A 72,089-nucleotide genomic window follows, 5' to 3' on the forward strand; every position below is an offset into this window, starting at 1 on the left:
TAATTTCTCACTTCTTACAATTTCTTTAAAATCTGAACATACATGAATTCTAAAACTGTCAAGCTTGTAGTTAACTAGTAGTAGTAGTAAGCAACATTACTGAGGACACAATTAAGCATCCAATAACTACAAACTTGACAGATTGTACTTGTAGAACTGCATAAGACAGAGAACCATCTCCGTAACTTACTTTTCAGTGTCTGCTGATGTGTCGGTGCTTATTTTGAACTGGTAATGAAAACTGGTTAAGGTATCAGAATTGCCTTAAAGGGCAATTCTGATACCTTAACATCAGAAACAGTTTTTAGTGTCATGTTAGAGCAACAACTGTTAGTAGTAGTACTTGCCATAGGATTCTTGGTTATTTTTTGCAAAACCTCAGGTCATGGGATTGAAAGAGCTCGGTGATCTTTGTTGACTGATGTCGTGATCTGCCAGAAAGAGACGAGAGACCAGCAAATTAAGGGGCATTAGTGCAATATGCCTGCAAGCCGAACAGGTGTTCAAGACATTTTGTGCCATCTACTTGCTTTGATCAGTGTTGCACGGGCTGCTCTGCTTCTCAAGTTACTTCACAGTTCACCAGCAGATTAGGACCCCAGTCCACACAGTCCCCTGAGCTCACTTTTGAAACACCTGTTAGTGGTGCTTCCCATGAAATCAGCATTGGTATCATGCAAAACTTTAGGTTGTTTGTTTGCCGACGTCATCTTTAGTAGGGACATCGAAGTCACATGACCACTTTATGCTTTGAAAAATAATTCACAGCAGATAACTGGTAGAACTTCATGTGCCACTCTGCCTTATGGCTGTATCACAAGAAAAAAGGTGTGTCAAATCTTGAGCACCTACTTGCAGTGGTCAGACTTTCATTAAGATGCCGTTGGTAGACCTTATACAGCTACCACTCTGAGGAATGTGCAAGGGTCAGAAAAATTTTTAATGTGACCTGTGATGTTGTGAAAAAAGATCATCAGGCATTTTTAAATACTGTATATGGCAGTGTGAGACTGTCATGGAAATAAAAAAAGAACATATTAGCAATGTTGTTATAGTGCATCTGAACTGTTTCTGACATATTTTGCAGTTCACACAGATTTCTATTTTTTTTATATAAATTGTAATCCATAAATGAATATGACCCATAGTCCATCAGTTATTGTCACGAGCTATCTCACATTTGCAATTTTTATACTCGTTTGAAGAGCATAGGTAGTCAAAATCTTGTATGTTTTACCACTGCTCTTGAAGCTATAATGTAAGCTTTTGTCTTATTTCTCTGCTTATATGAATATTATCTGCAGCTGTTACACTTGTGCCGTTTTTCACCCACAGGCAGCGTTGTCACACTGAACCACAAGATTCCTCATGGTGGCATGTTTACATACGTTTCGTGCCCGCACTACATGGCAGAGCTCGCCATTTATTGTGCACTCAGCTTGGTGTTGGGCAAGCCTAACACCACCTGGTGGCTCATGATGGCCTGGAACTGGTCCAACCAAATCGCTGCCGCTTTTCTCAGCCACAACTGGTATCGAGAAAACTTTTCCAGTTACCCCAAGACCAGGAAGGCAATCATACCATTTGTGTTGTAGGTTAACCCTTCAGTGGTATCACAGGTCAGCTCTGTATATCTTACTGTTTGATCACACGTTACTGTAGATCAGAGGTGCTCTCAAATGCCCTTCTGTGTTCCAATTAAGTGAGTGTCACAAGTAGAACAGGTGGCTGTGATCAAGAAGGTTAACATTTCTTTTTGGTAGCAAGCCTATGAGACTCAAGGCCTGAGAAGTTTCAAAGTCTTTACTCAAACCTGTAAAACTGAGCACTTTTTGAGACATCCATATACCTTGTCACTCAGTTGCTCTTTATATATAAATTTATTCACGGGTATTCATTCACAGAGTGTTAGAATAGTGTAAGTACACAATTGGTCAGACCCATTGTTGAAGGCAAGTCAGGGGTCCCAAATAAGCATGCATAAATGCTGACATTTTTATTCAATTAAGAGCACAAAAACTGATTATTTACTGAAGTATTTGGGTGGCAATGTGAGATGTACTTGGTTTACAGTCCAAAATAAGAGCCTTAGGTATTGTTTTATAGTGTGAAAAAATGTAGCTTTAAATAAATGTGTCAAATCACAAGTTCAGCAAAAAACACATTCAGGTGATGAGATTGATGTTTCAGTAAGCAATTTGAAGTGCTTTTTAATTATAGCCAGAAATGTGCCTACATTCTTTACTTTGTGTGATGTGGAGTACAGACATGCTTTTCATGTCTGATTTGTTGGAAAAAGTGCAGTGATGTTAACAGAGGCGCATGACAGGGTTGGATGTTCACACGACACTCCAAGCAGTATTTTAGCTGCAAAAAAGATGAAATGGCAGCGCCTGCATGTTCTGGAATAGTGTTTGGTGGAGTGACTGTATTCAGTGCATTATTTGTTTCACTCTCTTTTGAAACTCCTTCTGTGATCAGGGTGACTTACACTACTGTGTGTCAGGTTCAGTGTAGGATGGCAGGCAATCATGATAATGTGTGAAGTACAGAATGCCTGGTACTTTGTTGCAAAGTGCCTTGCAATGGAATATAGCAACAATGTACCAGCTTTGTGCTAGCTTTGTGTTTCACCATCAGCTATGTTGATGGTGGAACATCAAACTGCTGAGGTACTATGCTACATGCTTCATGATATCAAGACTGGTATGGGGATTTCATAATACTGTATTATTTTCTGGTGGTTCTGTAGTTTTGCTCTGGATTTGCTGCTGTGCTTAGGCAACCGTTTGTTCTCCTTGCTGCACTCATTTGGCTACAACCATGAAGATACTGATCGTTAGCCAGAATGTATCATGTAATTACGGTAGAGGTGAAATGACCTCACCTTGTATTTAAAGAGCCAGGCACATTACTACTGGTTAAGTGAGAAGTTCAAACTTTAAACTGACACATAAAACTGCAGAAATCAAAGATATTCTGTAGTGAAACTTTAATATCAATGATGCATTCCCCCGCACTACTGCATATTGATATAGATGAATTGATGAAATGTGTCATGCTGTTTTATTTTTGAAACTGTTATGTTCTAGTGGCATTTGTACTGTTCACTGTACCTTTTAATGTAAAAACAATTTATGCTAAAAAGCAGTGCTGGCTTCATGATGACGAGTGGAATGCAGCAAACCCTTATTGCCTGGTGGCATGCATAAGTGCTTTCATATGCAAGCATGCATGAGAACTACAGAGAGTGTTTACTACGTCCAAATCGGTGTGAAAGCACGAATTTGTGGTACATAGAAGACGACGATGAGCGGGCAGTGCCACAGGACAGAGCAGATGGAAGTTGATGAAGACGATGCTCTGCAATGCACAGCACGAGAGTGTGGTGCAGTTTAACACAAGGCATGTTCGGCTGTGGCGATAGCGTAGTGGTCTCGCTCAGCGGCCTTTGAAGCTGATCTGTTCGCAGCACCACAGGTTCGTCTCCCAGTCATGGATATTGATGTAATTTATTTTTCGGCCTCTTTTGTCTATGCTCCCGAAGTGCACAAACATACACTAGACCATTTTTCTCTGCTCTGAACCTCTGGATTAGTGCTTTTGCACTAAAAGCATGCAGGCATGTAGGGTCTTTGTAAAAAGTACAGAGCCCAAGGAATGAGCCTAAGGGATTTGCTTCTGGGCTATACTATGTGGCTTGCAATGCATCACCAGTGTTACAGTTCTCTTGAGGGTAAGAGGAACTCTCGCTCGCCTCCATCCCTCTGAAAGTTGGGATCTCCACAGGTGCTATAAGAACCCTACTGCATAGCTTGAAAGCAAACTTCTTGGTCTCTCTTTACTTTTGACAAAGGCTGTATATAGCAACGCTTTATAAGGCGCAAGTTCTGTTCTTGTCTCACATGCATACAAATGTTAAAATTGCACTCACAATGTCTCTAGCAATTGAATGACATTACTTTGAAGCTGTTTCGACCACTGCTTTTGTAGAAAAAAGGGGCACACAGTTCTACCAATGACTTCATAAAAAGATCTCAAATGTGGTACATATCCATGCCTCAGCCTCTTGGACACACAAGACAACTTCTGTTAGAATTTAAAAATTGCTTCAAGAAGTAATTTTAGGCAGTTAACTGATGGAAAAGCCTCAGTAGCTCAACAATTTTTTTAAATTGTTTTTTTTTCCCCGCCAAGATGAGTCTTGTCGAACCCATGAGCAACAATTGCAAAGATGAAAAACCAGCCTTTGTCAGCCTTCCTTTTCTTCAGAACTTTTCACAGAATTCTAAAATAATTGCAGTGCTCAAAAGGCTGTCGCAAGTGCCATTGAGGGCACCAAGGCTGCCTGTATGCAGCACAAGTCTAGCACTGTCAGCTGCTTTAAACTGCGCATTGTACTGCTGCCTAGCCTCTGCAATTGAGCTTTGGCAACAATGTATGGAGATGAAGCACATGGTTCTTTAAGCCTTCTGATATGAGCACATATTGCCATCATGTAGCTACTCACTGACTGCATACACGGAACCGCTACTTTCATGGTATATGAAAACATGGCAGTCACTGCCATGGGCCTACGTGCATGCATGCAAGTTTTCGGCATCAAAGCCATACTTTTAAATATTCAGGAAGCGGGAAAGAAAGCTTAACTGTCAGGAAGGGTGGAGAGGTCAACTTGAGGAGCATGCCTTTTATTTATTATGCCCTCAGGGTACAAACATACATTGCAGAGGGGAAGGGCGGATGCCGAGGCATATGCTTTGTATAGAAAAAAATCTTATTAGTAAAAATATCCACAAATTTCTGTAAAACCAGTTCAAAACAGAAGTAAGCACACAAAAAAATCAAAAGAATAGAACAAATGTAAAAAAAGTAAATTTTTAAATCTGCAGTGGTGTAAATAAATACAAAAATATAACAAGGACTACAGTTCCTAATGAGCATAAACAAACAGCCATGATGAGAATATGAACTCCAGCTATGAAAAAAAGCTTTGTAATGCAGATTTAAAGTTCTCAATTCCAGATATGCTTGTTAGTGGTGCTTACAGGTTATTCCAGTCATTGCTTGTCCGGGGAAGAAATGAGTATAAATATGTAAGCGTATTTTATTTTATTTTTATTTATTTAATACTGCAGAGTCTCTTGACTCCAAGCAGGCATGAGCACGGGCATGAGCACAAATACAGGTATTTGAGTGTGGAATCGGTATCTTGTTGCTGTGGTTATGCGAAACGACGGCGAAATTCAATGTATGACGGTGGTTGAACCCAAAGATAACGCAAGGTTGGGTTATGTTGTATATTTTATGAAAGAGAGACAGGCAAGATAACTTTCTTCAGGTGGATAAAAGTGGTAGTTGTAATTAGGCTTTCATATTAGTAACACTTACGGTCCCGGTCCTTTGGGAAGATAAACCGGGCTGAGCGATTTTAAATTTCCTCAAGAGACTCTATGAGAGTTACGTTACCAGAATCCCAAACAGGTGACGCGTATTCAACTTGTGAACAAATGTAAGTTGTGTGCAATAATAATTTTAATGGTGATGGTGCAAGGGAGAAATTTCAGCGTATATATCCAAGAGTACTACTGGCTTTAGAAGTGATGTAATTGACGTGTGATTTCAAGATAGATTATTGGTTATGAGAATACCCAGGTACCAGTATGGCGTCACAGATTCTAATGAGACGTTATGAAGCATATATGTGGGATTTGTGTAGTTAGTACGAGATACCCTCATTGATTTGCATTTGTTGATATTTAATTGCATACACCATGTATTACACCATTCGGCAGTATAATTGGCTTGCTACTTAGAGCCAGCAAACTGCTGTTGTGCATTCGAGCACGATGTCTGAGTGCATGTTGAGATTTTCCACATTTTAGAAGTGTCAAGTAGTGCAGAATAAAATGCTCCCTCCCTCTTGGTAGTGCAATTTAGCATGCCTCTTGTCATGAGTGGCTCTTTATTTACCCTCATTTTTTTTTTAAATGAAATAGTGACAGACAGTTACAATAGTCAGTAATGCAAAATTTGAGCATAGCTTTTCACACGCTGTAACATCGTGTCAGGTGCCATGCTACACCTACTACAACATGGAATGCTGGAACGGGCACCTAAGAGCTGCACTTTAAAACTGTAATAAGCGTGTGCTTTTTGCTTTGCCAGAATCGGTAGCCACTAAAAAAAAATTGTGGGTGACAAGGGAAGTTGGGTCTGATGAATGGCTTCAATTATTGCTTTTCATGTTGTATTAGAAAATGTGCTCATTGTCTTAATTAATATTGATCAAATTCTTCTTGAACTAAAAACAATAGTCTGTAGGTAAGAAAATAATCAGTGGCTTAACTCTGTGTGTTTATTCAAAATATTTCTTCAATAAAAAGCTGCAAGTACTTTGGTGACCATACCCAATAAAAATGTTCTCAACAAGCTGCTATTGAAAAGGGCATACTACCTGAGAGTTGGCACAGAAGCAGTGTGTGAGACTGCAGTAATCTCTGCAAGCAGGCTTGCATTAGTCAAAATCGTGTAATTTCTGACACTTTAGCCGAGTAGCATGGGGATCCATCATCTGCCTTTCCTGAAAACACTTCCATCTCTGTCTCAAACGCTTTTCAGTGAAAGCAGTAAGTCTACTGAAAATCGGCTTCATTTCTGGAAATGCAGTATGCTGTCACATTTTTCATTTATGCTAATCTGTTCTAACAGCTACCACTACTAGTGATGCAACTTTGAAAATATACGAAACTCCTGAAATTCTTCGTGCAGTGAAATTTCATGAATTGAAACACACTTAATGTGACCTTCCGATTTATTCAAGCTGGTGCGTTGGTCCCATTATTATCAACATTAAGGGGAGTTCTGTGCAGTGAACAAATATTTGTTGTTGGATTACAGAATGTTATCTAAGCCTTCAACTGGGCTTTCTACTTGTGACAGGCGTACTACACTCCATTGGTTTTCAAGAATGTGCTAGGCTGCAAGTTACTGGCACCTTTTGACATCAGGAGCAATTTGGCAACGTGTGGCGACATGGTTTCTTTGCCCATAACCATTCTTTACATTGGGCTGCTACTCGCATTACAGTCCCCAGGACATCTCTACTGGCCAGTATTTTAAGCATGAAATGCTTTTAGCTCCCGTTGTCGGCAGTGTGGTGATGTCACGCCGAGACCGAGAGCCATCATCCGGGCACTGAAATCCACTCATCCGGGCACTGAAATCCACTCATCCGGGCACTGAATTCCAGTCATCCGGGCACTGAAATCCACTCATCCGGGCACTGAATTCCAGTCATCCGGGTACTGAATTCCAGTCATCCGGGCACTGAAATCCACTCATCCGGGCACTGAAATCCACTCATCCGGGCACTGAATTCCAGTCATCCGGGCTCTAAAACGAGAACATCCGGGCACCGTACGAGACTTAACGAGATTTAACGAGACTCTCTAAGCCCTCCTACGCGACCGGCATGCAAGCGCCGGTTGGTCTCCAAACGAGACAAAAAATAACTGCTGCCAGTGCCTTCTCAATGTTTATCAAGATATCAGTGGAGCTGTGGGTTTGATAATGCACGGAATTATAATTTCCGATTTCTAATAACGCGTGCAAAAAGCACATAAATGCCATGTTACACTTCGTTGTCATACGTGATCCGGGGGAGAAGCGCTGCGTTCAAAGGGCAAGGCATCGCGCCGAACGGGTGGTGGCGTTCCTCCCTTCCTTTACGGTGCGGTTCGGGTGTCCACCGAGATGGCAGAGAATTACTGCGCCATTTCCTTTCCTCAAAAAACCTTGCGTTCAAATGGCAAGGCATCGCGCTGAACGGGTGGTGGCGTTCCTCCCTTCCTGTACGGTGCGGTTCGGGTGTCTACCGAGATGACATTAGGCCCGTAAACATTTCATGCTTACTCTACTCTCGTTTACGGGAGAGGCAGAGAATTTTTTGTTGCACATGTTTTAATGATAACCAGTGATGCATTTTATTATCTGACCATAATCCTGCTCGACATAGAACAATGTATATTAAAAGTATTAGAAGTCCACTGTGCCTGTTATTTTTTTTCTTTATATATCAAATGCCTAGCAGTTACAACAGCATTGCCACTAATAGTGGACTATGCAAATTGTTGACTAGCCACTGCTGATATGCTCAGAATAATTTCCTGTTGTCCATCATTGACTGCTGTTAACAGTGTTAATGAATTGTTAGTACATTTGTTGCAAAATGTCAGTCACAAATAAGCTGTAGTTGAGAGACTTGCACCTCTAGGTGTCGCTAGTGGTTCCATCGGGAATTGTGCACGTTTTTCAGGTGTCCTTTATGGCTGTTGTGTGAACATGTCTACATACATGCATTATACACACTCTACTTCATTACTGTCTTATATTTCATCTTGCAGTGCAGCAGCATTGTCTTCATAATTTGTTCATCTGCATAAAGAAATACACAAGCTGCCTCCGTGTCTCCGCAGGTTCTTACCGTAATTGCTCAATTTTGATACTGAAAACAACTGTTCCTATTTTGTCTTGCATACATCAATAAAGACAAGTGATCTGTGTCATTGTGTTACTTCTTTTGGCACACACGGGACCCCTTCATTAAAGCACGTCAAATGCATCCAGTTTATTTTAAATCTGTCCTGAATAATGAAACAACAGGACACATGTGCAGGTATAATTGACCATGTTTAAAGCGATCATATCATTAAATGATCTGGAACAATTCCATTGCAGTTTGACATGAAAATGAGAAAAAGGCTGTGACAAGAGAATGCAGTGCCAAAAAGGAAAGCTTGAAATGAACCTCATGAAATTCACTATTAGCTACCGTCCTGAGCGGTCGGTGAGATCTGAAGCTCATCGAAGTCGCCTCTGTAAATGGCTTCTAAGTTGAAGAGCGAAAACAGCTTCTTGCATTGCTCTGCAAAAAACCTGAAGAAAAAAAACTTGGGGTTGGGGGGGAGCCTTCGTAACCACATTAAAATGGAATAGTGTTTGGAAGTTTGCCCAGCCCTCAAAATTCCAAAGGACCCCCCAAATTTTGAAAATAGGCCCACCCCAAAAAATGGATTAAGGTGGATTTGTGAGGATTAGACGGTGGATTAGTGGGTTGGATTAATATATCCTCATACGAGAACCCAAAGGAAGGTACTGGAACATTCTAGTCCTTAAATTTTCAAGTTTGGTGGTGCTGATGACATCACGCCCTCTCGACCAATCAGGGAATCTTGTTACGGAGAAACCCGGTGGTTTTTTTTGCAAGGTGACAACCGAAATGCTATTCTAGTCCTTAAATTTTCAAATCTGGCGGTGCTGATGATGTCACAACCTCCTCAACCAATTGGGGAATTTCGTTACGGAGAAATCCGGTGGTTTTTGTAAGGCGATAACCTGAATTCTCTTGCATTAAGAACTACTGAGGTAGGTCAGCTTTAAGGCAAGCTGGCGCAATGTATTTTCCAGTGTTGCAGGCTGTGCACATTTCCCCTCTCTTCGAAGTGAACTGAGCCTTGCAAATGAATGCGCCATACTTTAAGTGTGCGTGAAAAGTACCTATGTACACATAAATATACTGCATGCACAGTACTAGAAGTATGATTATGGGTTACATTTCTGCTGACTTGGAGATCCAATGACCTTTGAGTCACTGTACACATATGTCGGTCACACAGAGAAGTGAATACATATTGCAGTTCAGCTAATGAATGTAACTAGAAAATGCAACATTCTCAAAATTCAATTTGAATAGTTATATGAGAGCCTCAAGGAGCAGCAAAAGTTAGTGAATTAGCTGGTATTTCTAGTGAAGCCTGCTGGCAGCACATTTGAAGAGTTCACAACTATTGCTACGTTCGCCAAAAATTATCACGTGATCCTGCTGTCAAAAATAATTATCTGGGTGTGCCGAGGAGTGGGCCCACCCAGCCTTACGTAGACATGTGATCAAAGTAGGCCTGTTCCTATATAAGCATTGGAGTGGTCACTCTCGTGAAGTGTGCAAAGAGTACAGAAGCCTGAAAAATGTGACGATCATTTCTATGATGCTTGCACAACAACTTCACAGCTTTCACTATCATACACCTTACATGATAGTATGAGTGCTCTGTAGCTTTTATGGGCACCTGAACTGTAGATTTACCATTCAATTTATTAATCCGAAAGCATTGTAGAAGAACGGTAGATTGGGCGAGTTGGTGTTCCATGGCGAAAGTACATATAAACAACGCTAAACGACAGGACTAGAAGAGGAGTAGACAAACACGGCGCTGAACTTACAACTGAATTTATTGGAAGGAAAAAATTTTCAATATATACATACAAAAACGCGCACACGTGCGCACAGTCAATACATCAAAGTGGAGATACGATCAACAAGCAACGTTGGTCACACGTGTTGTACCTACCTACAAGCTACCCTTTGTGCAGCAATGTCATTTCTTTCTTTGACAAAGCTAAAGAAGTATTGCTAATGCAACCTTTTGATTTTCTAGTGATATGAAATGCTTCGGCGACTTCTCTTGTAATCTTGTCAGTATGAAAAAATAACAATTCTGTATCGTCAAAGAACGGCACGCATTTGCATACACTGCAATGACTTGACAAGTTAGTATCTTTTTTTTGCAACGAATTAGCATGCTCCATAAGCCTAACATTAATGCATCGGCCTGTCTGGCCTATGTAAGTGCGACCACATGATAATGGAATCTGGTAAACTACCCCCATCTTGCAATTAACGAACTTGTTCACATGGTTAACTTTGCAGACAGACTTACGTTTGGCACCTTCCTGCTTTCTCTGAACTGCTGCTCCTAACCTACCCAGTTTATTAGGAGCAGAAAAAACCACCCTCACGCCATACTTGGCCCCTACCCTTTTAAAACGATGTGACAACGCGTGCACATAAGGCATGACAACTGTTTTCTTCCCCTCAGCATTTTCTCTAGGCTGACACGAACATTTCAGTGTTCTAAGAACCTTATCTGCACCAGCCACTAGTACGGAATCAGGGTACCCAGCCTCCCTACATCTCTGGGCTTGGACTGCAAGACTAGCAGACATTTGATGCATACAAGATTTTTTGACGGCCATACCAATACATCCTGTCACAATACCGAATTTCACAAGCTTGGAATGAAAAGACGCGTAATTAACAAGAGGCTTTTCACTCCTGGGAGCATATCGCCAGCATACATGGTTCGGCAAGAAGGACAAGCTCAGATCTAGGAACTGCAAGGCGTTCCTTTGAGGGAACTCATGCGTAAACCGCAGTCCGGACCCATGCTGTGAAAAAACATCAAGTACCTCAGACACACACTCAGTACCCAAAGACCTAACTAGAACCAGGAAGTCATCCACATACCGAAAAATTCTAATGCACTTTCCATTTAAGTCACTTTCTACTGCTCTGTCAACATAACTGAGAAAAATGCTACTAAGAATTGGCGCAATTTTGGCTCCAATACACACTCCCGACTTTTGCTTAAAAACTTTACCTTCCCACGTTACATAGGTATTCTCTAGATAAAAGGATAAAAGTTCCAGGAAGGACCCAACGGAAATGCCACAATCATTTTGAAATACGCACTCATCGTTCTGTTCTGAGATGCAATTCTGAACACATTGCAAAAGTTGATTATGGGGAAGAGAATAAAATAAATCAACCACGTCTATGCTAAAACCAGAGCACGAAGCCGGGTTCTCTTTCAAGAGAAAGTTCACAATTTCCTCCGAATTTGGAACAACAAACGGGTCAAGAACGGAGAGTGATGACAAATGCTTATTAAGGTATGACGAAACCTCTACTTGCCAAGTTTGACGCTCTGAGACTATTGCTCGAAACGGAACGTCCGGTTTATGCGTTTTAGCCGTGGTTAGCATAGACGTGGTTGATTTATTTTATTCTCTTCCCCATAATCAACTTTTGCAATGTGTTCAGAATTGCATCTCAGAACAGAACGATGAGTGCGTATTTCAAAATGATTGTGGCATTTCCGTTGGGTCCTTCCTGGAACTTTTATCCTTTTATCTAGAGAATACCTATGTAACGTGGGAAGGTAAAGTTTTTAAGCAAAAGTCGGGAGTGTGTATTGGAGCCAAAATTGCGCCAATTCTTAGCAGCATTTTTCTCAGTTATGTTGACAGAGCAGTAGAAAGTGACTTAAATGGAAAGTGCATTAGAATTTTTCGGTATGTGGATGACTTCCTGGTTCTAGTTAGGTCTTTGGGTACTGAGTGTGTGTCTGAGGTACTTGATGTTTTTTCACAGCATGGGTCCGGACTGCGGTTTACGCATGAGTTCCCTCAAAGGAACGCCTTGCAGTTCCTAGATCTGAGCTTGTCCTTCTTGCCGAACCATGTATGCTGGCGATATGCTCCCAGGAGTGAAAAGCCTCTTGTTAATTACGCGTCTTTCCATTCCAAGCTTGTGAAATTCGGTATTGTGACAGGATGTATTGGTATGGCCGTCAAAAAATCTTGTATGCATCAAATGTCTGCTAGTCTTGCAGTCCAAGCCCAGAGATGTAGGGAGGCTGGGTACCCTGATTCCGTACTAGTGGCTGGTGCAGATAAGGTTCTTAGAACACTGAAATGTTCGTGTCAGCCTAGAGAAAATGCTGAGGGGAAGAAAACAGTTGTCATGCCTTATGTGCACGCGTTGTCACATCGTTTTAAAAGGGTAGGGGCCAAGTATGGCGTGAGGGTGGTTTTTTCTGCTCCTAATAAACTGGGTAGGTTAGGAGCAGCAGTTCAGAGAAAGCAGGAAGGTGCCAAACGTAAGTCTGTCTGCAAAGTTAACCATGTGAACAAGTTCGTTAATTGCAAGATGGGGGTAGTTTACCAGATTCCATAATCATGTGGTCGCACTTACATAGGCCAGACAGGCCGATGCATTAATGTTAGGCTTATGGAGCATGCTAATTCGTTGCAAAAAAAAGATACTAACTTGTCAAGTCATTGCAGTGTATGCAAATGCGTGCCGTTCTTTGACGATACAGAATTGTTATTTTTTCATACTGACAAGATTACAAGAGAAGTCGCCGAAGCATTTCATATCACTAGAAAATCAAAAGGTTGCGTTAGCAATACTTCTTTAGCTTTGTCAAAGAAAGAAATGACATTGCTGCACAAAGGGTAGCTTGTAGGCAGGTACAACACGTGTGACCAACGTGGCTTGTTGATTGTATCTCCACTTTGATGTATTGACTGTGCGCACGTGTGCGCGTTTTTGTATGTATATATTGAAAATTTTTTCCTTCCAATAAATTCAGTTGTAAGTTCAGCGCCGTGTTTGTCTACTCCTCTTCTAGTCCTGTCGTTTAGCGTTGTTTATATGTACTTTCGAAAGCATTGGATGGCTCATTTTCAAGGTAATGTCCACAAGAAACATGAATGCAAGTCATATGATGAAGGCGATGACACCATATCATTAATAATCAGTATGTCTAATTAGTATTAATCACTGTAATTAGGCAACACTAAGACTAATTGCTAAACTTAGTGACAACATATGAGTGACGTTACACCAAGTCACATCATAACGGTGTAATGGAATGTCATACTGGGTCACGTGGCAACGATGTAATGTAATGTCATACCAAGTCACATGAGAACGATGTAAGTGATGTCATACCAAGTCTCCACCCCTTAATCCATGAAGGTGTAGATGAAATCTTAGCGATGGCATCACTGGTTGACCTCAATGTGGTGGCAGTATCGCAGACTACATTCGCATCAAGATTTTGAGCAACTGTTAGTTGTACAGCGTTCAGGGTGGTGTCATAGCATTTCTCTTTGCACATAGCTTACATGTTTCAGTCAAGCTGTAGGCTAGCTTGCAACAGGGTTTCGGACCGATGACATATGCACCTTCACTTGCATGCTTTAAGGCATGGTTGAGGTGTCCACCAAGATGTCGAGATGTGAGAGCTACCACGCCCTTTCCTTTCCTCAGAACATGTGCTTTCGCATTTCTCCATGTAAGCAGACTTAAGTGCCCTCAGAACATTTTACACACTTTGAACTCAGTTGTTGGGAGTGCAAGTTGCACTCCCTTCAAATTGACTTTGCTTGTTCAGTTTTCTAAGGAACCTGCATAAGCCTTGAAAACCAGGAAGTACAGCATGCATCTCTGGCATTCAATTTTAGACACTGTTACTAGAGCTTCCTTAGTGTGCACAAGGAGTCAATTACATGCTTTCAATTATTTGCTAAATCTCTCGTTAAAGTTGCACAGCAGATAAACACAGTAAACCTTCATTAACTCAAAGTTTTAAAGATGGAAAAATTTTGAGAAGCAAAGTTACAAGACAAGCAAAGCACCGAAGTTTCTCAGTGTGCTGGTCATGCAATGTAGACATTTTGAGCCTAGTTCCCAGCTTTACTTCTCAATGCAAACTCCTCTGCAGAAACCAAGGCCTTAATAAAGTGAGTTCTGTGCCATGCCACAGCAGTGAAGCGAACACAGCCTACAAGGAACAGCTTAAGAGCTTTGAGTGTTATCACGAGCGACATCAAAACTTCAAGATATGTGGGTTCACATCAAAGTGAGCTTATTAGGCTATGAGAGACACTGTAGTGGAGGGCTTTGAAAAATTTAGGCCACCTGGGTTTTTTAGTGTGCACAGACAATCGCACAGTACACAAGCCTCTAGCATTTCGCCTCCACTGAAATGCGACCGCCGTGGCTGGGATCGAACCCACGTCTTTTGGGTCAGCAGCCAAGCATCATAACCACTGAGCCACTGTGGAGGCTCACATGTACAGTCTTTGTCAAAAGTAACCAGGCTGCATGGTTTGCTTCTAGCTCGTACAGTAGAGCCCTTACAACTTCCCTGAAGCTGAAATGGTCATTAATGGTAAGGACTGGGGGTCTTCTTACCTTCGAACAACTTTTGGTCTTTAGGAAAGTCTCAAGGGCTCCACTATACAAGCTAGAAGCAAACCATGCAGCCTGGTTACTTTTGACAAAGACGGTATGTATGCATATATGTATAGATTCTAGTGAATAGAATTTTTCTACAGGCCATAACTGCTGCAAAATGCAAAACAATGCGAATTTCCCGCAGTCAATCATCCTGTCCAAGCTACTGTACTAATGATTCTCCACTCGACCCCGTTTCAACTTATAAGTACCTTGGAGTACACATTACGAATAACCTTTCCTGGAAGATTCGTATTAACTACATAACAACCAAAGCCAATCGCATGCTTGGGTATCTGAAACATAACTTTTCACTAGCTCCATCTTCACTGAAAAAACAGCTATATACTACCTATGTCCAACCCAATCTCGAGTACGCTTCATCCATATGGGACCCTAGCCATGTATCACTGAATAAAACCTTGGAGAGCGTACAAAATCACTCTGCTCGTTTTATCCTCAATAATTACTACCGCACAGCAAGCATCACTATCATGAAACTAAGTCTAAATTTGCCCCCTCTCACTGTCCGTCGCAAGATATCTCATATTTGCCTCTTCCATAAAATTTATCATCATGACCATCAACTCAGAACGCGCCTGATCACAGATGCTGCTCATGTTTCTGCCTGTGTCGATCATTGCTACTAAGTCGCCATACCTCGCCAAAACACCATGATGTATGCACATTCATTTCTACCAAAAACATCCCATGACTGGAACCATCTACCTGCTGCCCTGGTCACTATCACCGACAACCACCGCTTTCGTACTTCCCTTACTAACATATTTTGAAGTCCTTTTTTATTTATTTTTTCATAACTTGCACTTGGCACATATCACGTTCTGTATGACTGTTCCTTCATTTTTTTTTTTAATGCATTGATGCTGTACTCTGCTGCATTCTGTTCAACCAGACGATTGCGTATTTGTAACCTACCCATGTGCTTTCAATACGTGCAGTTTTTGTTTTTTCGTCGTTGTTGTTGCCTTTATTTTCTATTTTATTGTTATCTTTTTCCTTTTCTTAACCAAATTGCAGAGTGTCCTTTGTATTTCTGCCCCTCCCCTCTACAATGCTTTTGTAAGCCCTGAGGGTAAAATAAATTAAAAAAAATAAACAATGGCTCAAAGGTCATCTGATGTCATGTGTTAGCAGCATGTTTCAGTATAGCTGTCAATTTCTGCACTGTGACCTTGCCAGCAGAAAATTTGTGTGACCAGCTTGAGCACCGATGCACAGTCCACAGTAAAAAAAATACTGATTATATTTATTTGCCCACAAGGCTACACGGTAAAATGCAGAAAAAATGTCGCTAAATGCTGCACTACACAAGGGCTTCAACTGCCCACTACTGCACACTTCAGGACATATTCTTCAACTCTGCCAAAATGTCAGCAGCCTTCTGAAGAGTTGAGTCATCCTTGAAGGAAAAAAAAAAAAAAGAGGTTTCTGCATCAATTACACATGAAATAAAAGGTTACCCAAGTGCTAGGAATAATAAGCGCCACCTTGAGCACATTCATATAAGGATACACAAGCTAATGCATAATAGTATATAATGCACTATCAGTGTTAAATGAAGTGCAAACAGGATAAGTGAAACATGAACACAGAAACACGAAAAATATTAGATGCTGCAGAAAAAAATACAGGCTGGGTTCATTAACACTTCCACGCAATGGTCTTCGCACCATTGAAGTAAAAATCAAGTGAGCCAGTATTCATTCTCCTTCTGCTAAGGTCTTCTTGATTTGCTGTTTCCATTCTCATTGTCTTGTTTGAGTTTTATTTTACACTGACTGATCATAAGATAATAAGGCTCCAGTAGATAGTAGGATACAACTTAAAGAAACAGCAGTTGCTAACACTGGGCCGCGGTCCGTGGCGTCTTGTATTACTCCGCTGGCTAATCGCAACAGTAAACAAAGTCAGCTCTTTAATGTTTGACATTATTAAACAAGCCAGGTATCAAAATTCTAGAGCTTATAATTTTTTTTTCTTGTGATACACTATGTTTAGATAACAAAAAAAGTTTCAACAACGGACTACATTTTCGCCGCGGAGGAATCCCGCGTGGCGGTCCTGAACTTGAACGGAGCTTCACTGCAGACTTAAGTTGTATCCGACAGAAATGCGAATCCGACTGAATACGAATTAGGTATTCCCAGTCATGTCGACCTCCATTGGTTTCTTTTTCGCACCACATGCACATTTCTGTGCTTCTCAAAGGGCTTTCCAGCATTAACAAAAGCAGTGGTGACAGGTCCTGTTTACACAGTGCGTATCAAGCTCACAGGATTTTTCAAAGTAGCACTCAGCAGCTAGGGATGTGGTGACTTTTGTATAGAACCCAGAACACATGACAGAAACACGCAAGAAGGACTTTTTTTTGTATGAAGGAAAGGGTTTTTCAAGGCATTTGCCACCTGCCGAAAATTTCAAGGGTACTTATGCAAACAAGTATCAAGGGTACTTATGTAAAGATGACACATTCATTAGTAGGTGTTTCCTTGACACTCACCTTGATAAAACAGAATCGTATCAAATCCTGAGCAAGAGGTTTGTGGTCTGCACCATAGAAGGCACTAGGGGGAATGCCTTGTAGCTTCTGAAATGAGTTTCATTGACCACTTTCAAATGCATACTCTTGGAGCAGTGCATGTCACTGAACTGCAATGAACTAGGTTGCCAAATTATTTGTTGCATAGTATCTGGCTGCATAACATAGAAATTCCAAGTAGAAGAGAGTGACCTTCATTTCACACCTTTTAAAAAGTTTGCTCGAACAGTGTTTCAAAACTAGGTACAGAGGTTTGATTTCAACACTAAATCCATTTCAATGGCCATGTCCACCTGCACATACGGGGTGCACACCTGTTACTCTTCTGACCAGCAGTCAAAACGAAGATGGCCAAAAAAGCAGAAACAATTTTGCCAAGCGCTTCAAAACCTACTAGCTTAAGGAAATACAACTTGGCTGCACATTTAACATTAAACAGAGCCATAAACAAGACAACCCACATGCATTGATGATGCAAAAATAAAGTCCCCACCAAAGTGCCATTACAAATAAAATGACATTTTATACTAATAAACAGTTCACAGTCACTAGCAATACTCATTCAAATATGACTGCACCAGAGTTGACATATTATGTATCTTTTGTAAGTTTCATAAAAAAAAAACATCAATGTGGCATACTGACCCTTGACCTGGACAGCCACTTTGCAAAAAGGTAATCCTTGGGCTCATTCCCCTCCAACTTCACTTTAGATGCTTGAAAAGAACAAATAAATAAACATCATCATATACCTGTTTGCTCAGAGAGAAGAACAAGACAAAAGAACTGCACTCGTCGTTTGCTACCATGGACACACCATACTCATCATGACAAGTTTTACCAATAGCACGACCGATGACAAGCTCAGCTCACAATGGATTCGCACTAGATTTCAAATTTTGCCTTTAATTTGAGTTCCTATACTAGATGGCGGTGTAAGGGTTGCTTTGTATGTTATTTTGTTCTTTAAGGAAAAGGGGGGGGGGGGGGGGGGGTTACATCTTAGCTACGCTTTGTTGGCCACAGAGACAGTGATGCAAAAAAAAAATGGCTGCCTACTTGCTGAAAGTGAAAAAACATGTGCCGAAATAACAGCTTTAATATCGTCCACACTGGAAGAAAGTTATGCAAAGCAAAATCCAGAAACCAAGAGTGCCATTGATTCAAGTGAAGACTATGACAGGAGTAACTTTACAGATAAGCTACACTTTTGAACGCAGACCACAAGCGATTCCACAATGTGCCTAATCCTCCAGTCCCATCGCTTTGTTTTACATTTTCTGTACAGTTAAAATTTCATTACGCTATGTGTACAAAACTCACGGGACAAAGCTGAGGGTTAAAAGGGACAAGACATAAATACATTTCTCCAATTCCAGAAATGAGAAAAATAACAATTGATGTCAACAGTGTGGTGCAGCGGCTCGAATTTCACGGCCATTGGATATTGCTGACAGCAAACTGTTAGGTTCTGCTGAAAAGCCCAGCTAACTTTTTTTTTTTTTTAATTTTAACCAAAGAGGGAGGTACACAGGTTTAAAGAAATGTTGCTTTTTTGTACAGTAAAAAATTCTGCAAGCTGATAAAGGAAAAGTTCTGGTAATATTTTCTCATAACTTTCACCATTTCTCGTGCCGGAGAAAGCATTGAAAATCCTCCCAGAGCAATACTTCTACGTTGTGGGTCACCATGTGCTTTGTATGCTGCATTACAAGCCTTCCACTACTGCATAACCTTCGTGTCCGGCACAAATGTCAGTTGGCTGCAGAAAACTTCAATCCTTTGCACACATGAGTGTTCACCAGCCGTCAATGGGGCATCTCCAGCCTGCAACTATGTTTAAAACACTAAGTAAACACATTACATAGCTAGGGTGGCCATGGTTACCGCTACACAGCAAGTACATACAGCTTTCAACAATAAACATATAGTAGGCATAGCCAAGGATCACAACAAATCTTGAAGTGCAAATTCAGGACAGAATTTGTGTATGCAATAAGGTATAAATAAGGTATGCAAGGTATATTGTGTAAAACGTTTGTGGGATTTAAACATATTTTGCACTAAAATCTGTTCATCCAAATGTTCCTCTGTACAATGCAAGGTAAAAAAAAAAAACCAGCACCTGGCTGCTACTATAATCCTTCCCAATGACATGGCTTTTTGTAGAGTGAGAGGGCAACAGTAGTTCACGTGGCTGCATCCCAAGACAATGACATAAAATATACAGCCTACAAGAAAAAGAGACCTAATGGGGTGGTCAAAGTTTGATGCCAACACATGCATCATGCTGAATGCTACTAAGTGCACAGGGTGCGCTCAACCAGTGGTCAATGCTTCACTATGGCAGGCTGGGGCAGAGAACAGGAGGCAGTACAAATGTCATCCTTCATTGCACACCAGCTTTTCTGGTATGATATAACATGAAGATATATGCTGTTTTTCAGCGAGCCTGAATGAGAGAACGGCTACATATGACATCCACTTGAGATCAGTCACAAAAAAAATTGTAAATTGCGGGGTTAAATATCCCAAAGCAACGCATGGGCTATGAGGGGCGCCGTAGTGAATAGCCCAGAATTAACTTAGAACACGTAGAGTTCTTTAATGTGAGCTGACATCGTACAGCACATGAGTCTTTTGGTATTTATTTCGGCTCCACCAAAACGTGGCTCTGTAGACGCCATAGTGAAGGGCTCCGGAAATTTCAGACCACCTGGGATTCTTTAACGTGCACTGACACTGTATAATACATGGGCCTCCAGCATTTCGAGAGGAGGGATGAGTGTCTTCAATCACTTAATTACTTGTACCACTGTCAAAAGACAGTTTCAACGAACACTGAGTCAGTCACCATAATCTCAATGAAGATTGAATGACTGAGCATTGAATTTTATGGGGATAGACTCAATGGAGGTTGGCAAATGGCAGATGGAAGCTCAAGGGAGTTTTAGAGCAGCCTTGCACTCACTATATGGGGAAAAAAAAACAAAATACAGAAATTAGAAACAAAACAATCTGTTTTAAAGGGACACTGAGGAGAAATTGAAGTTGGCTTGTATCGACAGAATACCAGCTCCTGATTACAAAAACGCCCATCATACTGACAACAAAGCTCTTGTAACGTAGAAAAGAGCAAGAACCAAAATACAGGTATCGCCGCCACAGGCCAAACTCGCAAGTACAAGCGTGGTGACGTCATAGGTCAAAACAGTGTTGCTAGAACTAATGGTTCTAGCAGCACTAGGACACGAGAAGTCACGAATCACTGAGGCGGAGCCAATGCATGCGCAAATCTCCTTGACGTCGCCAGATGGCGCCACGTACCCGGCAGCTACGCGCGCACCTGCGGCATCGGGACCAATCAGCACCTGTTCACCGGCGGTAGGCGGGCTCCCGGTATTCCGCTAACGGTAACAAGGTACACGGTATGCTAAAGGTGTGTATTTGCGAGAACTTCGTTGACGACTTCGAGAACGGGATCCATCGTAATGCTGGCAAAACGCCGGTGCAAACGTAACCGAAGCGACGGTAGCGACGGCCGCGATAGCCGATAGATGCCTTCAACGTGCGGCCGGCGGTAGCGTTCTTTTCGGCTGCTGCTAGGCCGCACTTCTGGCCGCCAGAAATTATGGAGTCTGCGTTACGTCATGTGCACGTCATGTTTGACGTCACTTAGTCCTGTGTCGTCATAACAGAATCCCAAGTTTGAATCAGAGCGGCGGGAAAAACTTTTTCAACTTCGAATCCAAATTTCTTCGAAATAAATGCTTCTTTCGCTGCCGGCCAAGTGGCAACAAAGCCATGAAATGCCGAACTATCGGATTTTGCTTTAAAAAAAATATTAATAGAGCTCTCCTCACTGTCCCTTTAAACGCAAATTTTAGGCTACGTTCACTTGTCGACAAACTAATTTCTATTCAGTAGCCAAGATGACAGCTTCACAGGCTGTCAGATGTAAACATAGCGATGCCTTTTTTGTTGTGTGTCATGCCCCTGCGTTTCCCCATTTTTGCCTCTTAACGTGCTTTGTGACGATCGAGAACAAGAGTGCCCACAAGCACTGCAAGGATAGAAACTGTGAACGTACAAATGCTTCAAAAAATGAGTGCTTCAGAGACAAAGTAGATATCGTTGCCCATTACCACCCTGCCGTCAATGCCTCTGGATTGTGTCAAACTGTGAACTAATACATACTAGCCTTTTCCAAACAGCTTTTAATTAAAAGTAACCTTTATTTCAATATGGAACTTGTAGTTTACTTGCTGTTCAGTGTTTTCACTGAACGTTGCTGTGCCTACCATCACCTGTCTGATTGCATGTTTGGTTCTCAATGATCACTGAAGCACCTGTGTGACAGCAGTGCATCTGGATGGACCTTGAAAAATTTTGATGGCAGACTCAATGGCGCTGAGGCCGCCAGTGTGACAACTGTATAAGACAGGTGAAGTTCTCAGTGTACCCAAAGCACAGAAGTTTTTTTTTCTTTTTTCTCTTATGAAACAGAAGTGCCCAACATTACATTTTCTTGATGACCACAGGACCAGAGGGACAATTAGTTTAATGCTGCAAAGACCAACCATCCTTTGGGTGCCAGCAACCAGAACCAAAAGCTCATGCAATGACCACAGGATGGACTGAGTGATCTTTTCTTGCTTGATATTGTCCAGTGAGGCATGCTGTCAAATAGGATAACTCCTGTCACAGGGCAACCTATCATGCTTATCTACTTCACCTAGTACACCCTCTATTGAGCACTGATTAAAAATGAATGACAGTATAGTAACTGCAGGATAGTAACTACAGCACCACATGACCACAGCTACTGAACAATGATTGATTATTTCACGTTTGCGATGGAATGAAGAGCACAGTCTGTAACCACCTTAGAATCAATACCCTTCAAGATTTCATCACAGTTAAGGAAGCAGGCCTCCTTACCCAGCTGAGAAAAGTCACAGACAAGGAAATAACCTCCCTCGGGCACAGTGGGTGTCATGCCAACAGAGCTGAGAAAGCCGCAGATGAAGTCTCGCTTCTTCTGCAGGGAGCTTGACAAACTGTTCCAGTATCCCTCAGGGTCAGATACCCTCTCCATTTCCTTTTCCAAGCCAACTGCTATTGCTTCCTGCCAAGTGTGCACAGAAACGAGAAGGCAAACATGAAGCAACACTGAACCAACTCACAAATCACTACATTTTCTTCTCCTCTCATAGACACTAAACTGGAACCAAATCATCCTACCTAAAACCCTCAACACACCAACCTGGCACTTTTCTCAGTCTGGTACCACGTTTTCTATGCATGCATCTTTCAGCTGAACCACAGCTGAGTAATGGTGCCAAAAAAAAGTAAACAAGTGGCATATTTTTTTTCTTTTTTTACATTAAGACATCCTCAAATCCAGACTTTCCGCAGGTGCATGTATAGTGCACTTTTCACTCAGGTCAAGCATTTCCTAACTCCAGCTGGACATTAAAGACAAGGATGATGTTTCAGTTTCAGTTTCAGTTTATTTACCTTAAAGGCCCCCTTGTATCGGGGGTATTACATAAGGGGTGGGATTTTAATGAAATGAGCAAACAAAACAGCGAATATTATTCAGCACTGAAGGTGATCGGTTACATGTTCTTGAAAAGTAGAGGATGAAGCGATGTTGACGATGTCAGGGGGTAGGCCGTTCCAGTCCGCTGCTGCTCGAAAGAAAAATGAAGCGGAAAAGGTGGCAGTATGCGATGGCGGCCGGGCAACTTGTAGGGGATGACTGGTGCGGTGAGATATGCGTGCGGCTGCTGTGATATACGGTGACCGATTGAGGGAAAAATGAAATAATTTGTGATAAAGGGTGAGACTTGAAATGCGACGACGGAAGGAAAGGGGCGGTAGTCCTGATAATGCTTTCAATGAAGAAATGCTGACGTCATATGAGTACTAACATATGAGTCATATGAGTGCTACTAACAACACAGTACCACTAGGTAAGCTGCTTGTATTCGTAGTGATAGACAGGTGAACATAAACTTTTTGCTGTTGCATTTCATGCTACCAAGAGAATGGTATGTTTCTAACAGTCTCTGTCTTGACAGTTTGTTTCACAAAAACCGAGTATCCTCAATCCCTAATGAGTCAATTCTACAGGTCACAACACTTAAACTTGAAACTTGGCCACATTGTGAAGGGCACTGATGTAGTACTTAAGTACCGGTTGGCCATCTCTCAGCTCATAATTTCACTAGTGTGCATCACTAGTGTGCTAGTGAGTTAGTGCACATCATTGTCCACTAACTGATACATAAAACTTGGATGAAGTAAATGCAAAAGTTTTTGACTAAGTTATGCTTCATAATGACCTAAGCACTGCATGAGGAAGTGTTGAACACATGCCTTGTCTGTGTTCCCATGACATAAACAAAGGTTACTGCCTGAGCATTCTCACTGTACTTGGGACAGGATGCTAGCATATTGTCCAGGCTCTAACCTGTGTAAAGTAAAGGTGGCTTCAAAAAAAAAAAAAATATCCCATCACATCTGCTGCTGTTACTGCTGCTGTTACATCACTGCTGCTACACATCATCAGTGCTTACAAAACACCTTTTTGTAGTGTGTAGAGTACTACCTCACACCATATCATTGGTGGGTTCAAAGCACAAGAAAACACAACATTTTAGTCTTCGGCCTGGTGACAAAAAAAAAACAATGATTTCCAAGTGGCCTGGGATCATCTCCACACAAAGTGCTTTGTAATCTACTTCAGGTGGGCACTCGCATGCAGCCACCACACGGTGTGGACATGCGCCACTAACGAAGGTCCCATACTGTAGCATTCCCTTCCTTTTCTAAGAGGTGCAGCAAGAGGGACACATGCCATAACCCTGGAATCAGGATGAAAAATGCGTGCACATGCGTACGCTAGCGGTAAAATCTGAGCAACTTTTGTGCCCAGAGAAAAATAAAGTGAAGAGCCTGCTAGCTCACCTGCAGAAGGGTGCTGAGGGTGTAGATGCAGTTCTGGTGAACAAGCTGCAGCCCCTTCAGCAAGTGCTGGGGGCCATAGGCCCAGCCCACCTGCGCATAGAATGTAGGGGCTGCATTCGCACAGCAATAACACTTCCTCCCGACAAGATAATGCTCAAAAAGGTCAAATCCAAGTGTAAAACTAACTTATTTCTTATTGTCAGTTCAGGGCATCAGATAATGCCCCACACAGACTGCTGCCAGCAAGGATAATCGTGATTACTTCAAGAAGGCTAGGGGTAAAGCAGAGTAATTAAAAATCATTTTTGCATTAACAACTTGCTCCAGTGTCTTCTTGCTTTGTTTTGAGTTAGTTTCAATGACTATCCTCTCTAAAGCCAAACAGGCCTTGAAAGTATGCAACAAACTTGCAAAACACAGGCAATCCTAAGAGAAATTTCCATCTTTCTGCAGTGCACAATGCTAACGTCAATTCTAGAAGAGTGCGGTGAGGGGCTAGTTGGTACGACATTATGAGAACAAATAATAACTGCGCAAAAAGGACGGTGCGTTTGTCCCGTGTGGTTCTCTTTCTCTTGTCCCGTCCTTTTTGCGCAGTTATTATTTGTTCTACAGTCAATTCAATTGGCCAATTTAAATCCCTGTTGTCAGTTTGGAGCACACTAGAAACGAGTCATTCCTATACCTATCCCACTTGCACTGACAAAGTATACTGTCAAAGCTTTGCAAAATTTTTGCCAAACAAAAGTCACTCTTACCATGCATAATTAATGAGAAAAAAAAACTGACAAAATAAGCAAAATGTTCAAATGTTTGCCTAATATATCAAACAAAGGAAACACATTAAGGAAGGACCAAGCTGTAACTCTGGGCAATGTCTGTGGGAGAAACGGCACTCAACAAAGTTTGCAAAATCCTGCCTGGGCTACCTTTACATAGCCGCCACCCGTAATAAGAGTTCAAGAAGGGGTAGGAGGGAGGCCTCAGGGTGCAGAAAAACAACCTGAGCAGAAGCCTTGCCTTTATCCTCTTGTCAAACAAAAAAAAAGACAAGTCCCCAGTTGAAACATTGGTCAGTGAACTGATGCTTCTCCCCCTCCCCTTGTCAAACTGGTGCTTCAGAAAACTATCTTCTCTCCTCTTTTCTATCCAGAAATGCCCACAATAGGAGTTGCTTTTCTCTAGTTATACATCTTTAACAAAAATCTGGCTACAGTAATACTGAAATTTGGCTACAGACAATAGGACAAATTTGTCTACAGACAATAGGAGGCAGTGTACAGTCCTGGACTGATGAAAATTGCAAGGCAGTTTTTTTCAGAGACATGGAGAGCTCAAAGCACAAGCATTTTCGCATTCGTGCTCTTCATCTTTAGGTATGAGGCCACACCTATGTGTTGTGAAAGCATATTAATTCAAACCTCGTTAATTAAAAAATCTGGATAATTCAAACTGCCCATGTCAGTTTACGGCGTCGCACGTTGGCTAATTAGGCTGCTACAGGTCTCGCACCAGTTAACTTGAATGGGCTCCCTCAAGGGAGGCTGTGTCCTGTGTCCAGGTATGACTGGCACGACAAGCGATCGTGCAAATAGCCGTACTCAAACCTGAATTCCATGTTGCAGAATTACTCATGCACCTCTGACGTGCTGTTGCAGGCACGATGACAAACAAACGGCCTAGTCTCTAAGAACGGTCACACCACATAGTTTTCGTTTCGCTTTTCTGGATTTCGTGCCAGCCCGCATCAGCTAGCCAAATGTGCCCTGGCACATACCATTTGGGTGCTGATTGGCGCATTTCATTAGTTTTTTCTATCCTCATTTTCTTTTTTTTTTCATTGCTTCAGCACCAATAAGAGTTTCCATTCGCGTGGTTCTTCCATTCTTCCAGTGTACCAAAACTGCGCCTTCGTCGTGTGTCGTTCGCAATTTGTGCAGGAAAGCCTCCTCATACGTGACACTGACACTTGTGAGGTGTGCAACACAGTAGTGGCAGAGCTCCACTGCTAAAAATAGCCCCTGTCGCACTGTTCCCATCCCAAAAGCAAGCAACCATTATGCAGTCTTTCACCAAATAAATTTACCGTGATGCAAGAGTTTCTAGTTAGCTTTTCGGGGTCATCCAATAATTCAAACCTTTGGATAATTACAACATTTCTTTTGGTCCCTTGAAGTTCAAATTAACGAGCTTTTGCTGTGAAAATGAAAGAGAAAACATCTGTTTTCTTGAACTTCATGGCAATGCTTTTTCCCACTTCCAAGGACAGAGATTAGGTCAGGTGGCAACCATTGCAGTTCATGCCATGCAATGCGGCATCACAGTTCTCGAGGCGGTCGTGTGCAGAGCATTTTTCACAGGTGAGTCTACTTCAGCAGCCTAGGGAGCCATGACCCTATCTTTGACATGTGACACAAAGGCATGAACGAGGAATTTGAGCTTTCACTCAGATTTTTCTGTGTCCCACCTGAGATGAGCCTAGGAGTATGCTAGGAGCAAAAGTGAGAACAAGGTGGTTAGCAGCCAGTTTGCTGCCACACCAGGTCCTCACAAGTTGGACATTGACTGCGTTTCAATGTTTCAGTCCTTCCCGCATTGGACATTGACTATATTTCGATGTTTCAGTCCCTACAGCATTTCATTGGACGACGATTTCGATTTCAATGGACGACGTTAAATGACTGGCCTATAGAGAGACAGGAACACCTGCTAATGAAGAAAAGTATGTTAAGCGCACTGTATTGCAGTTTGTCATTATAAGTTTTCCACGTGGAAGTCGCCACTTTTCCTCATAACTGGAACCCACAATATCAGTCAGGCATTTTGCTGTTAGGAACGCCTAAAAAAAATTGTGACCGGTTGACCCACTGCTTCAATGTGTTTTACACAGTATGTATCACGAAAATATTCTTTTGATCTTGACAAAAAAAAAAAAAATAAGCTTGCACTAGTGCACCCTCTTTTAGTAAGGCAATCTGGTTTTTTTTGAAGAAAGAGGGGCAATCCATATGTTTTATTCTAGTTTGACAGAGGTGCCAGCCACTCACCATGGAGCCCAACTAGGGGATGGGATAGGAACTTGAAAGAAAACCTGCCTATGCCAATGCAGCTTTTTCACAGCCAAATGCAGAAAACATGAAAAATGAGGAGATGACCAGCACTTTTTTGCTTCTGAGGAAGCATGAACGCTCAGGCAAGCAGTTCTGCTCACAACTTTTCCCTGCCTGCCAGAGGTTTTGCACCGCATATTGCTGTATTACACTACCGATAAGAACAGCCTCACCAGAACCTTCACGATCACATTTCATCATGTGTACTGACAGCCCCTCAGGCAAATCATAGGCCATATGTGCTGTGAAAGAACATAATGAGTTCACTGACCTTCCAGCCAGTAATGCTGAAGGTTTTTCCAGCACTTCCAATAGTGATGGTCCTCTCCCACATTCCAGGAAGAGTGTCTAAGAGGAAATGCAAAAAAACTCATTAGAAGGACAGCCCAGAATACCGTATAATCTCGTGTAAGGACCGCACCTAGGTATGGGCTAACTCAATTTTTGACTAGATAATTGAGAAAAAATATGGTTATGTTTTTTTTTCTTAATTCGTGCATGGGCCGCACCTTCAAACTTCACACCTGAATTTAAAAAAAAAAAAGTGCAGCCCTCACACGAGTTTATACGGTAGTAATGTTGACAACAGTGACACAATACTAGGTATGCAACTGAAAGCAAGTGCACACAGTGAACACACTATGCTAAAAAGTGCTGTATTGATTTTAGACCAGAGTTTTTAGACCAGAGAGATTTTAGACCAAATAAAAAATTCAGTTTTCAAGTAACTTCATATTTTCTTCCTTGATATCTAACTAGCCCTATTCAAATCAGCTACACAACAACTAGCAGTTCCACTACACAATGCCACTGAATACTAAATTACGCATAAAAAAAAAAAGAGGCCAGAGGGCATGTACTTACTCATCCTGATGTGCTTGACGCCTTCATAAATTATCCATTCGTACACCTCATCCATAACACAGATGACATTGTGTTTCTTGCAGAGTTCTGCAATCATTTCCAGTTCTTCTCTGGAAAAAACCTGCCCAATAACGTGATATGAAGTAAGTGCTTGCTGTAACTATGACAGAATATCATAAAAGCCATGAAAAGAGAAGGAGGGGGGGGGGGGGGGGAAGAGAATAGGGAGGCATGGATGGGTCTTGGAGCTACTTTATTTACTGGCTGGTCAAATTTAATGAATCTGCACACATTCATTAAGTTTTTGCTCATTTTAAATAGCTCCCGAGATACTTAAAAAAATATATTTTGTATTATCTGCTGAAACAACAGGACAAAAATCACTCACCAGAAATTTATTAATATATGAGTAAATATACATTTACAATGTGCAAGGAGTGCAAAAGTAGTTTTCAAATTTAGCTAACAATACAGATTTAGCCACCCATTGAAACTTAAGTTTTATATGAAAAAATACAGACTCACTTGCACAATGTCAACTTCGTCACTTTCATGCTTAGTACTTCACCATTGAGAATAAAACACATAAAACATGTTGGCAACATTAAATATGAATCCTGCTTTCTCTTGACAAAGCTGTGAGAATGCAATATAGCGATCATTTTACCATTGCCCAACATCAGCAAAAACAGCTCGTAAATATTGTCACGTTGTAGTGACGGCAGTCCAGCGGTCAGGAAGACAGCAGGAAAGACTTTCAAACGAAGCTCTTTATTTGGGCTGACTTGCGCCCGCAAAAGAACTGACTCACTCGGTGGCGGCGTAAGCAACAAGCGTGCTCGTCAATCGTCGAACTACGAATGTCCGCCGCTCGCGGCATCGCTCAATTTAAAGCCGGCAAGGAAACTTCCAGATAACAGGTCGAGATCATCTACGGTAATCTGGAAAAACCTAGATGCAGCCTTTCATGGCTGCGAACAATCGAGATTAGTCTGGTCGCTTCTCGCGCCACGAACAAAAGTGATAACGACCCTTTCCTGCTGCCTTGAGCGTGAACGAACAAACACTGCAATGATACGTGGCATTACTCCCCTTCCAAAGAAGCATCGTCTCGATGCTTTAAAATGAAATTAAACACGGAGAATGCTTCGAGAACTTAGAGTCCTTTAGCGTTCCTAATAATGTGTAAGGGCAGCGGTAAGAGCTTCAAGTCTGGCCGTGTCGTCGTCGGTGTTGTCGTCGGTGTTGTTGTCGTATTTGTCGTCGTAGTAGTCGTCGTAGTAGTAGTCGTCGTCGTAGTAGCCGTCGTCGTAGTAGTCGTCGTCGTAGTAGTCGTCGTCGTAGTAGTCGTCGTCGTAGTAGTCGTAGTAGCCGTCGTAGTAGTCGTCGTCGTAGTCGTCGTCGTAGTCGTCGTCGTAGTAGTCGTCGTCGTCGTAGGGGTCGTAGTAGTCGTCGTCGTCGTAGGGGTCGTCGTCGTCGTAGGGGTCGTCGTCGTCGTAGCGGTCGTCGTCGTCGTAGCGGTCGTCGTTGTCGTAGGGGTCGTCGTTGTCGTAGGGGTCGTCGTTGTCGTAGGGGTCGTCGTTGTCGTAGGGGTCGTCGTTGTCGTAGGGGTCGTCGTTGTCGTAGGGGTCGTCATTGTCGTAGGGGTCGTCATTGTCGTAGGGGTCGTCGTTGTCGTAGGGTTCGTCGTTGTTGTAGGGTTCGTCGTCGTCGTAGGGGGCATGGTCTTCTGTTTTCGTCGATGGAGGATCTTAGTTCTTGCTCTCAGAAGCAACCTCACCTCCAGAGACTGCTTTATTCAGTTTAACCTTTGGGGGCTGGGGAAGCGTCCACGCACTGCGTAGCCTCGGCTAGGAGATACTTAGCGCGGTGACGATGGCAACGGAGAACGCGATAGGCGGCTCGGCGATGAGTATCCTTCCCGACGCAAAAAAATCCTCGATTTTGGCTGGTCGCTGGCCGGGTCGGCGTCGTGGGGCGTCGTAAGGGAACCCTCGGATGGCCATTCTCCTGTATGGGCAGTACCGGAGAATGTGACCGGCTTCTCCCCAGTGGAAGCATTGTGGGCGGCGCTGGTCGGGTGTTCTCCACTCGACGCATTTCCTCGGCCGTGTACGACGCTCGTAGGACGGGCGAGTTGGAGCGAGAGGGCGGCGCTCCAGCGCAGCTGGCTAAGTGCGATAGGAGCTTGGGTCCCGTGGTCGAGGTACAGGACGGCGCACTGCTGCGGCGTAAGTCATGGCTGGAGGCTCCAGAGGCTGCGTGGTAGACTGGAATCAGGTCTTCCGGCGAATAACTCAAAGGGCTGGCGTCACGACTTGCAGGGGTTGTCCGGTACCTGGAAGGCTACCCCGCACCTCCACCAGATGTCACGTTGTAGTGACGGCAGTCCAGCGGTCAGGAAGACAGCAGGAAAGACTTTCAAACGAAGCTCTTTATTTGGGCTGACTTGCGCCCGCAAAAGAACTGACTCACTCGGTGGCGGCGTAAGCAACAAGCGTGCTCGTCAATCGTCGAACTACGAATGTCCGCCGCTCGCGGCATCGCTCAATTTAAAGCCGGCAAGGAAACTTCCAGATAACAGGTCGAGATCATCTACGGTAATCTGGGAAAACCTAGATGCAGCCTTTCATGGCTGCGAACAATCGAGATTAGTCTGGTCGCTTCTCGCGCCACGAACAAAAGTGACAACGACCCTTTCCTGCTGCCTTGAGCGTGAACGAACAAACACTGCAATGATACGTGGCAATATGATACTGACACAGCTGTTTTATACTCGCCTCTAAACAATAATCATACATAATTCAGTGCAAAGCAAGGTCACCTCTCAACGACTAAGATTCAACCAAGACTCAAAACTTTCAGTGCATAATTTGAGATAGCATGCACTTGAAAAGTAAACAGCTAGCTGATACCACTGTGAATTTTAACTGCGATTATAACTAGAAATTACAGCTATCTGCACTAAATAATTGTGCTTCATTGCGTTTGTCTATCAGATGCACTAAGCATGTACAGTCGAACCCGATTATATCGAACTCGGTTAGATTGAATTATCCTTTACATAGAATCATTTCTGAGCATCATAAAACTCCAAAGCGAATGTATAGGCAAATGTATAGCTGCGTTGTACAAAAATTAGCAGTCACAACCGATAGATTGAACTTTGAGCAACACCGGATGACTCCAGAAGTTGGCTTTCCCTCAGCACATCACCATTAGCTCTCCCCCATAGACCTGAGAGTGCTATGGTGCTGCATAGCGCGCGCAGGCCAATGATGACACGGATTTTCATGATGTAGATGACGAGCACATACCCAGCCAACTAGAATATGTGTTTTTGGCGCGACGAGCCGGTTGTGCCATTGTAGTTCGCACACGTATGATGTGTTGTGCTGCCATCAGCTTCGCATGGTTTCATTGTCTCTGTGTGTGCGCGATGGCAACCGCGAAACAGCAGAACCTCCCCTTTTCCATGAAACTGGAAATTATCAAGCTAGTTGATCGCGGTGAGAAGAAATACAAAGTCGCCGCAGCGTACAGGATTCCAAGAAGCACGCTGAGCACCATTCTGAAGAACAAAGCTGATGACATTCGGGGTAAAGCGGAGAAGAGACCCGACACTTGCGGCGCCAGACATGTACGCACAGCTGTGTATGAAGACTCTGAGGCAGCAGCGTACAAATGGTTCCTCAATGTCTGCCTCACCGTAGATAACGACCGCCGCAGTGCTAGTTTCACCAACATTGCACTTCGCTTCCTGCCGCTGAACGCTATGTCAGTGCTTCAACTCTTGGACCAGCGGATAATCTACACAGTTAAACTTGATTGTAAGAAACATCCAACTGAACGGCTCCTGCACAGCATAAAGACTAGAGGAGACCTAAAAATCGACGTCTTAGGTGCCATGTCTAGGCCGAGTGAGTGGGTCGTGGAATAATCCCAAAAACGAAACTATACAGAACTGCTTCCGGCATTCTGGTCACTGTTTTGGCAGAGAAGACTGAGCAAATTCTTTGTTGGGTGAGCTTAACGAAGCTGTCGCAGATCTTGATGATTTGTGGAACCAGTTGGCCGAATTTTCTGGGGTTATTTGTGACATGCCCAGCCACAGGCGACTGTCTCCATGGGTGATCACACTGAGACTGCGGGAGAGCTTGCAGACAAATACATCACTGCCGACGTCATGGATAACCAGAACACCACTGATGCGAGTTGTAACAAGGACTTCAGAGAACCTGTGCTTACGTGCTCTGTGCACTCAGCATGGTTCGTCGATATTGCCTGTCGATAGAAGGCTGTGGTCTCAGCTGTTCGGAGCCCATGATAACATCAAATTTTTTTTCCTCAGAGGCAATAAAGATAAGAAACATAATTAATTCGCGACTACTTGCTCTGTAATCTGCGCGTAGTAAGTGGCTATCATAGAAATACATTTTTTTCCCCATAACAGTGTGTTTGTATGTTCTTAAATTTCCTGCTACTTTTATATCAAATTACACGTTATATCGAACTCTTGGGAATATTTTTTTTTACTTCAATATCTGCATGTTCGACTGTACGCACACTGTGTTGTCCCATACTGCAGAGACATCAAATATGTGCACCCTCTCATGAAATGCCAGCCCATCCCAAACACAGCAGCTGTAGAAATATTCATCACTGACAAGCACACGAAGTAGAAACCACAACGCCAAATTTGAGACAGCCTGGCAGTAAACTACAGAATGAACGCCAACAACTACCTCAGAGTCAAGAAGGGCAGCCAGGTAAACCCCAAAAAAGGTTTCCCCTACCTACTTTAAAGGGGCTCTAATAAAGTTGCGGTATGCCTGGGATGTTAAAGGGACACTGAGGGGAACACTATTAATATTTTTTTTATAGCAAAATCCGATAGTTCGGCATTTCATGGCTTTATTGCCACTTGGCCGGCAGCGAAAGAAGCATTTATTTCTAAGAAATTTGGATTCGAAGTTGAAAAATTTTTTCCCGCCGCTCTGATTCAAACTTCGAATTCTCTTATGACGACACAGGACTAAGTGACGTGAAACATGACGTGTACATGACGTAATGCTGACTCCGTGATTTCTAGCATCCAGCAGAGTGGCCTAGCAGCCGAAAAGAAAGCTACCGCCGGCCGCACGTTGAAGGCATGTATCGGCTATTGCGGCCGTCGCTACAGTCGCTTCGTTTACGTTTGCACCGGCATTTTGCCAGCGTTACGATGGATCCCGTTCTCGAAGTCGTCAACGAAGTTCTCGCAAATAGACACCTTTAGCATACTGTGTACCTTGTTACCGTTAGCGAAATACCAGGAGCTCGCCTACCGCCGTTTAGCTGGCGCTGATTGGTCCCGATGCTGCAGGCGCGCGCGTAGCTGCCGGGCACGTGGCGCCATCTGGCGACGTCAAGGAGATTTGTGCATGCATTGGCTGCGCCTCAGTGATTTGTAGCTTCTCGGTTCCTAGTGTTGCTAGAACCATTGGTTCTAGCAACACTTTTGTCCTATGACCTCATCACGCTTGTACTTGCTAGTTTGGCCTGTGGCGGCGATACCTGTATTTTGGTTCTTGCTCTTTTCTACGTTACAAGAGCTTTGTTGTCAGTATGAGTGGCGTTTTTGTAATCAGGAGCTGGTATTCTGTCGATACAAGCCAACTTCAATTTCTTCTCAGTGTCCCTTTAAAGCACCCTGAGATTCATGGATATTGCCCAGCAAGAATTTTTTCAATGCACAGAAACTGAGTTATCTGCAGTCAAAAACAATTTCAAAATTTTCACGCCTTTCCCTCTTCTCTCGTCACTTTTTGCACACTGGATGGCCGGCGCTCCTCCGCCGGCCCCACCTCCGAGGGCGGAGCTTCCTGACCCACTAAAGCTACGCGGCTTATTGGCCATGGCCATGGCAGCTGCCTGACGTCTGAAATAATCTAGCCAATAGCCATCTCTCAACTTATATCCGCAGGTGTGAGCAATGGAGGAGGGTGCAAGCATGAAAAAGTCGGCGGGAAGAGCTCGCCAACTTTCGTGCGTGATTGTGGGTGCTCTGCTGCATGTAGAAATGTATTATTTGGCTCAGGTTTTCATGACAACACAATGCAGTGATTGAGGGAGTTGATGTGCTCTCCTCGGAAGGTGTTTCAGAGCCCCTTTAAGAGGGCTTTCGATGGTCTGGCAGGGAACTACACTACAGGCAGCACTGACACATATTAGCAAAATTTCGTCATAAGGACTGAAATGGGCCTTTCACACGCACAGTAATGCCCTTTAACATTCAATTTTCACCGCTGGCACCGTTTCTTCTCATAATACCTTGGCTGTGGCAATTTCTGCACCAGCTCTCACTATAACGTTATCCATACTCTCTGCTTTCTGCTCCACACTGACCTAATGTTCATGATTTCACAAGTCTGAGTCATCGAGACGTTCTACCATAATTTGCTTTCTTGAAATCAAGTTTCTCTCATCAGACTCAATACAGCAGACTCTCTTTGAGACAAACTTGAAGGGACCAGAGAACTTGTTCTAATCAGCAGTTCACCTTAACAGAAGTGCCCTTAAAAAGATATGAGTATGCTAGGTGGGTACGTATGCCGGGTGTTTCACCTAAGATGTTCTGCAATTTTTTAAAATTAGCTTTCTGAGTTAGAAGAGTGCTTTTTTCGCCATAGCATTGTCAGCAGTACAGTGCATTAAAGATGTACTAACTAGTAGACTGATTAACTAATGCAGAACAGTTAACTTTTTAACTACTGCTGTTAGTTTTCTTATTTACTAAGGCGTGTAGCCCACCTTCACCACTGTGGCCCAACAAATTTTCGCTATTTCGACGAGTTACTTCCACTGAAGGAATTGCTTTGCCTACAAGCTTTTCGAAAGTGCATGTAGTTCGGAGTGATGTAGGCAGAATTTGTTGGGCCACAGTGGCGAGGGTAACAGCATTTTCGAAATTCCAAAAACTGAAATAGATATTGCAGTGGGCTATACGCCTCTTAATAAACAAGGAGACTAATAGTAATAGTTATAAGGTTAACTATTCAATATTAGTTAACCAGCCTACTAGTTAGCAAGTCTTAGCTGTATTCTGATGCGCTACGCAGCTGACAATGCTATGCTGAAAAAAAGCACTCTTCGAATTCAAAAAGCCTATTTTTTAAGATTACAGAACATCTTAGCTGAAACAATCGGTATATGTTGTCTAAAAACAATGAATAAAAAATAAAATAGCCTTTCAGAGAAAATATAATTGCAAATAAAACATTTACTGCACTACGCACGAAGTGAGCTGAAGGCTGAGAGCATGAAATGAGCTCACATTATCAAACTTGAAAGTAGCATTTGACCTAGTTTTCTTTTTTCCCTATCTTCTTTGCTGCCGCTGCAAAAGTTCGTCCTAACAGAAGCACATGGAAACAGTTCATGTTAAGCGATATTTTTTTTTTTTTTTCATTGATCCTTATGGGCAAACAACCTATGGTCTCGCACTGTTCATTTTATCCAGTAATTAGTCTTGACAGGAGTCTACTATAGTCATGAAATAACAAGTTCGCGTAAATGGCATTTTTCAAGCACAAACACAAAAGCCGTTTACTGTAGACTGCAACGATTTTACAACATTTTTGCAACATTTTCCATATGAAGTTGTAATTCAGCACATGCTGAATGCACAAAAAGAAAACAGGAAATGATGCATATTAAAGGCTAAGAAAACACTCAAATAAAAACATTTAACTGCACCAAGCATTGTGAACACTGGCTAACCTTTCCAATTGGGTTGTGTGGCGTGTTGACAATGATCATCTTGGTCTTGGGAGTGAACTTGGAGGCCAGTTCTTTCGGGTCCAGAACCCAGTCGGCACTAGAAATTTGGCCTTGCTTTCTCTGAGAAGGCAAAAAAAAATCAGTAAAAACAAGTTGCTAAGCTTAGCACTGAGCAACATTCAATGCAAAGGAATCCTATTTCATTATGAAAAGGCCTTGTAAGGCACTGCTACCTTTTGCCCTACTCCAAGGTCTTTTCACATCTGAATAAACTGCAGTTCTGCATGGGCAAATTTGAGGGCCTGCCCCCTCCAAGCGAGAAATTTTCTTCGGAAAATCTAATGAAAAATATAATGCTTCATTCTGTCATCATAAACCATGGAAGCAAGAAAATTACAGCATATTTTTACCAAACTAGTGTCTTGTAACTTAGCATCCTCAGTCAAATAGATAACCAAAAATTAGAAGTGAAGCAGGACCTTTCCTTAACTTGACAATTCAATTTGATTCATTTTATTTTTCCAGTAATCTGGAAGGATTCCTGGGCTAAAAGCTGTGCAGACCAGCCACATTTGTTCGCTTCTTTTAGCTGATAGGCGGGCACACTGCAATCGGTCCTGGGGTGCCATGACAGAATCACACGTGTTGCCATTCTACGTCAAATAAACTTCATAAAGTTTGGCGTACCTCACTACACAGTGAAATAAACTGAAGACAGACTTTGAGAACACATTTTTAAGAATATGCTCACCTAGAGTTTCTTGGAATTTTCAAGAAAACTACTTTTATTTGACAGAACAATCCCGTAATGTTACGCATTGCTTTCGGCTGTGTACGGACATGTCCAGGTGGGGGCAGAAGTAAGCGGAGCATGTAAGCGCAGGCTGAACGTCTTCCAAATGCCATCGAGCCAGGCTGGGAACAAATGGAAACAAATGTAGCGCGCTAAGACGGTGGCCGCTACATATGGGGCCCTGGACTAGGGCCACCACCCAGGGGCACGCATTTCATTTGCTAGAACAAAGATCTTGACTCATTCAGCAGTACTGCCAAAATTAAAGCATGCAGTTCTCTACGAGGGTCACTGCCAGAGGTGAGCATATGCATGCCATGAGTGCATTTTTATTCTGGCCCAGCTAGAATCCACTGATGTGCAGATTGGTGGCCGCTCATGAGCTTTGTTTACACTTGTCCACACCATCGCTTGCACTCTATTGGGCACTTGCAGAGAAGAGACACCACTGCCTGAGGCACATGCCATCGCTCACTGTAGCCAAGTTGTGTGACAGCATGTGCAGCCCACATTTCTCGATGGCTTTTGCATGCTTGGCTTGTCACAACTCAGCAGGGGCATTATGCTTGACAAAAGGTCGGTGCACTGCAACTTTGAGATGGCCAGAGTGAAACTTGTACCTGCACACAATGAGATTCTGTGGCTCCTTTCAGCATTTCCTCAAAACAATGATCAAAATGTGTTGGGAAATGCCTCTCGTTACGTACAGCCTATCCACAAATCTTATACCCCTGCTACATGGCAAATTTAATCTCAATCCCATCACACGACATTAGTTCAAAATGACATTTGTTTGCTGCCACATGAGAAAATATAATAGCATTCGATGAAAACGGCATTAGGGATCGAATGAGCTTGCGGAACCCATTTGCCTGCACTCTCTGAGCAAATGTATAATCTTGAAACCAGAGACTCTGTGATAATATCCATGTGAAGTAAATTACAAAGGTGTCAGAAGCATTACAATACTTTGCTTGTTTAATCCTGTAGTCATTCATTTCTCAAATTAAACACTCCAAGTAGCACTGTAAAAAAGAAAACTGCCACTCTAGCTGCTAGCCAACTCAGTCAACCGCGTATCACAAGAGGGCTAATCCCGTTAGAACTAGACTCTAAACAGAATAGCCTCATTAAAACTGAGGCATAGTTGGCTTCAGAAATGTTTTTGGCACCTAAGCAAGCGAAGCAGATCAGGCAAGAGCCGTCAGTAGCCTTTGGTCACAACCGAAGTTGGCTGCACCACATGACAAGTGGCGTACCAAATGCTGGCTTCCCTGCATGACAGAAATGTTGCATCGCATGGAATGTGCTGGAACTGAAGCTTTGCTGTTCAGCAATAAAATCTTAAGCAGGAAAAAGCCAGTGGGGGAAGCATGCATTGCACCTGCTGTCACTCAAATTCATTACCACAAGTGACGAAGGCCCCTTCTTCATCAGCTTATAGCATCGCTTTTCTGTGAGCACCCAAAATCAAGAACAAGGATCTTCCCTAGACTGTTTCGTCATGAAGCCCATAAATAGCAATGACTGCAGTGCCATCACGTGGCCCCGCGCCCAATCCAGCCAAGGATGCAGTGGCTCAAGAGCTTCCGACACAGACAGTGCTTGCATAAGCACACATTCATGAGAAAAAAAAAAAAGAGAGACCTTCTAACAAGAGCATAAAGAATGAAAAATTCTCTTGCCCCCTTTGAGGTAAAGAAGTGACAGAAATAGTAGTGCCACCGCACCTCACACCATCAGAGCACCCACCCACTTCATGGCTTAAAAGGGCCAGGCTCACATTGATCACACAAATTCTTTAGAGCGGCCACTGATTGGAACACGTGGAAAACATTTCAAATGGCCAGAATGAGAATGTGGGAGTTTTAAATCACGACATACAACAGCTACAGCGATGCTAATGCCATTTAGCCCAGAGAAAGTTCCCTGTACACCTATCCCCATGCAAACACAGGAACAAATTCCATTGCAGCCTATGACACACATTAAGTGTCACTGAACTACACACAGACTGCGTCGTTGGATGGATTCAAACCCAAAACGTATGATATGAAAACCGAGCTCCAGTCCTGCCACCCCAATGTGGTCTCGCTACCCCATATCTTTCAGAGTAAGAGGGTCTTACAGGGCGAAGAGGGATGAAAACTGGAACTCCTCCAGCCATCAGGGTCATGGGCTCATAGCAGTCGAAGAAGGGCTCAATGATAATCACCTGCATTGCAAGTCACAAGATGTTATGTTCAGCACTTCGATGTACCTGATGTGAGAAGATGCAGCAGGAAGTTCTGGAATTACACAGACTACATACAAGGCATCTTTCAGTGCATGGCAAATGCTTAGCAAAGTCAATTTTAGCCTTTCATTGCAAGATACAAGTACCAATCACACAGACAGACTACATGTCACTCAGATAACTATGAAAACCCCCAAGGAACTGCTCAAATAAAAAAAAAGTAATGGTAATCATTTAAAGGGCAAACACTGAAGGCTTGTGGACATCTTGAGTCGGTAATCACCACTATATTGCTCACAGTACCCTCTCCTTGTTACAACAAGTAATTTTTCAAAATATCCATTAAACTGTTTTTAAAACAGCAAACTCAGCTGTGTGGCCAGAGGCAGTGCTTCATCAATGAGGCCAAGATCTTCAGCCCGTGGCCACAACAGCCGACTACGATCAAGGCTCACGAGGCACTGCTTTGTCTTTTCCGAGAGACTGCCTTGCTTGCTAGATTGTGACTTTGTCTCTCGTTCCTTCTCTCCTCCCTTTTTTAATCCCCTCATTCCCTTCCCCAGTGCAGGGTAGCCAACCAGAAACCTTTCTGGTTAACATCCCTGCCTTTCCCCCCTCTCTTTCTCTCTCATAAGTCAAGCAGCTGGAATTGCAAGTGAAACAACTCTTTTCATGACATATAAGAAATTCCTCACCAAAAGACTACAAATTTTTGTTCATCAAGAGGGTACAAACATACAGGCAAACATTGTAATGGTACAAATGCATTGTTGAGTGCAGCAACTGTTTAACTGAGGTCATGAAAATGGCGCACCTTAAAACTTACTCACACAGAAATAAAACATCACATGTCTGGCAAACTTGGCAGAAATGACCAGGACAGAGAGGAGGATATACAGTTGAAGTTTCATTAAAATTTGTGAACCAGAAAAAACATCCAGATAGCCCTTGAACTCTTTCGTTACCATGGGCAAAATGACCACTTTTGATAGGTTTCAGACATAACTTTTTGCCTGCAAAATATATGAGGTGCAAAAAAAAAACAATGCGCATGAAAGTGGTATCAGTAGAATGCACTTTCTGAAGACCTATATTTCCAACACGTAATATTCATGTGAATATTACGGAAAAAAAAACACACAAAAAAGTTGAAAATTTAGAAAAAAAATTATAATGACAAGACAATATGTCTTGGTGAAAAAATATTGAAAACATTCTGAAACGTTCAAAATTTTTTGAATTTATTTATAAAACTGGGCAATAAAAGTTTTAAATTATAACTAAAAACTTTTTGAGCTGGAAATTTCTTTCTGACAATACATAAAAAAAGACCATTTTCAGACAGTCCTTCAATACAAATTTCTCACTCCGAGCAAAAATTTTCCAGTAAAATTTAATGTATCAAAACATAGCCTGACAAATGTACTTTTCGAAATTATCATTCAGTTCGGAACATTTTTGAAGAAGATGAAAAAAATTGCAGAAACACACAAGGTATATCTGCCATACATACGTGACGATGTACTCGCATGAAAATAAACACGGTAATGCAGTGAAAACTCGTTATAGCGAATAGGTAAAAAGTTGTAAAATAGTTCAAGACGTAATTCGTAATAGCCATAAATTCGTAACATAAAATTTCGTGAAGAACTTGCGCTGGAGAAGTAAAGTTTAATCAGCGAAAGAACGGCAACTGGGAGACCTTTTCCGTAGCTGTAGCACCATTTTGAATCTGCTTGTTGTGGTTGCGGAGGCCGCAAAAAGACAGAGTGGCTATCGTCATTTAGGTTGGCTTCCGGGCAAAATACCGCAGCACGCAGCAGTGGAAGGTCAAATGCCAGCTAGGGTGGCTTCCTTGCATTACAGCAGTGTTATATAAAAAGACTGAGGACACCAGGAAAAAAAAGCTATCGCCGTTTTTACCACCACCGCTCTGTGACAGTCTACCTGAGCAGAGGATGGCTGCTGGAAAGCTAAAACAACAGCCCCTGTTGCTGGTTCTGGGGCACTATCGATGGGTGCGAGAGGTGCAAAACGTATGGCGACCACATGGCTACCAGCTGTTCTTGCCGCTATATCTTCTGCAGAGCTGTTAGCAAATGCGATACAAAGCATGAACCGCGGCGTAAACGCTTGCCGCACCACCACTTGTCACCCATGTAGTGAGGCAAAGACTGCCGCCTCCCATTCGAGCGGGCACAGCTTGGCACTCGGCTGTTCGATACATCCGTTTTATGGTAACCCACGTTCAATATAGGTATATAAAATAAAAAATGCATGTGTTTGTTGAAAATATTTAGGGAGAGTTCAATACAGCCAATTATTCGCAATATTTGTGTTCGTTATAACGAGGTTTGAAGGTAAATTGCTTGAATATGTTCTACAATGCTTTGGTTTCACAAGTAACTGTTTCGGAGGATGTTTCGGATGATTTAGGACAACTCGCAACACATCCACAGCTTTTCCGAACAGCTCTGCTCTGTTACAAAGTGTCAATCCGAGATCGGTACCCTGATTTCTACTGGGTCTGAAGTTGATTCCGTTTTGGGCAGAAAGAAATAAATCTTACCCATATGATGATGAGACACTACAGAAATCAGCAATATCATTCATGACATCAGTGCAATGTGTAACCCAGTTGTAGGAACGAACAAACAGTCACGGAGCGGAAAATAAACCCTACAGGCGGATAGGTGCCCAAGTTTTGAGTCAAGGTTGCAGAATTTCTTCGTAGAGATCAAAATCATCAAAAAAAAATCTGCCATAGCTACAGCAGAATCTTGTGAAGAGATTTTTTTCTGAGCACACGCCGTTCCTGCGGCTGACACTGGTCTGCAAGCACTCTATGTCGGAACCTCAACTTCAAGGGCGTTTCAAAAATTGGTGTCTTGCGGGAAAAATACAAACTACGTAAGAAACTAAAGTAGAGTATCCAAATAACCCAATCGATGGTGCCACAACTCCTTGGCAGCATCAGTAGCATTGCAATTGCACTTCGAATCAGATGATCACCAGTGATCGATACACAGTGGCCCAGTAACGAAAAAGTTAAACGACAACAAAATTAAAAACACTTTTGCATCTCTAGCAGCATGCAATTATTCTGTAGCAGAACCATTCTATTTATCCGAAAACTATGCGAGATTCTCTTGTGAAGACACACTTTGCTGTCTCTCAAAAGTTCAAAGCAAAACACAGTCAAGGGACTACCATAACTTCTCTTATACCAATGCAACTTTTAATTTGTATGGCCTTGAGCTTGCCACAATTCCCTTCACTGCATTGAGAATGGGTATGGCTAGTATCATTAAGAACCCAGCTTGGCTGCATACTCGCCATTCAATCCCCTTACTTCAAGAATTCAAAAGTCCAGTTGAGCTGCACCATCTGCTCCAGATGAACAGGCACTATCCACAGCTGCCTGGACTGGAAACGCAGCTGTGCTTCACCGTACAAACAGATATTAGTTTGGGCTTAAAAAGAAATAAGAAAAACTGCCCTGCCCGCACCGTCATACGACACAACGGGCTTCACCATACAAACAGTGAACACACTTCAAACAGCAAATGGCGCGTGACGAGTGCGCAGCAATGGAACAAACCACGCAGATAGAAGCAAGGGAAACCTGCAGCGGTGCCAATCAGCGTCCGTAACGGTGCGCAGCTGGGCTCGGTTGGCTGGCCACCAATGCATGAAGCTTAGAAAAGCGAAACCGAAACTACGCGGCTGGACAATTCTTAGAGACTGGGCCATCCGTTCTTCAACACGCCTGCCGTTGCGTGCACATCAGAGGTGCGTGGACTATTCTGACGAGCGCTTGCCCTGCTGGTCACTCTTAGACGCGGTCCCCCCTTGGCAGCCAGTTAAAATTGACTGGTGCGAGACCCCTAGCTTCCGAATTTGCAAACGACCGATACCATAAATTTAGGGGTGTGCGAATATCAAATTTTTCGAATACGAATCGAATACGAATACTTGGCTCCGAATATCGAATCGAATATCGAATAATGAAGGAAAGACGCATTTAACCACTTCAAATCATTTATTTGAGCATCCAAGAACATCACAGCTCAACTATCAGTAAGTAAATGAACACAAAAGGTGTGTGTGGCTGCACAGAAAGTATCAAAGACTAGAACATTATTCTTAGAAGAGTGGAATTTTCAGAGAAAATGGCTAGTACACAACACTGATTGAATCTAGCATGCCATCAGTGCAAAAGTGCTTTGCTGGGATGAACATTAAAGGTTGTTGTGAAGGAAAACCAGCTGCTCCACATGGTCAGGCAGGAGTCGTTCCCTTCTAGCTGAAACGACTTCTCCAGCCACAGATAATTCCCTCTCACTTGGCACTGAAGTGGCAGATATTGCGAGGTACTTCGTGCATAGCTTTCACTATACCAGCTTCGCAGGTATAGCCACAGTGAAGCTCACAAGCACAGTCAGCTACGGCATGTCCCAACATTACGCATGGCTCTGGACGTCGCCATGTTGTTATGTCTATGTCGATTGGACTTGCGCACCGAAATGTACGCAGGTGCTCGCAATAAAATATTCGGCTAAATACGAATATTCGCATGGGATCGAATAATCGAAACGACACGAATACTTAGACTTCGAATCGAATACGAATAACAAAAATCTAATATTCGAATTATATTCGAAAATTTCGAATATTCGCACACCCCTACATAAATTACATGGGCATCAACCTGGACCGCACCGGCAATTTGAATTATCCGGTTTCCAAAATTAACGGAGGTCGAATTAATGAGCTCTTACTGCAATATGTGTGCATTGACACAAGAATCCTGCAGGAAAAGTGTGAAAGACAGAAACGTGGTGACCGGGCTACATTCATATTACATTTGGTTACACAAAGAGGAGGCAGATGCTGAGAGCCGTGACTTGACCCACCTCATCCCCTGGGTTGACAAGTCCTAGTATGGTGGTGTAGAGCGCCTCATAAGCGCCAACCGTGACCAGCACCTCCTTTTGGGGATCAATCTGACGACCCGTCAGGCGAGAGTACATCTTTGCCAGTGCATTGACCAGCCGCAGGTGGCCCTAAAAAAAATGAGGCAGTGCTAGTCAGTGCACCTCCTAAGCAATTACTACGTAAAGTTGCAGAGAGTAATGTGCATCTGAAAAGGGCACCCCAGTCAACCTTTCCACTCAATTCAAGAAAACTAACCAACATCAATTCTCTACTATATAATCAAAATATACCTTGTATTGCTATTCAGGACAACAATGTGGCATCAGTGACAGTGCCAAGGGGAGACTAGAGGTGGTGGTGTCACCCCCTAAATCAGCGGGCACTTTCTAATTTCAATCCCAGATAATGCATTTTTATTCGCAAACGCATATTTCAAACGTCCTAGTTTGTGCAATCAGTTATGACCCTCATTGATCTTTATGAGGACCAATGCCACAAAAGAACTGGCCAGAAATTTTACTCCATGCCCCCCTTAATACCTCTTCCAATATCCTAGTGCCATTCCTGTATGACATCATATCAGAAAGGGCAAGAAAAAGAAAAGCGCCCTGCCCGCATATTAGTAGGAGCAAAGCCCAGCTAGCTGCAGATTATATTAATTAATAAAGCAAGCACACTTTTGCTCCTTGTTTATCTCGAGTCAGGCTGCAAAACCTGTTTTAGATTACTTTTTCACCTTTTTACTGAGCTTGGTCATTAACCTTAACAGGGTGATATACACAGTAAATTAACAAGCTATGCCCCAAAAGGCACTTCAATGCTCCTTCAGACTGCCAGACTATCACCAACAGTCAACTCAGACTGCCCTTTCAAAAGCCATTTTTTCTCATTTCCTCTCCACTACTATAAACCAATAAATCTAGTCAGTCCTCAAGCTTTGTTTTAGAAAGAGCATCTAACTATACAAACAAATCTTCACACAAATAAACAACACAAAGACATTGCACATCTTTTTTTTATTTAAGAACTGCTCAGGTTAACTAGTGCCTTTTGCTTCAATAAATACGAAGAACCTAAAAGAAAGGTTTGAAGGCTTTAAATGTACAGAAAGCATATAAAATGAGAAAAGAACAAGTAAGCAGGTCACATAAAGCACATCAAAAAGATCTGATGATGGGATCAATATTCTACCTTATGATTTTAAACTATTCCATATCAATAAACAAGGCAGTGTGTAACTTTATTTTACTGTTTATAAAATATCATGAACACTAACCTCACAGTTATGACATTACTTCTAATAAGCAACCCAAAAACATCACGCCAGCTTCCTATCAAAATTCGTTTTAACACTGCACACAAATTCATTGAGTATGCCGATGCCGAGAGGGCGGTGCTCTCTATTGGCTTACCCAGGAAGACAAAAATTTAAGAATGATAAAGGTTAGTCCAGTTTTTCAGGAATTTTACTGAACTCTTATTGGCTAAATTATAGTTGGCATTCTCTCAGTGCATCTCAACTAATTACATGGCCAAATTCTTTGCAATATCAGGCAGGTGTTCACCAGTTGGCTGGGTGGTGCCATTTGATAAGGCATGGTGGTAAAATGGGTGAAGTACATGCTTTTTGGGAAAGTGAAGCATGTTTTTCTAGGCTGCCCTCTTAGGCTTTTCATAATCCCTACAGTTCACACTGCTTTCACTACCCAGCAGAGATGAGCACATAGAATTGATGACTGAACAAAAGAAAACAAGAGTACACTAACTACTGACTGGAACATGTTACATCTATAGCAAAATTCAAGGCAAGTGTGAAAAGCAGCATGTAGACAAGGTGTTGAATGAAACTAGAACAGAGCAGAACACTAAAGATAAACTCGTATTTGCATGCAGAACCAGGGCTTACATGTGTGCAGACTTAAAAATAAAAAAAGGCTAAGAATGAGATTACTCATGCTGCTTTCACACCATCACAGTACACATCTATGTACAGTAAGTTAAAAAAAAACATCTCTAAAGAGCAGAAGTTTCTAGAAGTTTGCACAAGGTCTAAAGGTCAATTATAAAACAGAAACGTTTAAAAAATGACGGAATAAATAAAAATAGTTGATATACTGGGTGGTGCGGTAGTGATGTGCCTATGCAGTTTTTTTAAGGCAAAAGCATGATCATGTACAGAAAAAAAATGCATAAGCTGCTGATACCCCAGTTAAGTAGCTACTCACATATCCTCGTGTGTACTGATGAAGCAAGTTGCCAGCAGCAGCTTCCTGAAGTGCTTTAACAACAAAGTCTGGGGGAGGGAAGTCGGGAAATCCTTGGCCCAGGTTAACAGGTTTAGTTTCTTGAGCAAGCTGAATGAACTCCACCCTGGTGCATAAAATAGGAAAACAAACAAACAACTCTTTGAAATCATCTGCCAAGCCATTAGGGTTATAATATGAGCGAAAGTTTTTCGACATATGGAGTACAGGTGACTACCAAAACAAAACCAGTGTTGTGGCAGTATAAAGCAATAGGCAACTTTAATACATGGTATAAATGTACGTAAACCTCATAGAGCAATTACTCACAGTGCACACAATTTACTTCGGCAGCATATATGTTACCAAATTATCTTCCTATTCATGGTTCACACTCGCTCCCACCTATCGATCCCATCCCAGTAAAATTGAGCAAGCAATGCAGACAATGATTCCAGCAACACTGAGAATGAGTGATGCCATGATAACAAAACTAGGCTTTGCTGTAAAATTTGGGGAAGTTTTTAGCATATTTTTTTTGTAAAATACCTGAACTGGTGTTCAAATTATTTGTGCCTTAATTTATCGTGTTATTATTGAAAGAGAACCTCCGGAAGGACTGAAAATGGTATGGTATAGCAAGACATGCACAGTTCAACATCCTGAAGCTACGCATCTGCCATGGGAGGCAGTGCAGAGGAGGGCTTAAGGATGATTTCGACAAAGTGGAAATTCACTGAAATTCTTGAAATTCACTAGCATCACACAAGGGCGTTTTTTAATTTCATCCCCAACGAAATATAACTGCCTTGGTTAGCCATGGTGTCACTACAGTGGGCTGAAGGATTCGAAACGTGGCAAGGTCATCTCTATACCTTAAAAAAGAAGTATACGTAAAGCATTTATTAGAGTGTGTACAGCACACACACACACACTGAAATTCGCTAGCACATCATTTCTAAACACACATTATCTCTCATAGTAACAGATGTAACTGAGAGCTGACAACATGTCTTCTTCAAGGGCCTTCACTACTGGCCCAACCTCAGGGTCTTTGCCACAGTCACTGACAAGCAAGCCCAAATTGATACTTTCTGAACTTCAGGAAAGCGATCGATCAAGCGTCAAATAAAAAAAAGTTGTTTTAAAGCCCATAGGAAGAAATCATTCTACACCTGCTTGTACAGTCGGACGCACATTTACCACTGCAGTATCATTGCCTAGCCACCATGCAGTGTCTCATACTCAAGCACCAGACTGGTTGAAGGGCCCCAGACCAGGTTTGGACATTTTATACAGAAAAGCACAATGCATAGATGAGGCAGTTACAGTCCCACATAGAAAAACATTAGAGCCATGCACATTGAATCCACATCCACACTAATGCCATGCACAGCCCACCAACTATAAGGGGGCCCTTGACATTTCAAGACCTAACACCCTGACTGGTGAGCGATGTGCTACGTCAGCATCTGGTTGCCTACACACACATCTGCTGAATTGTTCACTTCTCAATATGAAGAACCAAGCCTTAGTGCTCCTGTACATTGCACTGTTATAAGATGCACAGAAATGCAACTCTCAAGCAAATTCCTAAAGAGAGATCTCGTGTGAGCCAGAGCACACTGCTCTGTTTACAACTTTTTTTTCACCAGCAAGCATACTATGCAATTATTGTTGTGCACTAGTACAACAAGAGGCCTGGCTTAGAACAAAACAAACGCCACACCCACAAAAAAAAATAAATTCTTAAAAGGTCAGCCTCATTATTTCTCATTACTTTGATTACTTAAACGAGGAGACGCAGGGCCTATGGATGGGGCTATGGAAAAGATAGATTTTCATCTTGAAAGCTATTTCTTCTGCCAAAATTGCAATTGAAGGCTGAAAAAAAATCTTAAATTTAAACCTGTTCACCCGATGCAGACTTTTTCACAAGACAGTGGAATAGAATAAATACCCCCCTCCAGAACAAGGCAAGAAACTTTTCACTTCTACTGAATCGTGAAAATGCTTATGTCCAGCTGCCCTCGTCCATGTCCTCGTGCTTGCGCTTCAGATTTCTGCAATCAACGATCAACATGCATGTGCCTCCACACTATGCAGTTGGAATGTTTGCTTGCATGCAAATGAGGCTCAACTGCCTGTTAGGTACAGCACAATTCAGCTGTAAACTGCACCCTGTACACCAATAAATTTATACCACAGTCTCTGCCAAAATGCAACACATGATGCAGCAGCACTTCAGAACTGCAATGTATCAAGTGAGAATATAATACATGAGAGTCCATGGGTTTTGCACCGAGACAGTACAAATACAGTCTAGGAGCAAGGAAATGCAAAAACCAGAAAAGTTTCGATGAGGTTCCACTGCAGATTTTACATTGACAGTAAAGTTAAAACAAAGCTGGGATTCAAAGTAAGTTTCTGGAAAGATATACCAACCAACTTATTCATGCATAATGGTGTTTCACCATAGCTAATATCAATTTTTGATGCAATTCTTATGCACTAATGCACGTGCTGGTCTTATTTTCTTTGTTCATGTCAATCTTAAAGCTTAAGACTAGGGGCAATGTGTGTTTACACAGGAAAGAACATTTTCACTTCTGCTTCCCTTTCCCACTGTCTAATGGTTCTCTTTTCAAAACTGCAGCCCATAGATTCATGCGAGAGCGAGCTCACTGTACAAAGCACTGCGCCTACGAGGTGCTGATTCTTGCTCCCCTGCACTTTAGCCCACAAAGTGCAAGCCTCTGATTGCTGCAAGAGTGCCAAAATTTTGCTTCACCCTTTTTAGGGCTGTTTTCTACTACATTTCTCAGTAACACATTTTCCTGTCTGTCTTCTGGGCATAAAGTAAACTGTATGGTGAAATAAATAATTCCCCTTAAAACTTACCACACACTGTCCTGCATCCCTTGTACTCGCTTTGCCACTTCCATCTTGGCCATCTTTTTCTAGATTTCCACGAAAGAATTAAAAAAAAAATGACTCAGTAATCAAGAGAAAAGATACAACCTTGCAACACAGTGAAGTTATAGGCCTGTTGCAAAAAAATTGCTGCTGGAGCAAAAAAAAGTGAAGCGTAAATGAAAAAAAAAAATGGATGAAACAGAGAAATAGATGCAACCTAATATCTGAGTGATTAGACTGAAACATGCATGCTTGTGTAAGCACATGTCAGGGATATTTTTACGGTAACCTGGTTTCCAACGTGTTACTCACACACAAAACAAAGAAACTGAATGCTCTATTTTGGTTTGTTTCAGCTTATTGGAATTTAACGTCCCAAAGCGACTCACGCTATGAAGGACACCACAGCGAAGGGCTCCGGAAATTTCAACCATATGGAGTTCTTTAATGTGCATTAATATTGCAAGGTACACAGGCCTCCAGAATTTTGCCTCCATTGAATTCGATCGCTGTGGCAGAGGTCAAATCCGCATTTTTGAGGTCGGCAGCTGAGCACCATAACTACTGAGCCACCGCAGCGGCTGAATGCTCTCTTTTGTTGTTGCTTTTGGCAACTTCTGATGACCATCACAGCAACACACTTCCAATAAGGGCAACATCTAAATCCCATGCAGGAAGATATCTGTACTTGAGGAACAAATAAATAAAATTTCAAATCCTAAAACTGGGTTGTACTGGTTACGGCTACAGTACACGTATGCTTGTGTCAGCCTAGTTGCCTTTTCAAGCTAATGCCTGGCTGTTTGTGGGGTACAGGCATTTATTAAAATATGCTTTGTCTTGCATATTCTTCTGCCTCTCCTCCATCATCATTTTCTTCTGCCTAGTAAGAGATATTTTGCAGGGACTGTGTTATTTCACCCAGTCATTTCATCACAGTTCTCTCATTCCTCATTTAAGTATTCATGAAAATTGCACATGCATTCAGCAAAAGTGGTTGACACAAACTTGTAAACTGTACGCCTTTAACAACCTCTACTTTGGAATTTTCTTCATCCACCTTCAAAGCTAAGCCATCAAATGTAGGCTTTGTCAAGCCCGAACAAATGCTTTCATAGTGTATCGGGCTACGAAACACACTCATTATTTCAAGGGGAGAGAGAAAGAAGATAAAGCCATCAAACAATAATCTACTTACCTTGGCAAACATTCTCGCAAAGACTAATGAAAAATATTAAAGAACAGAACAGTTCTTTAATTAAAAAAAAAAAGCAAGCAAGAATAGGTGCAGGCTACTTCACTAACAAACGTTCAAAAAAGTTTTTTACAATACATAACTAAAGCCCTCACCTAACTATACCCAACAACAAAGAAAAAATTTTCAACATGCAGCAAAACAGAACAAATAATGCTACAGGGCAATATTTTGGGCAATATTTCTTGAGCTGAAATTGTAGTAAACATTGGGTTTCTGGGAAAAACATTTCATAATTCTAGTTTTTTCAGATCGTTTTTCCGAGGAAAAAGCACAATTTAACATATCCTCTCGTTTTTCTTTGAGACATAAAATGCCTTATTTTCTTGCTCATAATTTCAAAACCAAAAACATGGGAATGGAATGGAAGGTTGTGCTTAAAAACAGCATACCAGATCAGCATTTTTTTCCTTAACTATTAAAATTATTTTGGCAAGTACATTACAAATCTCTTACAGACGTGCATCCATGCAAGACCAATTGCCTGTCTTTGTACACTACGAAAGAATAATACATCACAGTAGCCATTTTAAATGTTACCGTGAATAACACTTGATGTTATGATGCCAATAAGACATACGGTCAGTACACCCATGTTCTGGCCTCTCGGTTCTGAAACATACTTTGTTTGGTTTTGGTTTTGTGGGGTTTAACGTCCCAAAGCGACTAAGGCTATGAGAGACGCCGTAGTGAAGGGCTCCGGAAATTTCGACCACCTGGGGTTCTTTAACGTGCACTGACATCGCACAGCACACGGGCCTCTAGAATTTCTCCTCCAAAGAAATTCTAGCCGCCGCGGCCGGGATCGAACCCGCGACTTTTGGGCCAGCAGCCGAGCACCATAGCTACTGAGCCACCGCGGCGGCTGAAACATACTTTGTGAATTTATCCTCAAATTAAGCTGTGTCATGAATAACAAGCATTAAAAAAGGTTCAACATCACCAGTCAACTGAAAACAACCCTCTGGAATAAGCACGAAATATCTGGTAACTTTTGTGTGGTGTCTTCATCTTGTGCACTGGAAAACTTGTGTTCTCTAGAAGGCTCATTTTTGTGTGATCGGGTTTTTACCCTGTGTATAAGAAAACTGTTCGGAGTGCAAGAATCAAGTAAAATAGAAATTACCCATAAACAAAGGGCCCAACCTATATATTACAACCACACCTCACCATCATCATCATCAGCCTGACTACGTCAAATACAGGGCAAAGGCCTCTCCCATACCTCTCCCAATTAACCCAGTACAAGAACTCATTTCATGGCAAAGAGAAAAAAAAAGGTCTATCCATACAAAGAAACCACTTTTGTGCAGGCCTTTCTGCCTGGCAGTTTTTCGGCTCAAATAATAAATACATCAAACCATCCAGCTTACTATCACAGAAAAAAAAAAATGAAATAACAGTGGACAGCTCAGGTATGGAATGCACATTCTAAACAGGCAATTGATACTTATACCTATTTCGTAAACTGCATTCCACTTACATAGCTGTAGAACATGTAAATATGAACCAATAAGCCCAAGTTTCGACATAAACACATTCTATTATTTGCTTTTCCAGTGGCATGGCATATGCTCTATTAACCTCTACATTATCTACATCAACTTTCCATGTACATATTATTGTATCCTATGATTCTGACCGCAACATATATGATGCTAAACATTCAGCATAAATCTGAATTTTGCTTAACTTCACAGTTTATTATGCAGTTATAGGACATCATTCGCTACATTAATGCGACTCAACTACAATTTCTGGTTGAACTTCATATCTTCATACAGAGTGAGCGCTATGCTCACTTAACACATAGAGAAGGAAATGCAGTTCACTCTAGTATACTTTACAGTTAAGGCTGGCACCTGAAAAGCTTATGAAACAGCAGGGATGACACCTGTCTGAATGAACATGTAAAGTGCAAAAGTGTTATTTATAGGACCCCCGCTCACGAATCGAAGCAACAAAATGAGATAAATTTTAGCGCAGCATAGACAAGAAGAACAAGTGAGTAGATAGGATGAGCCCTCATCTCATCTAATCACTTTTTCTTGACTGCATTGCACTAAAATTCCTTCTTGGAGTATGATCCAACAAAGCCCCGAAGCAAATAGTGCTATAATGACAGTCCTGTCCCATACTAGTCCAAACTCCTCAATAACATGCTCAATAACACACTAGCATGTTTAAGCGCTCTAGAGCAAGCATTTGTCAGTAGAAGTAGTCTGCGGAGCAGTGTAGGCTGACACACTACAATCAGCTGCTATTTCTAAAAGCTTTTGTAGTAAGCAACCTAACCAAATGTTTCACTGAGACCACATATTTTAATCATGCTAATCTCTATACCAAGCCTCTTCTCCTGGTATATGGTAAACACTGACAGTCTTTCAATTAATGTCACTAAACAAGGAGAAGGGCACTAGAGACCATTTTGGTCACCATATGGCAAGAAGAGAACCAAAACAAATGTCATAAGCCGTACCTGTCTTGACTACACATATAAACATAAAACTATACAATGTATACCTTCGCCTCATATGTGAAAACCCTGGTGGCCTGTTTATTTTGGCCAAAGCCTGTAAGTTCCTATTTTCCTTCGATTATAAAATGCAGGCTGTGGAAACCTTTAGCTCATGAAGAAATAAAAACAACACAACAAAACCCCACAAGAAAAACAATTTCAACAGCTCCCTTTGGCTAATGAAATGTCTCATGCTACTGCAGGGTGGCATGCAAAACATGAGAGCACAAAAGAGTTCAGGAAGCAAAAGACAAGCAGAGCGACAGTGTAACATAACATGCTCTTTCCGGCAAGCTTGCAAGCCTTCAGCAACGCTACTTGAGTTCGATGCTCGCAGACCAGTCATGCAATGCTGGTACCGCCAGCTAAAATATGATGCTACGTTCCGTTAGTAAAGCGCATGTTGAATGAAATTGCATTTAAAAAAAAAATGGGACAAAAGCTTTCGTTTTAGTAGCAATCCGGCGTGTTCCTAATGTCTACGGCTGCGAGACGCGAACGGTACAAGCGTGCGTACATCAAAAACTCGTGCCGTACCTGGGTGCCTGAATAGAAGGCTGAGGACACGGGGTTTATCGAGAGCCCTTTGGTCCCCAGGAGGGGAGCGTATCTGCTTGAGGATGTCGTGACAACAAACTTGAGAGTTCTAAGCATCTGCACTTGCTAGGCGAACACCACGTTCCGGCTACAGAAAAAAAAAATTGCCAACAAGGTGAAAGGGAAACCGGAAGCAGCACTCGAACACTGATAGTGATATTTTTTTCGTCCGTTCCCCAGACTAACACCTGTTTCATGCAGTTATCAGCACGTGCAAGGCGAGCGAACTTTTTGAAAGAAACAGGTCGCAGGAAGTGCGATATGTGATAACTAGTTTCTTCGTTGAGCAGTCAGGCCGCTTCCTAGAAGCCGAACGGTCCGCATAAGTTTCTCCGTCGACGGAAAGCAAGCAACGTAGTAAAATCAATGGGAGCATGATAAAAAAATAAAAACGGTACTTTGTAGACAAGACAAGCACATCCACGGAAAACAAAATTCGCACGGCACCCAAAGCGCCCGATCGCAAGCGGCCCGCACTCGGTTCGTCCACACAGATATATAGTGCGCTTGATGAAAGTTTGATAGTACTCACACTAACGCAAAGGGTAATAAATGGAACGACGTGAAGAGTCCAACAAACCAACGGGACCACGCACGGGGACGACGCAGCTGTTAAACACAGAACCAACAAGACCACAGAGCCAGAGCAGCCAGAGCTGTTATGGGACTTCTACCAGCTGCTACAACAGGCGGCAAACAAGACCACAGCTCCCACAGCGGAAGCGGCTAAAGACAGACAAGTGCTGCGATGGAGGCGCGCGGCCGGCGCGTCGTGTCCTACATATGTTCGCTAATCCGTGCTGCCCATGCGCTGCGCAAAGGTATGTACGCATGCGTCTTGGTTGTCTTCACACACGGCAAGCATTTTTTTTTTAGTGCGTTTCGTACGTCGAATGTTATCTGTGCTAATCTGTGCTAATTCTGACTGTTTTCACAGCGTAGTGGCGATCTTGCGAACTAAGTGCTGTAAACGAGGCTTGCTTCCGGTCGAGCGCGTCGTCTGCTAGCAGCGGGAGGACGGGAGGATGTGGAGCCGGGTGGAGCGGCCTGCGCATACGTGCTATGAGTGTTATATGTGGTTTATTGAAAGCAAAATAAAACGGAAGGAAATGATGTTGCTAGCCGCGGCGTCTGCTATCGAAGCTTGAAGCACCTCAGTTGCGGGTAGCGGAAATAAACCGGGAGAGGATAGGGATAGGGTGACACTGTACACGCGGAGCGTCCTGTCACTGCGAGCGACTACCTGGCGTGGAGAAGAGGGGATGTCAAGCCCGCCACTATGAGTGGCAGAGCTCTTATCTGGAATGAAGCCGGCAAGTAACGACTATACATTCACGCTTTACAACGCCAGAATAGCACTATAGTAGAAGTAACATGCAAAGTACAGCGCCCCAGTGACAACACTAACACCCAAGGGATCTCCCTGCGAAATCTTGAGAGGACATGTGTATATCGCTATGAAGTGCGGAGAAACTCCGACAGACATCCCCACTTTCTGCACCCAAGGGAAGTCCTTGGGAAGGCACTACAGGATTTTCGTGGGCCTTAACCACGGGGATTTTTATGGCCGCTCAAGAGAAAAAAACTTGCTCGGCCCATGTGAAAATGTTCGCGAAGGCTAATTTACATTTTCTGCGATTCAGACGTAAAGAGAGAAGTTACTACAGCTGTTTACAATGGTGCAGTACGTTGATTGGCCAAGTGCTGACATTTTTACGAGAAATAGCTGTCCCGATTAATATGTTTAACAACAAGCACATGCGAAGCACACATCATGCTACAGCAACGCTACAAAGCAGAAGTCATGCAGCATCAACCTATACTGAGCATACATCCACAGAACGAAGAATTCCCACGTGCTTATGTAGTCCAAATCTAAGACCCTCCTTTTACAGCCAATCGGTCTTGCACGTTAAGCAATATTATTTCATTCAAATATATATTAATATGTGATCACGCAAACAATAAATTACAATGAGCGGGCCATGTTACAGATATCTTCTATTAGAAAAAACAAGATTCCAGTCCGCCATCTTTGTCGCGAACGTTACGCAAAAGTAATGAGATGTGATTAAAATAAATGCGTGTAATATCATCCGAACGGGATATCCACAGGATAATGTGTCAGCAAATCGCTACAGAAAGAATATCCATAACAAGTTAGTGTCCGTAATATCACCCGAACGGGATATCCACAGGATAACTTATAAGGACATCTAAAACAGCAACTTGCCATGGACATCCCTCGTACTCATCTAGGTGTTAGAATATTTGGCTATGATTCGGATATCCCTGGGACCTGGTGTTATCGCTGGAAGCGAATTTGTACGGTAAGCGCCATTCCGTACATTCTTAAATACATGAACTGCGCTAACCGTACGTCGCTGTACTTATCGGCACTTTGGTAACATTTAAATAAAGGCGGCGTATTGTAAGGCTCGCACAGATTATTCGACCCTTTCCAGCGCTTGTAGGTCTTGCGGCGAAGCTTTAGTTTCTGCCCTGGGAACCTCTATGGGAATGCACCAAGATGTGACATTGCACGCACACAGTTGTGCCAGAAGGGCTAACCCACGGGCGGCGCTTGCTCATACTACATGGTCGCAGTGCGAAAAGATAAATACGGACTGAAAATGGCAAATATTCGTCCATCGTCGCCACATCAGAAACGAAGATATTTCCTGCCATAAAGGCTGACACCTGTACTCATCGTCATACAAATTAAGAAGCAGATGCCTCTCCAAAGAGGCCCTCCAGCCAATGGCGTCGACCGCTTCTCATGATATAGGGGTTATAATCCGCGGTTAATGCGCCGTGGTTAATCTGTCGGTGTGATCGGGGATTAACATAGTGTGACGAACAAGGAAACTCCTCGTTTCCCCTGTAGCGAGGAAGTCTCTCTGTCCGAGAAGGTGACAGGGACCCCGGAAGAGAGGAGATTGGGGGGGGGGGGGGGGGGGCGGTGACCCGTGCAGCTCCCCAGCCTCAACTGCTTGCACTCAGATCTGATCTCTGACAAACGCCGCAATTAAATGAATCGCAGCGGTGCTCAACTAGTTGGCTTCGTAGCCAGTCGTAAAGCATTTCGTTTCACTAACTTAGAGCAATCATGTCCCAGCAGAAGTTGATTGTCTGGCTCCTTCCTGTTCATGAACATGATTATAGAATAATTGAAGCAGACTATGCGCAAGTTTTTTTTTTTCGATGCAGCCAATCACTCCTCGTTTATACATGCTTATAAAGTTGCTCATTTCAGTTCGTTTTACATGCATTAGCAAATACACCTTTGAATAGAGCAAAATAGCAAAATATAAACTAGAAATATAAGATTTAATATGTAAATAAAACTTGGAATAGAAAATAACAAAAAACTCTGTCTTGCCAACTCTCTTTTTTTTATTATATGTTTACTTGTTAAAACTAGGCTTCAAGGCTGTCGCCGGACGCTCCCTCCTCAGTTTTTTTCCTCCATGCTGGGAGGTGAGAAAACAAAACTGGACCAACTTGACAAACTGGACGTGTCGCTGCCACGCGGCTGCCTGTTTTACCGCCGAAGGGATGATACCACCGCGTGGTATCCGGCTTTGCCCGGACATCTCCCGCTCCAGATTGTTTGTCAGTTCCGTCGAGCAGCGCATTTAGCCTGTTATTGTCTTCTGGGTTGTTTTTTTTTCTTGTAGATAACACCCGTGTACTACCGCGATCAAAATTTCACGGGATGCGAGTTTGCAGGGAAACAATTATTTCAGAGCAGTCATGTACGTAATCCAGTCCCTTGAAATGCATCAAAGCATGCATGAAGGTACGCGTATGTTATATCTGCCGACAATAATTCCACGCGACTGAGCCGCGAGGCCGGTACAGCTGCAATTATTTTTTTTTTCCGAGAACATGCGCCCCGTAATATTTTGATCGCGATAGTACACGCGTAAACGACACAATACGGGCAGGAAAGTAAAATAAACAGCATTTTCCGTCTACCCCTGCGCTCGAACTATTCTGCCGGAGGCGATATAAATCTGCATACCCGGTTTCGAACACGACCGCGGCGGCCGCGTTTCGATGGAGGCGGAACGCAAAAGGCGCCCGTGTGCTGTGCGATGTCAGTGCACGTTAAAGATCCCCAGGTGACCGAAATTATTCCGGAGACCTCCACTACGGCACCTCTTTCCCTCTTTCTTCTTTCACTCCCACCTTCCTCCCTTCTCTTACGGCGCGCTTCAGGTGTCCACCGAGATATGTGAGACAGATACTGCGCCATTTCCTTTATCAAAAACCAATTTACCAATACATTTCCTCTAGATTGTAAGCTCAAAAAGGAATGGATAACAAAGCTTCCTGTTCGTGACCAAAGCTATGACGGCGTCTGGTGCGCATTTGAGCCCTGGTGACTTCAGAAGCTCCCCCGATGAGCCACGATTTTGATTGTGCACCTTTTTCAGTAGTGTCCACATGACAGTACAGCTACTTTTTGAGAAAATAACAAAACTATCTGTTTCCTGCGTGATTCAATGTCTGAAACGCTTGCAATAAGTACTTACCGGATTCGCACTAAATTCGAAGTTTGAACAGCAATTTATGGAGACGTGGAGCTACATCCACAGCCTGTACCGGTAGTTACCCATTTGTCGTATCAGAATAGTAGTACAGTTAGGGCTATCTTTCAATACGTTGTTACTTTGCGCTTGTCAAGCAATCACTGTTAAAAATATTTCCTTCAGGCTTTGTTCATGATATATGTCAAATGAAATTGTTATCCACGTTTCCTTTTGTTGTGCTTGTCTAGGCAGCCAGATGTGACGTGCTGAAATGCAAAACGGGGATAGTGACTGTCAGCTCAGCATGCACGTACAGTCGTGAAAAATATGAGTGGGGAACACAGTTGGAGCATTCATTTATTGATTACTCCGTTATTATTTGTGACAAGCGCAGTTTTTCTCTCTCTTTAACTAGTTTTCGTCTGCGCCTACAATATCCCAATGTCGCTGTGCAATTTAGTAGAGAAATAACCAAGAAATTTGCAATTTTCTGCGTGAAGTTTGTTCCCTCTCATATTTTTCACGACTGTACAATAAGCGTGAATGCGCTGCGACATATTGAAATGCCGTAGTTTTCGAGTAACGGAGGACTGGACAAGCGCTCAAAATTCTCTCGCCAGCCCGGTTTGCTCCTCGAAGATCCGATGCAAAAAAAAAAAAAAGATATGCAGATGTTTGAGCTCGAATTGCGATAAGCAAACGCTCCATCAATGTCCGTTTTTATGCAATCTTGCTGTGCCGTTGCATTGAGATTTCGGCACCCTTATCTCCACCTGTCGCTATTCGACAAATCATCAGATAACGTATGAGCTTGCACGTCAAGGGGCATACCCATAGCTGTAGTGCTTTCGGCCTCTGTATTTGCCTCGCTCAGGTGGCGCGTTTCCCCGGGCTCTTTCTTTTCGCGGTCCTCGGTGTCATCGGTGCGTGCCGAACCTGCTGCACCACGCTGTCAGATCTCGAATGTTAACATTTAGCTGGTGTGGTGGGCAAATTTTGCCCACTATATCGGCTACACCTGCGTCGGGCGGTTTCTATCGCTCCTGGAATGTCTGGACAGGGCGCTTGTGCGGTGACAGACGATATCGTGCATGTTTTCACGCTGCAGCACGCACCACATGTGACGCATTGAGAGATTCTTCGCATTTACTAATGCAGCACACTGTCCTCTCAGTTGGCTGCCACGGTGGCTCAGTGGTTAAGGTGCTGGGCTGCTGACCCGAAAGAGACGGGTTCGATCCCGGTTGCGGTGGTCGAATTTCGATAGAGGCGAAATTCTAGAATCCTGTGTACTGTGCGATGTCAGTGCATTTTAAAGAACCCCAGGTGGTCGAAATTTCCGGAGCCCTTAACTACGGCGTCCCTCATAGCCTGAGTCGCTTTGGGACGTTAAACACCCCATAAACCATAAACCATCTCCTCTAAGTAGCATCGCGTGGGACATTATGTATCTAAGGGTGAGTAAATCGCACGGAGATTTGAATGCAGCATCGAACAGCGCAACTCAAAACAGCACGAGGCTATAGCTAGCACCGCTGCCGCCCTGATCATCTCTCGGGCAGCCATATTGGATTATCAGTGGCGCCCTTGCGCTGCATCCAGTCAGCTGAGCAGACGCAGGTATAGTCCTAGTCATGGAGGTAAAAAAACTTCCATGGTCCTAGTCAGCCCGGCCAGTTCTCGCCAGACATGCCACATTAAGCCACGCAAAGCCCGCACGCCATTCGACGACCGGAACAGCGCTACACGCTCAACAGAAGAGGCACTGTCGGCACGAGAACAACGTCAAAGGCATATTTCAAAACGTTACGTTAGTGCACAGCTGCCGCTGTCATTCGCCCCCCAGCCATACTTTAAGTGATCATCCGCATGTTTTTTTTTGTTTTTTTTTTCTGAGTTTCTGTCACTCCCGCGCATCTGTCAGAAGAACTTCCATGCAATTTGCGCCAGCGGTCATGATGGCACCTGTTGCAATATGGTCCTATAGCCAAAGGTAGCGTTGAGCGGGCGAGGCGTCGGGCCTTTTGGAGGTGGTCGCCTAGGCAGATACTGGCCGAAAATGAGGAAAACTTAACGGTTTATTGTCATGACAGAAATGAAAAACAAAATACCACATGATACTGCTTGCTTGCACAAAAAGTCCTGCCCCTTCACAGTCTAACAACTGTGAGAGAGGGTTTATGCCCGCATCCTTGCGCGTCCCGCGCAAGGTGGCACACAGCACATCCCTTGCAAGCCCATTCTTCCCGTAACCCGAGGAAGGCTCAGCGAAAGCAGCCCTTTGCACCGGCACCTAAATTCGTCGAAAGGCTCCAGGTACCTCACGAAGCTGCTAAACCTCTACAATTTCCGGTTTGGCAGTGCACGAGCTTACAGACGGTGATACGAATAATGCAGGTGTTCCTGAGTGTTGTCTGCATGTGTTTGCCATGCGGTCGCTTCGTGGGGCACACGTGGTCCGACAGTTGTTGCTAGTTCGTCCAATTTTGATTTTACATTAACCATCGGACGAACCTCTTCTTGTGAAATCTAGCCCGCAGATTTCTTGCTCTGCAAGGAGGGCAGAACTGCTGTTCTATATCTCCATTTATTTGTAGGCTTCATACAAAAATGTAATAGCAGGAAGAGTCGTATAAATTAAAACAGAAAATTAGAGGATAATTTTCGTGGATTTTGGTTTCTGCGTGTTTCTATTTGTACGTATAAATGTCTGAATGCCAAGCGACAGAAGGTGTACTAGCTTTTAAGAGAAAAGAAATTTCATAGTAGCGATCGTTGACTGCGTTCTTGGTACGTACAGTGTCGCCGTCACGCGATTGCCTTCGGAACCGCCCAAACGATGATACCGGCGGAAGGTGTACGGCGTCTCCAGCTCAAAAATCTGTACTGCTGGTTGTGCTGCCTATAGCGCTTCTAGTATATATTTTTGCGTTTTGAGTTGCGTTTGGCACACAAGTACGGCAACAGGTTAACACATATATCCATGTGCGCATGTAAAGTACACATTATGAGCTCAAAACATTAAAGCAATCGCATTTGCTATCTACCGCAGGGCTGGAGTTCTGTGCAGTGAAAGGCGAGATAATTCCCTCTATAGATTCTAAGCTCAAGAAGGAGTGGATAATCAAGTGAATTAACATGCCCTACAATTATGCACGAAAGCATTTTTGAACCGGAACCAGATTATGAACGCAATTTTTTCATATACTGTAAGATTTCACTATAGCAATCAATATATCCGCAGATCTCCCACCGGCCGGTTTGCATTTTTTTGCTGTTTTTGCTGTCGTCAAAAGTGTTCCTTATTGGTTTTCTATTGCCGCCTCAACTGCTCGATGCGATCGATGGAAACACTCTAAAAGAAATATTTTGCTACACATCTGAAGAACGGATCATTGCCTTCAATATTTCCATAACCTTACAATATTCCAATATTCAAAATTTTTGTCCAAGAATGTTGGACATGAATCTCAGTGTGTGCAAAACGGTTACTCATCATGAAAATTTAAAGCTTCGGGATAATACGGGGACGACGAAAAAATACAAAAATGACAGAACTAGCGCTCTTGCTGTCGTGTTGTCTCCTTGTTTCTTCATCGTCCTCGTTTCACTGCGTTCCAATGAATTGTCAATAACGCAACAGCAACAACAATTCGTAGCATAATCAAGGTTCGCACTGGGAAACCTGTGATCAAGTGATCTTTACGGACGTAATATGTGAACTGCCCTTTAGTGTAACATTTTTTAGGAGCAGCCACTTCACGGTACAGGTACTTTTTGGGAAATTAAAAGCATCTGTCTCCTGCTCGATTCAATGTAAAGGCCTCCATTTTTTTTATAATATCCGGGGAGCGCCGACAGCATGGCGCTGGGACGCCCGATGGCGAACGCAAGAGAAAGCGGGTGAGAGGTGGAGCATGATACAAGGCCTTTGGACTGTAGCAGTGACGTCATGAGGTGGAGGTGGTCGTGTGCGGCCAGTACAAAAGGGCAAGAGAAGCGCGCAGATTTCTCATTCTGCTACTTCTATAAATTTATTTTTAACCATCATATAAGCCTTGTAAATGTGATTTTTGAAAGCACACAAGTTTTTTACAGATGGTGCAATGAGCTCAGCATATATACGGCTTCTTGGCGCCCGTTTGCTACGCGATGTCAGCGCACTTCAAATAACGTACCCCAGGCTGTTTAAATTAGTCCGGAGTCCACTACGGCGTCAATCATATAAGTACACCTGTTGCTTCGGGACACATGAACCCCATAAGTTACAATTTTAATTTTTATGACCTCGCTCAAGGTCTTGCTAAGTTGATCTCGAAAAACTGTTTCTATTCCTGTTTTTTTTTTTTCAGGAAAGAAAATGGCGCAGAAATTGTCTCGCATCTCGGTGGACACCTGAACCGCGGCGTAAGGGGAGGGAGGAAGGCGGGAGAGAAAGAAGAGAGAGATAAAGAAGTGACGTAGTGGAGGGCTCCGGAATAATTTCGACCACCTGGGGGGCTTTAACGTGCACTGACATCGCACAGCACACGGGCGCCTTTTGCATTTCGCCTCCATCGAAACGCGGCCGCCGCGGCCGGGTTCGAACCCGGTGTCTCCTGCTCAGTAGCCGACCGCCATAACCACTGAGCCACCGCGGCGGGTCAGCTGTTCTCAGCCTGTTGGTTTCCTGCGGACTTGCGACCCCTAACGAGTGGCGTCGGCTGCGAGAAAATGCTATAGTTCTACTTTTTCTACGCAGCGCCTGGCTGACCAGCATGCGAAATGCTTTTTTTCTTTTTTCAGGCAGATCACATTCTAACAGCGATAACAAAGACATGGTGTCCTGAGCTGAAGAATATTTACTGCATAAATATTAGCGCTCTCGAAAGAAAGCTCGGCGGCGGCTTGAACGACAGGCAAATTTCAGGTTTCTTTGGGAAATGCTGCGGTTATTGATCATGTTCTTTACGCTTCGACGCAACATAAATTTCGCGAAAGTTGCGTACACTTCTGGCGCTACATATTTTTCGGAGTGCGACGTTTTGGTCGAGTTGGTTCTTCATGCTTTTGGAAATATTTGCGCACACACAAATCCGGACATATGTAGGGGACACACACGGGCGCAACTACCCATCAGTAGCTTTAGTGGATAAAGAATTGAAGTTCTTGGGGAAATGGTATGACAGCATCGAGTTTGGTTTTCGGCACATGTGCCATTGCGTTTTGCATTTGTAATGTCTGATCGATCATCCTGACTGTACAAGCATGTGTTTGCGCAGATATTTTCAAAAGCACGTTTTTCAAGTATCCGCGGCGGCACATAAGCTGGGGTGCTCGACAAACGCGAGAATATTTCAGCTGAAATATATCCTAACGACCTCTTCTGTCTTGCAACTCGGGCTATAGCCAAAGTTGGTTATATAAATTGCTTTTGTCGAATACAACAAGAAAGGAAGGGGTGAGCTTCGAAGGGGTAACTTCTCACGACGTATCGAGTGCATGTATCCAGTGTTTGCGCAGGTCCTATTTTTGTGAAAATCAACACATGGCGCACACACTCCGATGAATATATCCTATCAGAATGGGACACACATTTTTTGGGTGTGATCAAATGCTCCACAACCACAGTGGGCCGCAGAGCCTTTTGAGGAAAACGCTGGGAAACGCTCACACGAAAAAGCGTCTGTATCTGGCCTTGACGCGGCCTTGTATCTAGGTGGTATACTGGGCATGCCCACAAATCCAGCTGAGGGAGGGTGAGGCGTTCTGGTAGGTTGTTCTTCCTGGTCACATTAGCCTCTCCGCAGAGCGCATACGAGTAGCGTGCTTGAGCGTTCATGATTTGCAGAGCTCCACCTCGGCTGTTTGCTGGCACTGTCCAAAGAGCGTTTATCTTTGCGTAGTCAGTTCTTTCCTTACCGCGCCATAGGCAATGGGTCATATATGACCCACGTTTTGGTTCTACCGCCAAAAATTCAAGACTGCGCTCCTGGACAAGCTGCGCCATGCGCCATCTAGTTTAGTTCTGTTTTTTTTTCTAACGCGAGGAGGCGACGTGAAAAGCGAAACGATGAAACTTTGACCGTACATAGTCTGCCGGTTGCCGATCATGGCGTCCGCTTCGCCGCGCGCTCCTCAAAGGCGAAAGGCTACACTGAGCAATTTTGCCGGTTCCCTTATGCTGTCTTTTTTATTTTTGAGCAGTAGCGATGAGTTACGCAACCAGGAGAAATGGTCGTATTTCAGTTTCGATTGGAAGACTTCGTCACTCAGAGGCCCGGGACATCAGCGTGTGCTCGGACGTGTTTCCTTTTACCACTCATATGACATTTTATGTAGCGCGCTTGACTTGTAAATGATGGCAGTGGTTTTATTTGGTGCTTTAAAGCCTTTGGAGCAAAATATAAAGGTATTTCGCCAAATGCACCCGCAGATTTTTGATTACGACGATGTCAAGGAAGGCCATGCCCTCTTTCAGGGCTTTTTCAGTATTGTTTTTTTTTTTACTTTTTATTAGTATGAAGCGAGGAAAAAATTATAAAAAAGTAGGGACTGCATGCTCTGCTATAAAAGATACAAGAAAATAACTCACAACAAGTTTAGTGTGCAGCACATCCCACATCTACCTCCATTTCATGTTCTCACACGACTCCTCTAGTGGCGTGAGCAGCAGTCATATTGCCTAACTTGAAAAGGCTACGGAAAGTGCAGTCTAATATGTACACAACTGAAAATCGCAAGAATGGTAGCTATTAACATATGTAACATTTTGTAGATTTTAATTTTTGTAATCAATTTCTGGCTCAGTGCAGCGCCTTATTTTTCTTTTGCTTGTATTCTTTTTTTGTGTGTTACCAGCATAATTAACGAATAAATTTTCGAAAAAATTTGCACACACAACTTTGTCATTTTTTAGTTAAAACGAGCAACTAACAAATATCACGCATTGCGATGTGCGATGTGTTTGGCGATTCTGATAAAAAAGAAAAAGAAAATTCAATGCACCCAAATTCGGCCATTTTTGCGCGGTAAGGAAAGGTTAAAACGCCGGCATCGAAGGTCGTCTGCAGAATTCGTTTTAAAGCATGACCTGCTGATGAGACCATGCATAGCTACCCCCCCCCCCTCCCCCCTGGGGAAGGGGGGGGGGGGGGCTGTGCATGCACAGCGCTTAGGACGGGACAAAGGGAACGAGACACGCACTTGCGCTGACTAGCAACCAAATGATTTATTGCAACATGTGAGACAGCATATGGGGGAAACACGACGAGCGAAAATAACAAGAAGAACCACACAACCGGTACGAATTATTCAGCGTACTGATTAATAAATGCAAATTCTTATGGGAAGAGAGCTACGGACAGGATGCTGATGCACGCGTTTTTAGTTTTTTGTATATTGTAAGCCTCGAAGTATCGTCTCGTGCTTGAACACTGGGACGGAGGGAGACACACATAACACGTTGCTGTGCGTTGTTTCTACGTCCAGTACAGCAACGTCTTTTGTGTGTCTCCATATACGTCCCAACATAACAGCGTGTTGTGTCTCCGTATGCCCCAATGTTCAAGTTGGCACCTGGAATCACGCGTACCAACTACAGCCCGGAAGGATGTCATTCAGCATGTAAAAGCGCGTGTATTAATACGTCTACCAATGCTCTTGCAAACTGCGCAGAAATGAGAGTCAAGCTCGCTTTCATTGCCACTTGTAACATTCGAAGCACGGACACTAAGTGATAAAGGCGAGATCGCAACCCTAGTCATTCGATCTTTCTCCCCGGCCCTAGCTTCGCCTCTGCGCTGCCGCTGCACCTGTCTCAGCTCTACATGATGTAACAATAGCCCACAAGGAACGGAAAGGAAACGACGCAGAGATGCGCTAATTCCACAACAACTTCGTGATGTCCGATGAACTTCCGCACCAGCTCCTGAAGATCCTGTCCTTCTTAGTTTGGCCGCAAGGTTGTGTTCCTTGTGCGCTATTGTTACATCATGAACGTTATCCAACTTGCCCAACTTTCGGCTTTGCTCAGCTCTACACCCGGTACGATCCGCAACCCCTCAGAGCGACGCCGCTGCTCCGCACCCGCCGCCGACAGCCCGGGAGGGAAAGTGAAATTGGCCGATAGCAGCAGGCTCAGCAGTCCACGAACGAATCCCGCAATCAGCGTTTCGCCTTTCTGTCGCTCCGAAAGTGAACCGGCGCTATATGTGCACGCAATCAAGGTAAACGAAGAGCGGCAGAAAACTCATGTCCCGACGGGCTATCGAAATCTTCGAGCTCTCTTTCCTTGAATTCTCCCGGGGAGGCATTCCAATGACCTGCAACACCTACTGAGCCTTGCTGAGCCCATCGAGTGTTCTAGCCGCTAGATCGCCCCAGCCTCGCCCCTCGGGCGCTAAGTGGAGTGTTGCAACGTTCCCGTAACATCTGGAAACAAAATAAGAACAAGCTAAACGGTGATTGCGAGATTCATTCTCGAAACGCCGATAATACTGCTAACAGTTGGTGCCACGTGGCTTGTCTCGAACATCGGTAGCGCGTATGCCAAGCTGTGAGATAAGCGAAGGAAAGAATTCGGTGCTGCGCACATCTCCAGGAACAGCGACAGCAGACGACGGCCGCGCATGCGGCAACTCTATAGCAGTTTGCCGATTGGCTTCGTCACAGGGCGCTGGTCAAAAGGAACGTCGACAAGGTCCTTGCAGTCGACGGTCGCGTGATATCGGTGAAAAATAGGGGTCATATATCGCGTTTTTACTTGGGTGGCAAGAGAAAGACGTCGAGTCGTCCACGCAGCGCGGCGCCTACGCAGTCTGCTGTTCGCATTTCTTCTTATCGCAACAGTACATACCTTGCACTGGGCTTCGTAGAATACATATGTAAAGCTATATAAGGCGCATAAGAGGATTGGTTTGTTTTATGGTTTATGGGGGTTTAACGTCCCAAAGCGACTCAGGCTATGAGAGACGCCGTATAAGGGTCCGGAAATTTCTACCACCTGCTGTCCTTTAACGTGCACTCACATCGCACAGTACATGGGCCTCTTGAATTTCGCTTCCATCGAAATTCGACCTCCGGGATCGAACCCGCGTCTTTCGGGCCAGCAGCCGAGTACCATAACCAGTGAGCCACCGCAGCGGCTGCATAAGAGGCATTCCCGCACTCGGAAAACGCTCTTAGAACTTCGCTGTGCACTCGTTTCAGCACGATCCCCACTGACCGATTTCGGCGTTGTGTCCCAAGCCTGCTTGTAGGAGATAGGCCACCTGCCTAGGTTGTGTCAGGCATACACTGCACTTCATCCATGCCATTCAATAGCACACAAAACAGAATACACTTGATATACCACTTCAATCACATAGCAATATTATGAATAACGAGGTGCAACCACGATAAACAATGCAACCAAGATAAACAATGCAAAACAATGATCATACAATGCTATGCGCACTTAATTCGCATTTGGCCAAGCTGAGCAAATCGACCGTCGTTTTTTTTTTTTTTTTACTGGGCCGTTTAGCAGAGTGCCTACAACACGCGACACTCACAGAAAGACATACATGTATAGACTGGGATTTTGGTAGAGCTTCCGTGTGTGCACGCTGCGAAAAACTGGCTGACGCTTCTCCGTAATGCAGAAGAATGGTGAACTGGGCTAGTCGGTATGGATCCATTTTGAAGAAAAACCCGACCACAAAACGGGAAGCGAGACACACAGCGCTGAACCCTGACCTTCAATCAGGGAAGTACAAAGAAGGAAAACAGCGCACTAACCGCGCATGTACACAAGCAGGCAAAGAAACATACAATGCACCCGAATGCGCACGTTGCGGACAACCAACTCGGGTGAATAGATTCCAGCAAAATGGCGTAATAAGTACAAAAAACATCTGTCGAAGTAGCTAATCTCTTTTGAGTGGAGTGCGAGTGAAGGCGTGCTGACGCAAGAAAGACCAGCCTTAGCGATAAGATACGCCTCGACAAGCTCATGCTCGCGTCAGGGGCGATGTTTGAACAGCACGGACGTGTTCTCCAATCCCGGAACAACCTTTTACATGAGCTACAGAGAATCGCCAGATGCGAGGACTTGGCGTCAGGAGGCGACAATACATGCCTAGCCGTCTGTCCAATGTAGCATTTGCCGCAAGACAACGAAATTCGGAGCACAACTCCAACAACGCAAACAACATACAAGTATTCCGATGCTTTACCTTACGTTTCTGAGTTGTCTTTTTTTCCAGCTCTCTTGTGCACCCAGGGGCAAATTCCAGAGAGCCTGTTAGGTACCCCACCCCCCCAAAAACACACGCACACACGCACACACGTGCACACTTGAACTATTTTCACACTAAACCGGGAATCAATGTTTTTTCATTCCATGAGCCAGCGTGTGTGTTTGAGTTTGCGTTGCGGTGTAAGGAGCTGAGCAGCGGAAACAACTTAAACACACACGCAGGCTTATCCAGCGCGCAGTGGAGGCCGCGACATCCCAAGGGATTCCCGCCGATCTCCTCTAAGCCAGCGCAACCGGCCCCTGTTCTGGTGCGAAATAAAGAGTTCACCACCACCAACGTGTGTGCATAAGGGACTATACCGGGTGTTTTTTTTTAGAAGCTAGGTACAAAATTAAAAAAAAAAGGTAAATTGCTTTAGATTTATTTTAGCACTGGGGCTATACTGGAGGCTACGGCGGGCGCCAGGCAAGAAGAAAACTGCTTTAATTAGTTCGCTGATTAACTAAATATGTTAACGAACTTTTCTAATTTTTATTTTAGGGGTTATGTTGTATTCGCAGAATTGGAGATCGTCCTCCAAACAGTCCAACCCAGAAAAAACAATTTTAATTAAAAATTTTTCACGCACTTTACGAGGCGCGAAAAAGTCACCCTGGTAGGCATCTTCACACCGTAACTCAGCGGCGGTGAGCGCCTCTGACGTATTGAAGGAATCATATTCTTAGCGGTAAGAAACAGACACAACACCAAGATACACACACACAGGACACCAACTAGCCCAACTAATGTTTTAACGAAGCCTCTGACGTAGTTCGCTCCGCCCTGCGCTCCGCGTCACACGGCTGATATCACCTGAAGCCCGGACGGGCGGCCTGCGCTATCGCTGCTTGTTTCGCTTCGCTCACGGAATGCCGCGTTGGAACAAAAACGCACTGACACAAAGCGCAGGGCGGAGCGAGCTACGTCACAGGCGCTCACAGACGCTGTGTTATAGTGTGAAGCTGCCTACCAGGGTGACTCTTTCTCGCTTCGTAGCACGCGCAAAAAATTTTTACATGAAATTTTTTTTTCTTGGCTGGACTGTTTGGAAGACGATCTCCAATTCTGCTAATACAACATATCCCCTGAAATAAAAATTACAAAAGTTAATTAACGCATTCAGTTAATCAGCGAACTAATTAAAGTAGTTTGCCTCTTACCTGGCGTCCGCCGTAGCCCTCAGGATAGTCCCAGGGTTAAAATAAATCTAAAGGTATTTAGCTTTCTTTAAAAATTTTGGACCGTCTAAAAAAACACCCGGTATACGGCTAACCTCTGCCCACCTGTGGTATTGAGGTCCGCGCATGTTCGCGGTGCTGCTCTTCATTTCTTAAGCAATGTCTCCGAGACAGAGAAAATTACAGAAGGCGGAAATCCCGCTTCCATCAACCTAACAGTCTGACTCCCAAAGCCTCCCAAAGACTCCCATCGGCCGTGCGATGCATACATATATCTTCGATAGAGCCGCTCCCAAGAAAGAAACGGCAATGCCTCTCTTGACGATTTTAGAATGGCCAGATCTGTAGTATAGGATCGGTTTTGCAGACCTGAGCTCACAGACCCAGCAAACATAAATCGGTGATCGGTCATGCGATTTTAACGCGATAGCCTTTAAGACCCTGTTCTCCACAAAATCCGGGTCGGCGTTGTGAGCGAAAACTCACACGCATGGATCTGGCAGATGGTCACCAGAGAGCAACCTAGGAGGCAGGTAGACCACCTAGGCCACGTGACCTTGCGGCGTCGTCACAACCTGATCACCGGATCGTGAGCTCCTTGACATGTGAAGTGAACGGACGTACACTCTAAACAAAAATATACCCAAAAGGGAGTAAAAATGGTGGCGGCCACCCTTTTTACTCCATTTGTTAAAATATTTACTCCATGAGTGGGGAGTAAAAAGGTGGACTGTCCTCCATTTTACTCCCATGAGGGAATAAGGGAGTGAAAATGAGGATTTACCAGCATTTACTCCAGTCTAGAAAGGGAGTTAATTGTGCCAAATACTCCACCTGTGGCGAAATGGAGTAAAAAACACACCATTTTGTGCAATCCGCCCCGCCGCCTAGCGTCTCGTCTGCTACTGGTCAGTTGTTGGATAATGGCGGGGAGTGACGACCGCCTGGTTGCCATCGTCACTGGATCTCAGCTCACTTCTGCTCCTTCACGGATGCCTGCCGCGGTATAATATACAGACTTGTCGCCGTTTTCCGCTACAGTACGTTAAATAATTGAATTGCTCCTGTGAAGCCTCCAGTGCTCTAACGATACCTAACTTTCCTTCGTTTGTGTCGCCACCCCGCTACAGCCCCCGCTTAGGCCTAATTCTCACAGGCTTTCTTCAGTGTGGTCCTCGCAGTGTATTGCAGCAGATTATGTGTTGCATGAACATGGAACTGTGATAGAACATAGTGTCAACGCTGAGCTCTTGATTGAGCTCATGATGCCACATTTTTCCTCAGCCATGTTTAAAATATAAGCCTTAATGAAGTGAATATGAAAGCAAACACTGCTATTCCAAACTACCGTCAGGTGTATTTTCATCTTTTCTGCTCTGGTTTTGGGTCAAATATAGCGTGGTGCATGACCGTGAAAACTACCCAGCGTCTCCTTTTCAGTTTTGAACTACTGATTATAATGTTACATCTCTTTATCTCCGAACATGGCCAACGAAACGAGCTCGTACAGCAAAAGGAGACGACAAGCAGCTGACTCCTGCCGCGTACGCCGCCGCCGGGCTAGCAGACGACGGAAAGAATGCGTGACGCGCGGTCACATTAGGGCAGCGCAGTTTCCCAAGTTAGATTGCCGGCGGCCAGCAGAGCTACTGCCCGTTTCCGCCGCTGTCAGTGCTGTAAGAATGAGCCTGAATGAGGATAAATAAACATGACGCCATTTTCGGGCTCCATCTCTGTTGGTAGTAAAAAATTTACTCCCTTTTCACTCCAAAATAACTCCCTTTATACTCCAAAATGACTCGCTTATATAAGGGAGCAACTAAAAAACACCTTACATATGGAGTAAAAAAAACCTCCCTTTGGGTGTGCGTTAGAGGACAAGCCATTTACTCCCTTTTGGGTGTTTTTTTGCTAACAGTGTAGTACGTTGTCGCTCGCTACCTTCCGAGGAGAGCGGACGCGTTCGTGCGTCTCTCCGACGACCTCGGTCGCGCCATTCGCCCCCCGAGGAGCGCGGATGTTTCCCGCTACTTCCCCTATGGATTCCCTGCCCCTCCCTACGCCGCAGTCAACCTCCTGCCTTCGCCTCGCCCCGTCGCTCGAGCTCCTAGCTTGCGCGCCCGGCCCCGCCCCGCCAGCGCTGGATTAAGGGGGGGGGGGGGGGGTCTAAGGGGGCTGCAGCCCAGGGCCTCACCTCCGACAGCAGGAGAAGGGGCCCATTTATTCTAACTTGCTTAGTATATGGAACCGCGGGTAATGGAACTTTGAGCGACACGTATGAAGCGAGAAAACCAGAACGATGAGAGCCCCCACCTTATAACTTCGTTCAGCCGGATCAGTTGGGGAGAACTTGTCGAGCTGCAAAAACAGGAATCCCCCGGCACCCTGGAGGGGGCCCCATTTCTTATGAAGCGAGATA

General features: G+C 43.6%; 2 protein-coding genes across 3 annotated transcripts in view; one reads left to right on the forward strand and one right to left on the reverse strand.

The window, feature by feature from the left end:
- Positions 1-8,567, forward strand: part of LOC149351820 (polyprenal reductase) — a 17,208-nt gene extending 8,641 nt beyond the window's left edge. The window contains exon 5 of the mRNA XM_089581145.1: positions 1,336-8,567. Coding sequence (XP_089437271.1) covers positions 1,336-1,595 — 260 coding nt within the window. The 3' untranslated portion in view covers positions 1,596-8,567. The remainder of the gene's footprint in view (positions 1-1,335) is intronic.
- A 7,607-nt stretch (positions 8,568-16,174) lies between these two features.
- On the reverse strand, positions 16,175-54,517 carry Kyat (Kynurenine aminotransferase). 2 transcript variants are annotated; one of them, XM_089581146.1, is made up of 14 exons: positions 54,228-54,517; positions 53,636-53,783; positions 49,311-49,369; positions 46,392-46,536; positions 44,145-44,294; positions 39,121-39,207; positions 36,200-36,319; positions 28,439-28,559; positions 27,846-27,922; positions 24,465-24,554; positions 22,431-22,617; positions 18,135-18,205; positions 17,451-17,537; positions 16,175-16,349 (listed from the first exon to the last, which is right to left on the reverse strand). In XM_089581146.1, exons 2-14 carry the CDS (start codon positions 53,750-53,752, stop codon positions 16,290-16,292), a joined length of 1,371 nt encoding a protein of 456 aa, XP_089437272.1. In that variant the 5' UTR covers positions 53,753-53,783; positions 54,228-54,517; the 3' UTR covers positions 16,175-16,289. The 2 variants fall into 2 exon arrangements, with proteins under 2 accessions (XP_089437272.1, XP_089437273.1); XM_089581147.1 differs by lacking the exon at positions 53,636-53,783 and having other exon boundaries at positions 54,228-54,513.
- Positions 54,518-72,089: the final 17,572 nt, after the last annotated feature.

This window comes from Amblyomma mixtum, chromosome 3, assembly GCF_055824585.1.
Source record: "Amblyomma mixtum isolate Tamu chromosome 3, ASM5582458v1, whole genome shotgun sequence".
In the NCBI taxonomy this organism is placed as follows: Eukaryota; Metazoa; Arthropoda; class Arachnida; order Ixodida; family Ixodidae; genus Amblyomma; species Amblyomma mixtum.

Bases quoted from the DNA above. Each gene is read 5' to 3' on its own strand.
- Kyat (XM_089581146.1), bottom strand. From the start codon at position 53,752: ATGCTTAGAACTCTCAAGTTTGTTGTCACGACATCCTCAAGCAGATAC. The intron at 49,370-53,635 runs GTACGGCACGAG...GTGGAAATCTAG, and splicing joins CCTTCTATTCAGGCACCCAG to AAAAAGATGGCCAAGATGGA. The intron at 36,320-39,120 runs GTAAGACCCTCT...TTGCCTTCTCAG, and splicing joins TTTTCATCCCTCTTCGCCCT to AGAAAGCAAGGCCAAATTTC.